The 70,036-nt window shown below is 51.3% G+C and overlaps 3 protein-coding genes across 3 annotated transcripts; 1 reads left to right on the top strand and 2 right to left on the bottom strand.

Moving 5' to 3' along the window:
- Positions 1-1,256: 1,256 nt before the first annotated feature.
- Positions 1,257-7,398, bottom strand: LOC125320995 (SH2B adapter protein 1-like). Its single transcript, XM_048293435.1, has 7 exons — positions 7,301-7,398; positions 6,666-6,783; positions 5,068-5,146; positions 4,260-4,348; positions 3,352-3,596; positions 2,811-2,976; positions 1,257-2,625 (listed from the first exon to the last, which is right to left on the bottom strand). Exons 2-7 carry the CDS (start codon positions 6,766-6,768, stop codon positions 2,585-2,587), a joined length of 723 nt encoding a protein of 240 aa, XP_048149392.1. The 5' UTR covers positions 6,769-6,783; positions 7,301-7,398; the 3' UTR covers positions 1,257-2,584.
- Positions 7,399-16,553: 9,155 nt separating this feature from the next.
- Positions 16,554-37,307, bottom strand: LOC125320976. The gene is made up of 4 exons (XM_048293404.1): positions 37,282-37,307; positions 36,296-36,567; positions 28,699-28,965; positions 16,554-16,657 (listed from the first exon to the last, which is right to left on the bottom strand). The coding sequence occupies exons 1-4, from the start codon at positions 37,305-37,307 to the stop codon at positions 16,554-16,556; spliced, it is 669 nt and encodes a 222-aa protein (XP_048149361.1).
- Positions 37,308-52,113: 14,806 nt separating this feature from the next.
- On the top strand, positions 52,114-58,943 carry LOC125320975 (olfactory receptor 14J1-like). Its single transcript, XM_048293403.1, has 5 exons — positions 52,114-52,211; positions 52,999-53,077; positions 53,264-53,487; positions 57,345-57,533; positions 58,191-58,943. Exons 2-5 carry the CDS (start codon positions 53,026-53,028, stop codon positions 58,941-58,943), a joined length of 1,218 nt encoding a protein of 405 aa, XP_048149360.1. The 5' UTR covers positions 52,114-52,211; positions 52,999-53,025.
- The last annotated feature ends 11,093 nt before the right edge of the window (positions 58,944-70,036 follow it).

Here is a 70,036-nt window from a genome sequence, read left to right as displayed (position 1 = left end):
TCTTCCACTGCAATTATCCTGGCATGGGAACTGTTTAATTGCAGACTATACAATGAGACACACTTCCTGAAACAAATTCCAACTGCGGAAAATCTCACTGCCACTTAGAAACGCTTCAGAAAAGACCTTGGAAAAAGCAAAGGGGCCCCAGGAAACTGAGGAGAAGGTGGGGAACAATCAGACAGTGAACACCTTCTACTGCTTCTCACTCCAGTCACTACTGTAAGTGCAGCATCCCTGGAATTTCATGTTCAGTGTGTCTCTTCCAAGCTCAACAGGTGAACAAACAGATACTCCAGAATTTACTTCCTTGGTACTTCAGGCAGCACAGACTCACTGTGAGGAAGTGGTATCCAAGGGCAGATCTAAAACTGGTCCTTCCTCCTGCTTGCCATTCTCTCCACACTTTCTTCTTCCAGTGGGATGCACTCTAGGAGCTGCAAAGAACATACAAATTGTCTTTCTTCTAAAGTGTGGCAAGTTGTTCTGACATACCATTATGCCATGATATTATCCTGATTATATTATGCTGATCAATCAGAACACTGTTTAGATAACATTATTTTAATGTCATTGTTGTCCATTGAGATGGAAATGGATGATGTCTCAAGAAAAAAAAATCTTATTTAAGTTGTAAAAGTAACAGAATATATCACAACACTGCAGTATTGGTACTACTTACCGATGATGAGGCCAACACGGAATTTGGAGACCTTATCATGCCAGCTATGGAATGACATATAGTGTCAAATCTTGAGACTTTGTCCTTCTTGTCCCAGGAGAAGGGCAGACTCTCCGGTGAAAACAAGCAAATCTGTATGATAATCGATTTATTGGAGAATGTGCAATATACATTTCTGAATTTTATGTAAATAAAAGATAGGGGCTGAGCTTCTACTGAAGCAAGACAGGAAGAGTCAACATCAGCAGGATTAAGCTCAGATCAATTTAACTAGTTACAAATTCTATATTTCCTTAAATATTTTGTGGAATTAATTTAAGTATGAAGAAAACTGAAATTATTTTATACCCTAAAAACAAGACACATAACTCTCAGTTCTTCTGAAATACCTGTCATTTTAAATTAAATTAAAAAATTCAATGATTTGAAAAGACAGAGTTAAAAAAACCCACACAGTAAAAAACTCCACATATACACATTATCCTTAATCAATACATGTTTAGGGTTTTTTCCTTTTATTAACATGTTCTTCTCTAACAACACACCACCTGTAAATATTAGTACAATTGGGGCAAGTAATAGGATCCATCTCTCTTCTGGCATTACTGTAAACCATAAGTGCAGCCACTGTCTGGATTTAAAATTATGTAAGAATAGGACTCTGACTAGACACTGAAACAGCCTTTAAGCATCTCTAGTTCAGCAGAAGTCAATGTAAATTCCAAGGTCTCATAAGCTGACTTAGTCCAAAGACTGTATTTTTCTTCATCTCTTACTATCAGCTCTCAAAATTAGTAACAATCTTAAAAAAATAAAAAGTACTTTTAACATGGGCAAACTGAGTTTATTGCTTGTAAATCACCTTCAGAAACAGCAAAGATTTCGGTGAGTACTTGCAAAGTAAATAAACTTCAGCAGAGAAACCACACATTAACAGGCTCATTCTAATTAGCTATAGGTTAACTAAACTGTAAAAAAACAATAATGGAGACAGACTACAACTGTTTGCCAGTGTTACAAAGACAAATTGCTTCCAAGTTTCCAGTGTACATCTCTGACAGAAGAAACCAAAAATCTCATCATGTAATAAATGCAGCTTCCATTTCTTCCAGGTCTTTCAAACAAGCAACGAAATCTATTCATTCTGTACTCAAATTTACCAGCATTTGAAAACTATTTCAAAATACATTTTATTTCACAGGATACAGATTAAACATTATCTTAGCAAAATAACGCTATTTATTTGGTAGCAAAATTCTGCCATTTGCCCTAATTTGTATGCTATTAAATAAAAGAGTGCAAAATGGAGTCAAATTGTCGAAAGTCTGCTAGGGAGTGCATCCATCACAGAAATACTCATTAACCATGTGCCTACTTACCCATCAATAACATTTTTATACCTTTAATCAGACTCAAGGAATATAGTATACCAAAGCATTTAATTTTAATAAAACAACTCTGTTCTGAATCCTGATTTTTATTCTTATAATGCTGCTGAATTAAATTGCCTTCACAAAACAACCAACCAACCAACCCCCCAAAAACCAAACAAACCCAGACAAAACTCAAACAAAAAAACCACCTCCTGCAAGGTGGGGGTATCACAAAACCTTTCAAAAGTCTCCACAATAAGGGTGTTCTGAGTGCACAGCAGCAGCAGACACCTCAGAGATGGAATCGTGTAGCCACAGGGGCACCCTAGGGTGGTGGTGGCATTTGGGAGGCCCCCCCCACCAGTTCCCCTGCCATCCTCAGTGGCCACTTGGGTGACCTTGGCCTCAAAGTGCTCCAGGAAAGGCATCAGGAAACAGCGGCTGCTTCAGGCCCACCCAGGTGGGACTCCACAAAGTCGTGACAGTGCCGGGCAAAGTTGTGAGTGGCCACCCATGCCTGGCGCTGGCATCACTCATGCCAGCCTGGCAGGGAGTGTGGGGGGGAGAGCCCTGGGGAGGGGGAGAAAGGGGGACAAAGGATGAGGGGGGATGGCCCGAAAACACCTGAAAATTCATCTCAACCCCACCCAAATTCACCCAAATCCAACCTCGGTCACCATGACCCTCCCCAGAGTTCCCCAGAACCACCAAATCCACCCCAAGACTGCTCAAATCCCACCCTGACCCCCCCTCACCGGAGAACCAGCGTGGGGCCTCGACATAGGCAAGCAGGGTGGCATCGCCTTCTGACTTGAGTGGAATCGGGTGCACCCGGAAATAGTCGAACATGTCAAAGATGCTTGGGAATAAGAGGTTCTGCACCCAGCACTGGCTGGCCTCATTCAGGGACACCAAGACATGCTGCAGACCCCAGAAAACAGGGCTCAGGGACCCCAGAATTGGGGACAGGGACCCCAAAAATGGGAGATCAGACCCAAAACCTGGGGACTCAACTAAGAATGGGGGTTAAGAGACTAGAAATGGCTCTTAGACACCTCCAAAATTGCACTTTATTGGCCCAAACCTGGGTTTTGAGCTCCCAAATCAGTTCCTGACATCCCAACACTGGCATCGGGACCCCAAAACTGACACCTGGGACCCCAAAAGTTGGGTTTAGGCTCAAAAACCTGGCCTTTAGCTCCCCCAAAACCAGATTTTAACTGCCCAAGCCCCCATGCTTTGAGCCCCCAAGCCTGTGTTCTGCACTGCCAACCCCAGGGGTCCCAGCCCCCTCACCTTGGCCTTGCCGTGGCAGTTGAGAGTCAGCACGTATTGCCCACGCCGGGTCTCGCTGTGCCGCAGCAGGAACAGCCCGTGGTCCCTTGCGCCCCCCGACAGCACCAGCTGGGCTGCACGGAGCCTGGATAGGGTCCCGTGGAACCATGGAAACGCAGCCAGCGGGTGCCAGGGGGGCTCCCCCAGCTCATAGCGGGGCAAAGGGGACCCTCCCCCAGCTCCGGGTCCAAGTCCAGCACCACTGCCTGGAAAAGGAACAGCCCTGGAAGGGTGTCTGGGGGGGCAGTGGGAGGAAAGCCAGGATAGGGTGGTCCCGTGGCAATTTGGGGGATAACTCGGGGTCCTGGGGAGGAGGAAGTCCCCACCACTCTAAGAAGCCCCAAAACCTCTCCCTAAAGGACCCCCAAACTGGGAAAAATCACCCCCAATCCTCCCAAAACTGAGGTACAGCCTCCAAATGCCCACTGGGCACCCCCAAACCTGGGATAACCCCTACTCTCCCCAAAACTGGAGTCCAGCCATACAACAGCCCCAAAACTGGGATAAATCCCCCCCAAATGGGGGTGCAGTCCCCCATTTCAGGTCCAGTCCCCCCCAAACTAGGTCAAATGCCAAAATAAGCCCCAAAATCAAGATAACTCCCCCAAAGAGGATGTCCATTTGCCCCGATGCCCCCCCAGTTCAGGGTCCAGCTGCCCCCCGATGTGCTGCATCAGGGGGCTGGTGAAGGGCAGGGCAGCGGGGGTGTGAAGGGTCCTGGGGGCTCCTCATGGGGGCATGGAGGGGCAGTTCTAGGTGGGGATGGAGCGGAGGGGCCGAGCGGATCTGACAGTCCCCGTAAGCACCTGGGGCAACAGGGGAGGGCAGGAGAGGGGCCTGCGGCAGTCTGGGGGCGCTTTGGGGGTTACCTCGAGCCAGGAGCTCCATGTTGTCCCCCTCACACAGCTCTGCATCCAAGAAGGGTTCGGGGTCGTGCCTGGGGTGCACAAAGTGGGGCCTGGAGGGGGTATAAAGGGGAAGTTAGTGGAGGGGAATGGGGGAACACCAGAGGAAAATAAGGAAAAAAGAAAAGGGAAAACTGGGGGGAAGAGGTTAAAATGGATAAAAACCCACAGAAAAATTGAGAAAACCACACAAAAATTAGGAAAAAAAAGGGAGAAGAGGAAAAAAAAGAAAAGAATGGCAATATGGGAATGAAACCAACAGAATTGACAAAAGAAAACAAAAAAATTAAGCAAAAATAGGAACAAAAACTTGGAAAAAACAGGAAAGAGAAGGAAAATAAAGGAAAAATAATTATAGAAAAATGGCAAGAATTGACAGCAAAATGTCAATAAAGAACAATAGAAAAGTGTGAAAGTGGAAAAATGGAGCAAACAATGAAGAAACTTGGTTTAAAATGGAGTAAAATGGGGAAAGGAATTTAAAAAGTGAGGGGGAAAGGAAGAGTGGAGAAAAAGGATGGAAAATGAGAAAAAAAGTGAAAATGGGAAGAAAAACACAGAAAATAAATAATTGGGGCAGAAAATTATAAAACGGGAAAAAAAAGAAGAAATACAAGGAAGAACAGATAAAAATGGGGAAAATAAAGGTAAAACCTGTAAAAGTGAGGGAAAAGTGGGAGAAAAAGGGGGGAAAAGGGGATGGGAGCTGGGGGAGAGGGGAAAAGGGGGTCCCTGAGGACAGGGAGACACCACAAATGTGTGGGGGGCTCACACTGGGGGCTCGGAAAGTCTCTGAGGTCCTCGAGCCACTGCTGCTGCTGCCACGGGTCCAGAGCCTTTGGGAGCAGCTCCTGTCCATATGGGAATGGGAACAGCAGGGTCAGGATTCCCCCACAAACCTCCGGGGGACCTCCAGAGTCCCCAAATTGGGATAAAGCACTAAGTCCCCAAACCAGGATACAGCTCCGAAGTTGGGGTCCAGCCTCTCCCAATCCCCTCTGAGGACCCTTAAAACTGGGGTGCAGCCCCCTCAAGCTGTGGCACAGCTGCCCAACTCCCCCAGAAATTGAGTCCAGCCCTAAATAAGCCCCAAAGCCAAGACATAACCACCCAATTCACTCCTAAAATATGGGTGCAGACCCCATTTCCACCTGGATCACAAAGGTGCTGCCTCTGGGATCCGCTGGATGCGGGGCTGCCAGCATTGCACACAAGAGGCTCAGCAAGGCCTTCAAGGCCTTTTGGGGGGGTGGGGGGAGCCACTGGGGACACCCAGCTCCATCCATCTATCCATCCATCCATCCATCCATCCATCCATCCATCCATCCCACTCCCTCTTTTTTCCTTGTTTGCTCCACTTTTCCCTCCTGTTTTTTTCCTACAGTGACTCCCCCAAATCATTTTTTGGTTCCCCCTAATTTGGGCCTCCCCCAAAACCTCAAACCGTCTTTCGGCCCCTCCAGTCCTCTTGGGGAACCCTCAGCCCCCCTCAAGGTGCCACAAAACTTTTTCAGGGCCTGCCCAAACCCTTTACAAGGCCCACCCTGTACCCGTCCCCAGCTCCCTCTGGGTCTCCCTCAAACCCGCTTTTGGCTCTCACAAACTCCTCTGGGCCTCCCCCTAAGGAGTAGAGCAGCCCTGAAACCTTCCCCAACCCACCTCTGGGGGCAGGAACAACTCCAGGGCTGCACTGCTGCTGTCGCGATGGAGCAGGAGGTGACACCTCTTCCCCCCCTACCGCAGTTTCTGGGGTTCTCCAGGCCCCAAGCACTCCCCCCGCCAGATCCTCGGGGAACAGCAGCTGCAGGAACTCTGAACACTGTTTTTGGGAGGGGATTCCCCTGGTGCAGCTGCTCAAGGGGAATCCGGGGATTTGGGTGGTCTCTGGAGCCCCACGAAGAGTTGGAGTTTGGGGGGAATGGGAAGAGCCGGTGGTTGGGCCACGGGGTCGGGGGGCCTGGGTGGTGGGCCCCCCCCCACTGGCACCTCCCTCTTTCAACTGCAGGATGCCCCGAACGCTCTGGACGATGCTCTGGAAGAACTTTTTGCGGAACTTCAACTTGGGAAGGGGGGGTGGGGGGGAGTCAGGGGTGTTTTGGAGGTCTTCCTCTCCCTCCCCATCCTCCTGCAAGGCGGGGGGAGCACCACCAAACCCTCTGAAACTCCCCCCAAAAGGGGGTTCCAAATCTGAAGCAGCAGTGGACAACTCAGAGCCAGAGTAGTATTGCAACTGAGGCGCTGAGTTGAGGGCGGGGGGGCAGCCTTTTGGGTCCTCCCCCACAATTTGCCCCCCCGTTCTCAGCGGCCCATCGGGTAACTTTGGCCTCAAGGTGCACCAGGAAATTCCTGGTGAAGCATTGCTGGGATTACTTGTGCCAGGCTGGTGCGGGGAGCTGGTGGCGCAGCCCGAATCCAGGCCCCCCTCCCTGGGGCGGCGTGCGCAGGACGGCAGAGTCTCCAAGGGGCCGCTCATGCTAGGGGGAGGGTGCTGGCGAGGGGGAGAAGGGGGTGCAAAGGGTGAGTGGGGGCCCGGAATCGCCTCAAAATACATCCTAATTTCCCCTTCAATTCACCCGAAGTCCAACTTTGATGACCCCGACCCTCCCCATAGCCCCCCAGAACCACCAAATCCCACCCTGACCCTCCCAGGATGCCAAATCCCCTCTGGGTCGCCCCAGGAAGCCCCCTCCGGCCTCTTAACCCTCTCCCAAAGCACTCCCATCCCCTCAGATCCCCAAATCTGCCGCCAGGACCCTCCGTATCTCATTCTGACACCACCAAACCATCATAAACTCCCCCAAACCCAACCATGACCCCCCTCAATCATGCCCCCCCTGGGCCCTCAGAGCCCCCCAGGACCCCTCAAATCCCACTCGGACCCCCTCAAGCCCCCCTAAGCCTATAAACCCCCAATACATTCCATGTACATTTAATAATACAGTGTGAGTGAGAAAGCAGATCTCAAAGTCTTCTAAATTTAAGCCGAGCTACTGAAGACAGTTTACAGTTTCTCTGAACCGCGAGCACAGTGGTGCAGTCAGATTCCGAACAAATCCGTGTTCAGTTGCCAGGCCAGCAGCGGGCACGCCGAGCCCGCCGCGGCACCGGGAGCGCCGCCTGCCCCACCCAAGATGGAGGAGGGGGTGAGCGACAGCAACGCGAGGCCGCACCACAGACGGCGGCATCGTGCGCATGCGCCCTTGGGTAGGCACGCGGACGGCGCCGCGGGCTCCTCGCGCCTCAGGAAGGGCGGCCTCCGTGTGTTCGGCTGCCTGAGCCCCGCCCCGCGCTTTCAGCGCGGCTTCCTGCGGCGTTTGCCGCTGCGGGGACGCGGGCGGTGGGGTCAGCGGCGCCCCCGCCGAGGAGCCCCCCGGGAAATCCGAGGCACGTCAGCGTTCACGGCCGGTTGCAGCTTTAAACACTCAGGGTTCAGATGCCCCCCCTTGAAATCCTCATCCCTCCTATTACATAGGACAAGTGTTCCAACTCTTGATCCTCACAAACTCCTCTGGGATTTTAAATAGTTGGGAAATATCAAAACTGAGCAATATGCAATAACAGTTATGATACTCAGGTCATTTCTTCTGGAGGGTGGAGGTGGCTTTTCCATCTAAGGATGTTGCTGTGGAGGAGAGTTGGCCAACGGGCTCCATGTGGGACTGGAGGATCCAGGCATGGGACAATGCTTGGGAGCCTGGCAGACGCTCTATTTATGCCACATAGATATTTTTCAGTAGTAGGAAGTGGGGCAGTTTCAACCCCAGGGGAGCTTGAGCCTCTTGCTGCTGCATCCAGAGCTAATGGCTACTTCAGGGAGGCTTTGCCAGTAGCTGGGGAAGGGATGAGCAAGGCGCATGCCAGGAGGAGACAGCAGCCATCCTTCCTGAGGGCTGTCCTGCAGCAGCAGTGCCCCACTCCTGCTCCATTTCTGATCATCAAAATGAATAATTCAAAAGAGATAAGGGTGCATTGAAAGCCTTTCACAGGCTTTATTTATAAATCATGCACCCCCACGCTAAATGAACTTAATTTTTGAACACCTGTTGGTGACCTCATCAGGACAGCTGCTGAGACACCAGTCTTTGTCTCCGTAAGGCTCCTTGGTTGGGATGGAGATGCCATGGAAGCATCCCTGCCTCCTCTGATTCTTCATGTGCTGCTTATGGATAGTTATTTTGTGGAACAACAAAAAAAGAAAAACCAAAACAACCCCCCCCACCCCCCAAAACTAAAAAAAGAGAGGTTGTCTTCCCCTGCATGCTATGCTCCTACCTGGCTGCAGCTCCAAGAGGAATCAGTAATCTGCTGGTGTTTACACTAAAGGACTAAAAGCTGTGTCTGTGTGAAGCAATGGGAATCAATCAAGCAAGGAACATCTCCCACAGCCCCAGCAGCCTCTGCTTGGCCTGGCTGGCAGATGTGGAATGGGGAGCTGGTCTGAACACCAGAGTCAGCTTTACTCAGCAGAGGGAGCTGCTATGCCTGAGATTTTTTTGGTTGTGTTTTTAAAGGCTATTGAATGGTTTAGTGGGATGTTTCATTGACTTATGACCCTTAAAATCTACCTGGTATTTGGCTCCTGAGAAGCCAAGCATAGTCCACTTTGGAAGAGAAATCACCATTTTCTAGAGCTAGATGGGCTGAGATACCTGTGGATTATAAGGGATATGAGGATGCACAGGGACTGGATAAATCCCATACGAGCAACTCACTGCTCTTCAAGGGTCTTACACGGCCATCCCCTTGGCCCGACCTTGGGTGGGAGAGAACCGTCAATATGGGGGTTTCTTCCCAATAAAAATGAAGCATGATGGGACTGGGCCCTGGTCTGTGTGAGAACACGTAAATTAATCCAGATGTGTCAATTTCTTCATAGTTCTCTAACCACTGGGACAGTCTTTCTTCTTTTACAACATCTATTTGGGAACCTGCAGTGTCCTTTTAGGTATTGCATAGCCTGTTTTAAGGATCAGACTTTTTCCTCTCTTGGTTTTCTAGAATGTCTGAAGAGGCCCTTAAATGCATGCCCATGTGTCAGCAGCAGGACCTCAGAGGCTGAGGTAATTTGTGTGCTTTGGTTTCTGCCCAGGGATCAATGAAACAGCGCTGGAGGGAGAGAATAAGACATATTTTGTAGCTGGAAAGAAGATTCTGAGTTTCTGTAGGCAGGAGTAACACACAGATAATGCATGACCACAGAGTGTTCTGCCTGGCAGGGACAAGATGCCAGCTGTGGTGCATCTGGAATTCCAGCCTCCTGAGCAGCTGGGAGGAGCCCCTGGACCTGAGCTCCCAATTGGTTGTCTGTTCATCCCCAACAGGGAGAGAAGGAAGGGAGGGAGGGAGGGAAGGAAGGAAGCGAGCAAGGGCCACTGTGGTCTGCAGACCTGACTGGGAGGGTCTGGTGCCAGGCATAAGGGGTGGCATGCTCCAGCTGGCCGCATTCCCTCTGGGAAAGCAGAGCAGGGTGGGCTGCCCAAGGCAGCTGGACACACACAGCAGAGCCTTCCATACACTGTTCCGTGGGGAGATGCAGGGGTTGGTGTGGCTCTGCAGGGCTCAGTGTGCCAGCGGTCCAGGAGGGCTTCAGCTGTACTTGGAAAGGCTTCTGCAAGTGTAGGGGCTTGCATGAGACATGAGCCATCTCTCTGGCCTGGCTGGGGGAACTGAAATCAAATTATTGCTTCCAGAAGTGCTTGGTTCAGCACTTCTGAAATCGATAATTGCACCACATTTCAAACAGAACAGTCGGAAGACAAAAAGCCATTTCCAAACAAGAAGAATGGAGGGCTGGGATGTGTTTAGCACTTCAAGTTCACAGCCTTGGTGAATCAAGAGTCAGTGCCTGCCAGGATCTTGGGTGACATTGAGTGCATGGGTGGCATCTAACCAGCACAGGTGGATGGTCTGTGGGGGACTTGGATGTTTGCACAGAAACCAAGAGTTAAAATGTTCCTCCAGATCTTCTGAAAAAGAAAACTTGCAAGTTTTTTTAAATAAAAAGAGGGAATTGTACCACCTATTTTAAGACAAAATATAGTAACAGAAATATAATTATGAAAACCCAAGGTCTTAAGTTTCATTTTTATCCCCTCTCTGACTTCTTTTCTCAGCAACAAATACTAAAAAGAGAAAAGGTCAAAGGAGGAACACAACACCTGTGAGTGTGTGTAGGGGTGGTTCCTGCTTGTGTTTCATTCTTGAAAAGCTCAGTTTTAAGTTACATTTGGCTGAACTTCATGTTCAGTGACACTTCCCTTATCTTCTGGGGAACATGATCACTAACCTTTTGGTCGCCCTCCCTGCCAGCTCATTTCTCCTGGCCTTGCTCACGGACAACAGGTCTCAGACCTGCCCTCAAGATGCTTAACATCTGGCACTGGTGTCTCCTGCCTAGCACCAGGCTCTACACCTCCAGCACCATGTTTGCTCTCACCTTTGAAGAAGACAATCTTTTGGTTCTCTCATAGACTGTGTCCAGGCTGTGCAGGTTGAGTGGCAAGCCCTACCAGAAACTATGGATCTGAGCTGGCTGGAGGGAGACCAAGTGCTTATTACGAGTCAGTCTCCAGAAATACTTGCCTGGAGGGACAGACTGGACATTACTGAGCCGCATTCAACCCACCTTTGCTGGGGGGTGAGCGCCAGGTGGGCAGCAGCATCAGGAAGCAAAATGTGTGAGGTGGGAGCCGTGATTTAGAGCCATCCTGCTTTCCAGCAGCAGCTGTGACTGCTTTGTATTTCTGGCAGTCATTAGAATAAATCTCCTCTTTTTTTTTTGGATTAAAATAATCCTCTGGACATTGTGCTGGAGTTGTTATACTCCTGGCCACAGTGTGAGGCTGCGCCGCTGAGCCAGGGCAGGAGAGAGAGAGGAGCCTTTCATCTCCTCCCTCCCTCTCTGCCTGGGACCTCCTGCGAGCTGGTGGGACAAGGCACCAACAGCCTTAGGCAAGAGCGTCCAAAAAAACATCCCTGTTCCTCCTCTCCTGGAGCAGCCACAGTTTCCTGCACACAGGATGTCCAGCTGCTTTCATGTTTGGAAATGTCTAGGATGTTACAATGAAACACAGAAATACCAGAGGAGTTTTTTTGTAATGAAGAAAGGGAGTAAGAAAATAGAGGAGGAGGAAACCATCTGAATAAATCCAGAAGGACTGAGGTGGGGAAGGAGCCACAATTAAGGACTTTGGTACCATCTAGAGGTGCAGGATACTAAGCAGGGACTGCAGTCCTGCAGAGCTTCCAGGATGAATGTACTGGTGGTGCCAGCAAACACACTTCAACACCTGCAGCAGCACTGCCCCAGCTAGGAAAGAGTATTTTGGGGATTTCTGAAATATTTTGCATGATGGAAAAGGAAACAGATTTATCCTTTGTGGGAAGGATGACAAACTTTTTCTAGCTATAAAAGCCTTATGTGGGATTTCCTGAAGAGTCTTAATGGTTTTCAGGGCAACTCCAAACCCAACTCTGTGCTGGCTCTGGGATTCTCAGCCTTTTTGCAGCACTTTTCATGCTGTGTTTTCTCCAGAAAGCTCCACAGAGTGATGTGAGCTGGAGCAAGATGTTTAAGAGGCAACTCTCAACTTTGTCTTGTATTTGTTATTGCCTGTTAGAAATTATTGCATGTTATTTGCATCTGGTCTTGCATGGATTTCTGAGGGGAGATAAGCAATAGAAACCAAAGCTGCATCTTTAGATTTGTATTCCCCACACGCTCAGCTCTTTCTCCAGAGCTGGCAGACTGTGACACCAGCTTTTAAACTTTTATGAAAATTGGATTTTAGCCTAATAATACAGGAGGCAAAACACTAACATTTTAACATCTGCAGAGAGGGAGTTTTATTCTAATTATAAGGATTTATATCATATTCTTGTTCTTCTGCTCCAGTTTGCATATTTGCTCTGTCTTACTGAAACATAAATGAATAATACATTCCAATATGGTAGGAATTTCATAATTACAGATTCTTTTTAAGAATGTAAAAAGATCCTAAGATTCAAATTTGGTGGCCATATACATCAACAGAAACATATGTAATTAAATAATGATAATATCTGCATCTGTGATTAGCAAGGTACTAGACGAGGTCAGATTGTCACTTTTTTAGCAAGAAATAAAGCTCAACTTAATTCCTTCTTTAGCAGATGTGTATCTGAACTTTGAAGTGCCCTGGGCTCATTGGAGATGCAAAGGGAAGCCTGAGTACTTTTGACATTTCATCCCTTCGCAAGTGATGGGTTCAGCCGGTGAGCAGCTGCAGCAGGGAAGCCTTAAATCTACCCCCAAAGTCAGGAATAGCCTGAGCTGTTGGTTACTTTGGCTGGGTTTTTATGAGCTATCAGGAAAAAGAAAGAAAATAAAGCACTTAAGTAGCAAGGAATTCTGAACGTGACGGCCCCAGGCTGCCTGGGCTCATGATTTGCCACGGCCCAGCCTGTGCACCAGTGCTACTGTTGCATGGATGATCATCAGCCAAAGCCAGATCCACAGGGGAACTGCTGCCTTTAGCATGCAGAAATAATTTAAAAAACAAAATCCCAACCCCATGTTTGTTTAAAAAGCTCAATTTAAACCCTGCTCTGAGCTGGCAAACTGAACGTGATGAAAGCCAAGTGTGAGGTCCTGCTGCGCCAAGATGTGGGTGATGGGCTGAGGCAATTGCTTTCTTAATTCCAGGTAATTTTGATCCCACCTGTGTTCCACACTGTCCAGAGTTTGGTTGCATCTGGCAAGACTGCTGCACACACCATGCAGACACACATACACAGGGCAAAGGCGTTTAAAACTTCAGGAGTCTGTAGTGAGGCACCTACAAAGCAAGCCGTGATTCCAAAGTGCAGATAACCCACCATTGCCTTCAAAACAACAAGCCTATGAGCTCCGGGGAGCTCCAGTCCCAGTGCCTTCACATTGGAAGAGGCTTCTTTCCATCTAGGGAACCAGCTGGAGCAGCTCAGAATAAAATGCCTATTGAGGGACAGAGCTCAGCACTAGGGATCACTTAAATCCTGCCCCAGAGGTGATATCCCCATTTCTTGGTGCACAGGATGGTTCGGGGGCAGCAATGGGGGCTGCAAGGAAAGTGCCGGGGTCTAGAGGGAGACATGCAACTGGCATCCACTGACCCTGTGCTCTTTACATTTTCTGTTTGGCCTGCAATAAATATATCCAAAAACAGACACCGAGATGGATTTCTCTTTACTTCATCACTTATTCCCCTCTGAGAGACAGACAGCCATTTATCCTGACACCAGTTCATGTCTCTGGGTTTCCCTTCTTCACTGTGGCTTTTTGGAGCTGGCATCAAAAGAAATAATGTTGTAGAACAGCCTCCATATTGTGCTTCCCTCAGGGCACAGGCAACACCAAATTCTCTGGAGCCCTTTTGCTGTTCTTGCCTGTGACCCAAGGCTCACACTGTGATACCCAGATGCCTGGATGCTGCCGCTTGTCCCTGGGGCAAACGCTTCTGCTTCCCTGGTGGATGGCTTTGGGGTGGCCAAATGGTGGCCAGGGATGCAAAGAAATTCCCCTGGGCATTTTTACATCTTGGATAGATGAGAAAGCAAGCCCAGAGAGTCCAGCCTACACAGGCTCTGCACAGCTGAGAAGGCATCAATGGGATCCTCATCAACAGCTGGGCAGCCCGGGAACACACTCCCAGCAAGTGTTTGCTGGCACGAAACCAGATGGTCCTCAATTGTGTACACATTGTCTTTGAGAGACGCATGGCAAGCAGCATTAGGGAAGGTGAAGCATGGGAGGAAAGGAAGGCTGGAGGTATCCAGGAAAAAAGCAGTGGAGTGCTGTTGCTGCTCTGCTCATCCTTGGTTCAACCTCAGTTTTGACTGATAGCACAAATATTAGATTTTAGTTCTTCACCTGGGCAGTCCAGTGCAATGGATCAGAAAAAAACTGCTGTGCTGGATTGTCACCAGTCCAGCCACACACTCAGGTATGTGAGGTGTCTCCCTGGGTCTGTGGGAGCAGCCCACGAACCCCAGCCAGCTCATCCTCACCACCCACCCCAGCCTGTCCCACACTGTGCTGCTTCTGGTGCTGTCACACCAAAGCCACCGCAGGGTGACACAGACCCCTGGTGCTCACCTTTGAAGAAGAAAGCCTCTCCCCAGATCTGGGCTACTGCATCGAAGTGTGTGCTGCTCCTGTTGGCCGCATCCTGCCTGAGCCTGTGGAGAGGTGCCCAGGTGAGCAGGGCCCAGGCAGGCAGTGAGAGGCTGTGTCCCCCTGATGCCTCCTATCCCACAGACTTATTCACCCCTGCTTCTGGAGAAGACTACGGGCTGTGCCCATCTGTCACTCCTCATGCTCAAGCCCAGCCACGTGCACGGGGATTTCCAAGGTGAACTCAGGCAACCCTCAGCCTGAAGACAGCTTGGGCTGACAACCCTGGGCCACCAGATGCCATTGCTGGGAGTCAATCGAGGACACACTCTATATCCACCAGCTCGTGTAGCTGGTGAGGGCTGAGCTGGCATCCCACTCCCAGTGGCACAGCTTGGCCAGCTGCCCCAGGGCACCAGGACATGGAAAACAGCCAAGCAGCCTCTCACTCCAGCAGCTCAGGATGCTGCTGCTCCAGGGCTGAGCTCCAAAGTGCCAGTGAGAGGTGACAGATCTGCAAAGCAGAAAGCAGTTAAGCCTAAACAGAGGGACCCGAAGGAGCCATGTGATACTGTCACGATCCGCTAATACAAGCGGGGGTTGTGATGGTTCGTTTATGATCTCAGAGTGTAAAAAGACACAAAGGATTTCAGTTTTAATCAAAACAGTGCACCTTTATTAAGTGCCCACAACACGATAATGCGATAGAGGAGAGAAAGAGAGAGAGAGAGATAAAGAAAACAAAGTAAAACAGTAGAGAGGAAGAAAGGGGGGGGAATAGCTACCAACGGATGAGACGAAGTCCTCATGGTCTGCTGCCAATAGATTCGTCTTCTTTCCATGGGGAGATCTCATCTCAGTTATTTCAGAAAGTCCCTTTATAACCCTTTTTAGAAATGAGGGGCAACTGGCCAAGAGGTGGGGGAAATCTACAACCGTTGTTATGGGTGTACAGGACAGGTGGACAGGACAGGTGTACAGGACAGGTGTACAGGACAGGTCATTCCTTTCCGCTTCAGCGCAGTCCTTCCCGCCTGGGCAGCAAGAACAGCACAGTCCATTGTGACCTGCACTAATTTTCCTCAGGAATGCGTACCAGTTCCCAGTGGGCACACCTGCAGGCAACACTTGGCAGACATCCCACCTCAGCCAGGCCAGGACTCCTGTGTTCAGTCTCTGTCCTTGGCGATGATTGTGAGGCAGATGACGGATCTTCAGACTGTCTCTTACAGATACCTGGTGAAAGATACCCGGTGAAAGCCATCTGGCAAGTGGTAGCTGAGATACTAGGCTGCTTTAACAAGGTGGTGGGGAAGGCACAGAATATGAAGGACTGAGAGAGCCACAAAGCCCACATGAAAAATGATGACTGAGGAGGAGCAAGTTTCCTGCTGCTCCTGCTGCTGTTGTGAGATGGTGGCCTCCCACAACAGAAGGGAGAAAGGCTCTCATATTTCTACATCCAAACATGGCCATAAGGAGCCTGGTGAACAAGTGCCACTAGAAGCTACACACGGAGAAATGTAACTAATGGCATTCAGCATGTTCAAACAAAAGGAGCATGAGGTGAAGGTGACCTGCTCCATCTCTGCCGCTCTTACTTGGGGCGCTCCTGGTGTCTGGCAAAAATGTGTGTGACCATCACCTCCTGCCTTTTTGTTCAGTGTCCCTTCTTCTCTCAACTGTCCTGCTGTCCTGGTCAACATTCATTAATGAGCGATATCCAGCACTTCCCTTAATGAGGCCATGCTGGTTGCTTGATGACACTCAGCGTAAGCAGCCCTTTGCCAATGCTAACCTGCGTTGGAGTCAGGCTATCAGTCCACTTGTTCCAATATTCACCCCCTCAGGTACATTAGGGAGTTGCTCACTGGGGAATGATTTAAGTAAGTTATGCCTGTGCAATTCAGGATACTAGTGAGGAAGTTTGATTAAAATTCCAGCAAGGATGAATTTACCTAAGAGTGATGGTGACAAATTTCAACTAATATGAGTAAAAAATTTGAGTCTTAGCAAAATATCCAGAGGTCCAGAGAGAAATATCAAAGCCAGAGTGAGCAGGCAAGATACTGATGAAGTAGAGCTTCACTACTACACGTCCTTTGCCGGAAAGGAAGAAATTTGACTTACAGGACAGTGGAGTGGTTCTCTGGTAGCTCTGGCAGGATTGGATGGTCATCAGTTTCACTTACTTCAGGCTTGGCTGTGGGGGACACAGATTCCCTGACTCCTGTGTAGAAAAGAAGCAGTAATGGGGAACACCATCACCCCCACCAGCTCAACTCACCCCAGAAAACAGCTGTTCCAGTGTGTCCTGCCATGGCAGGAACAGGCTGTAGCCATATGAGGGACACAAACTGACCACAGAGTTGCCAGATCCAGACTTTGTCTTCGTACGGCAGGTTATACTTCAGAGGATCCCTCACTGGACCTTGGTAGTAGGGTCTCATGATAGACTCTATGGCAGAGATGTGGGTCAAGCCAATGGCATGGCCAAACTCATGGACAGCTACAGCAAATAGGTCCATCCCATGAGCATCTGGAGATAGGGACAAAACTAAAATAAAAGTCACTAAGTGCTGATAGTAATTGGGGGATTTGGGTGGGCTGCAAGGGCTGTAAGTGGAAGTGTAGGTTTATGTTGGATAAACACGAAAGAAGAGCTTTGGAATAGGTAAAGTATGAAAAAGACATTTTTTTCCAGTTGGAGACTGGAGTGTATCATATGAAAATGGAAAGCAAGCCAGACTTCAGCCCACACCAGCCTGGGTATCACCCTTCTCATTTCCAGATCACTGTTGGCACCTGAGAAAAAGCTGGACAAAAGGCTGAAACAGCAACCACATCACAACCATCTGCTGACAGGCACTGCAGAAGCTGGGCCAGAGCAGTCACTCTGCATCTCATGTCTGCTGCAGCTGCTGACTGTCCTGGGTTGCAGTGTATTCTATTACCATCCCCATCAGCTGTTGAAATCAGGTGGGGCAGTGTTTCCTTGCCTCCTCCCCCCAGACTATCTTTCTGTTAATTGCCCATCATTGTCCTGCCACCTGACTCAGAGATAACTCCCTCCGGACTATCTTCTGTTAATGAGCCTAATCAACACTTTGCCTCATGACTCGTTACCCCATTGTGAGATGCTCCACCCAGAGGGAGGAACCAAGCATCCCATCGTGGATATAATCTGAGGCTGAACACCAGAGACACCGGCTTCCCACTGGATTTCCAGAGGACAGGAGCTCCACAGCCACCACTGGACTTCCTGAGGAAGAGCAGACTGTTTTACTACAGGATCACCGCTTCAGAGGACTGCAGCCACCATTCTACCAGACTGCTACCACCACCCTGCCTAACAGGGTGTCAGGTTGTACCTTGACTCTGTCAGTTTGACAGTGTTTTCTTTTACCTTTTTTTTTTCCCCTTTTCTTTAATTTCCATTAAATTGTTATTCTGACTTGGTGCCTCCCACTGGTTTGTTTTCAAACTAGTACACTGATACAGCCTTTGCATTGCCCAGAATACCAGCTTTTTGCAGCCACCAGCCAGGAGCTCGTCACATTGTGACAATGACCCAAGCCATGTGTCAAGGAGCCAGGGAGCGCCGGCAGTGCCCACCTGGCCACGGCGCTCTGCGGGGCTTTCCCTGCCTGGCCTCGCACGCTGCTGCCCTGGCCAAATTCATCTGTCAGCCTTCCTGTATGCACACAAACGCAGGAATGTTCATCTGCTCATCGACCACCAACCTGCTCATCTCACTGCTGCCCTGACATGGGTAGGTGACTGTGTCCAGCTTGTTTTTAGAGGATTTACCATCTTCTCCTGTTACACACCTTGTGCTGGCAGGGCTGCAGCTCTGGTGTCTGCTCCCTTGGACAAACACTTTGATCCTCACACACCACAATGGGCATCAGGGAGACGTTGTTGAACGTCAGTACTTCCTTTGATGACTTTTTTCCTTCAGTCTGGGCTCTCTCTACCATATTCTCTTTCCCCAGATTTCCTTATTTGAAATCCAACTCCCAGTGCCTCACACCACACCCACACACAGACCCGTCCTATCCTCTCCAGAGCCTGAGACACTCATGTAAGGGGTTAATGTTCACTTCCAAACATACACCACTGCTACCAAAGCAAAGGAGGAGCTGCTCCCAGGAGCTGTATGGGACTGAGCCTGCTTGGTGCATTCCCACCACCCAGCTCCAGACAGGCTGGGCCACATGTCTGTGCAATTTCTGCCCCTCTCTGCGCAGCAATGTCCTGCAGAGCAGTACCAGAGGGCAGCAATGATTTTAAGTGTGGTTGTTATAAAGATCATGATGTGAAGTATTGTAATAAAGAGGCAGTGAGGTTGCAAAGGTCCCTGTGGAGCTCAGGGGACTGTCACATTCCCTGGGAATGGTTGGAGATGAAGGAGATGGCTTCTCTGCCATCTGAGATGGCTACATTTTTGCACAAAAAAAAGTGAGATCCTGCACAGTCCTTAGTGCTTCTCACCAGGCTTGGAGTGTTGAAGCAGGGAGATATCCTTTGCTGAATTTTGCCTTTTCCTTCATGACTATTATTTACAGTGTCTGTAACCAGCCAAGATTTTTATAACCTGTGCTTTTTTCCCCGGCGAGAGAGAACAAGGCGCATACTCGCTGACATTTTAATGCCGGTCTGACAATCTTGGGGATATTTTTATATCACCTACCAAGTTGTTGTTTTTGAATTGGTAGGGAGAACAAAATAAATAAAAGATGAAGATCAGATAGCTTCAAGATCTTCAAAACAGAGGGCAGCTTTTCGCTGTCAGGCTCATCCCCTCATCCTTCAGTGGTGCTTGGAGGGACACTCCCTGTGGGAATGCCAGCCCTGAGCTCACTCCTTCACACGAGTTTGTTTCACAATGAGCATTTCCAACCACCAGCTGCAAAACTGACTCCATCACTAACACATCCGCTATGGCAAGCTACGGACCACAGCACTTGCCTCTGGCCTGTATGTCTGCAGATCAAAACTGCTGCTTTTTTTTTTCCTTCCTGATAAGAGACATCAGTTGGGGCTGCACAGCAGCATGAAACAAGGAGCAGGTATAATCCTGAAGGATCAGCCTGTCCAGACCTTTAACCTTCACCTCAAGACCTCCTTCAGCACCCCTGGTGAACACTCCTGCCCATAAACACTCAGGGGGATGGATGGAGGTCAACCGGTGGGCAGGAAGAAGGTATTAGCTTGTTTCAGAGAAGACAGTTAGGTTTAAACAAAGTCATTAAGCTGAGGTAGCAGGATCCCCCTAGGAGGCTGGTGGAGGAGATGGCACGACAGGTAAATTAGCAGCTGGTAGCTGCAGAGAAGACATTCTGTCAAAACACGCCTGACACAAAGGCTGAGGACCTGATGCCCACTGATGGTTTTGCAGCTGAGGAACACTCACTTCTGATACTCCCTCTGCTTATTAAAACTCTGCTTTATCTAGATGAGATTAAGATAAAAAAGAACAGAACTGCAACTTAGAACCATCTGTCGTGGTTTGACACTGGCCCAATGCCAGGCACCCATGAGAGCCACTTGCTCACCCTCCCCTGCCACAGCTGGGCAGAGGAGAGAAAGAAAGAAAAAACCACAAAGGCTTCATGAGTTGAGATAAGCACCAGGAGAAAACACTTCAAGGGCAAAACAGTCTTAACTTGAAAGTTACAAAGTGAATTTATTGCTAACAGAATCAGAGGAGGATAATGAGAAATAAAATACGCCCTTAAAAACACCTTTTCCCCCCCCAGCCCCTCCCTCCTTCCCACCGACAGCGCAGGGAGACTGGGCATGGGGATTTGTGGTCAGTCCATCACCGCAATTTTCTTCTACTGCTCCAGGAGAGGAGTCCTTTCCCTGTGGTACCGTGGGCTCCCTCCCACGGGAGACAGTTCTCCATGAACCTCTCCGACGTGGGTCCACTCTCACGAGCAGCAGTCCTACCACACCCACTGCAGTGTGAGTCCCTCCCACGGGCACACAGTCCTCCCAAGACTGCTGCGCCATGGGTCTCTTTCCACAGGGTGCAGCCCTCCAAGGACAGGCTGCTCCAGCCTGGAATCAAGGGCCCTCTCTCTGCACCGGGTCTTCCACTGCATCAGAGCCTCCTCCAAGCACCCACCCAGCCCAGTGTGAGCACCTCTCCCATGGGCTGTGGGTGGATCTCTGCATCCCCTGTGGACCCATGGGCTGCAGGGGCACAGCTGCTTCCCCATGGTCTTCACCACGGCCTGCAGAGGAACCTCGCCTTTGGCACCTGGAGCACCTCCTCCCCCTCCTTCTTCACTGACCTTGATCTCACCATGTTGTTTTCCCTCACATGTTCTCACCTCCTCCTCTTCTCTGATGTTGGGGTTTTAGTTTAGTCCTAGTTTTTTTTCTGTTAAAGGAATTTTTCCCTATGCATGTTGCTAGGGGAACAAATAGCTAGGTGCTTAAGAAAGACAAAAGACCTGGCTGCTCCTTTTGTTTCACCTGGGGGTGTGGGCAGTTGGGGCATTCAGACAGAAAGGAGTCTGCTTGGTTTGGCTGCTTTTCCTTGTGCTGGAAAGCCCCGGGATCCCAAAGCCGCCTTCCCTGCCTCGCTGGAGGCCGGGCTGTGGCCGCCCTGCCCTGCCGCAGCTTCGAGCTTTTCGCTGCGTTGTAGCCGTTGTAGCTGCCTGCCCAGACCTCCAGGGGGTTCCCGGCTTGGACACATCGCGTCTGCCACCTGGGATTTGTGCTCGTCCCTGCCGTTCCAGCCTGCCGTTCCAGCCTGCCGTTCCCAAGGGTCCGCCTGGACACCAGGGCCAGCTGCCCAGGGGTTTGTAAAGCCTTTGTTCCATCCTTCCCCGGGATCCCAGGCCCCCAGTGCCGCGTGCTCCCCGAGCTCGCTCCGGAGCGCCCCCTGCAGCCGCAGGGGAACCATCGCACCTGCCCTGCTCACCGGGAGCCGCCAGCGCCCCTGCCGGCTGCGAGCGGAACTGCACCCGAGGGGAAAGGGCCTGACAGCCGAGAAGGCTGGGACTGGGTTTGTGATTGTTTGCTGTTACTGCCATAGTTATTGCTGTTTGTTTGACTGGTTATATATATAATAGTAAAGAACTGTTATTCCTATTTCCCACATCTTTGCCTAAAAGCCCTTGATTTCAAAATTATAGTAACTCGGAGGGAAAGGGGTTACATCTGTCATTCCAAGGGAGGCTTCTGCCTTCCTTAGCAGACACCTGTCTCTCAAACCAAGACAGATCTTGGCACCCAATGTGGGGCCTGAGGGCATTAAGAGACAGAGATGAAAAAGGAATAACAGTTCCTGGATAACTTAATTTTGTGTGCTGGATATGGGAACCTTGTTAGGCAGCACGATGTGGTCTAGTTTACCCTGGTTCAGGTGGCATGTGGCCGTGGCTATATTCTTCCCCTTTGCAGCTCCTTACCTAAACATGGGTCCTCTGACTAAGGCTACCGTTGCTGTTACCCAGTTTGCACTATGGGTCGATAAGGTGAGGAATTAATGGGTTTTAAACTTCCTCTGGAATGTGGGTACATGGATAAAGGGCTATCACACACTGAGCACATGTTTTTGGGGTTATGTTAACAATGGTACCTTCTGTGAGGAAATGACACCAGGGGAAGTTTTCTCCCAACCCCTCAACCAGTTCTTTGGGCCCACCCCACCGATTTTTGAAGGGTTTAGATTCCCTCTGGGTACTAACCAACTGGTGCTGATAGGCCTACTCTATTTAGCACTCAGGGATAAGTTGAGATTGGCTTGAATAGCTACCCAGACACCGGCCCCAGAGACTAGAGATGCTACCCCAGAGCCTGATCCAGCCCCAGAGCCTGACACAGCCTCAGACACTAGAGATCCTACCCCAGAGCCTGATCCAGCCCCAGAGCCTGACACAGCCTCAGACACTAGAGATCCTGCCCCACAGCCTGACCCTGCCCCGCAGCCTGACACTGCCCAACAGCCCACCTCAGAAATGGACTACCCGAACTGGGTGGGGGTACTGGTGAAGGGGATGCAGGAGATGTGCCAGAAGATATGCCAGGAGATGGGCCAGGTGTGCCAGGAGATATGCCAAGTGCTCCTTGGCATATCACCTCCTCAGCTAGTGAAAAACCCTCTCCCTGCCCCGAAGAGGGTGAGTCCGATGGTGCAGCAGTGGAACCCATGGATGTTACAACTGTTCAGGCTCCAGCTGAATCACAAGGACAACCACAGCCAGCAGCAGTCGCCCCTGTGCAAAGGAGGAAGTGTAAGACCAAATCAGTACGACCAGTTAATGATGATGGGGAACCAGGGCCCTCACAACCAGGAGGAGAACCAGAGCCAGAAATCATCACTGAGTCCCTGTTGTACGGCAGTCTCCGTGGTATGCGAAAAGACATTGTGCGAAGGGGGCGTGAGCCTTATACAACCTGATTACTTCAGGTTTGGGACCTTATGGGCACAAGTGTGCAACTGGATAGTGGTGAGGCAAAGTATCCGGGATCATTGACCCAGGACCTGGGTGTGGGCCAGATATTTGTGAGGGAGCCAGGGCCCCTTTCTCTCTGGGAGTGGCTCTTAACGAGTGTGAGAGAAAGGTTTGTTCACAAAGACAGAATGCAGGAGTACCATCATAGAATGCAGTAGAAGACACTCGAGGAAGGGATCCAGCAGCTAAGAGAGGTGGCAGTATTAGAGGAGGCAGTACTCTTTGGCAGGGATGGACAGCATGATAATGACCCTGATAAGGTCAGGTGCACAGGATGCATGATGTGGAACCTGGCAAAGCTAGGGCCACAGAAATATACCACCTTCATTGCAACAATTGATGCTGACAATAACAGAGAAACAGTGGGCTCTGTTGCCAACAAGCTCAGGAATTATGACAGTATGGTCAATGGCCCGCTGAAAGCTCATGTCTCTGCTGTGGTCCAGGACCTCAAAGAGAAGATGAAGGAGATGAGGAAGGAAATGAGGGAGGAGATGAGGGAGGAGATGAGGAAGGTCAGTGTAGCACCAGTGCGAGTCACAGGCCCCCAAGTCAGAGCCCGTCGTCCCCCTGCTAGAGAGAGAGGGTACACCCCACGAGCTGAGCTGTGTTTTTTTCTGTGCGAGCATGGGGAAGACATGAGAAGGTGGGATGGGAAACCCACCTCTGTCCTGGCAGTGTGGGTGCGTGAACTCAAGGAGGGAGGCACTAACCGAGGGGGTTCCGCTAAGGTGAAGGTAGCCTCAGCCTCCCGTGACCGAGCTGCCAGGTTTTACAGAAGGGAGGATGATATGTCGGATCCCCTTGAAGGTACCTCGAGCAGGTATGCCCAGGGAAAGAATGATAACCAGGGCTAGAGGGGCCCTGCCTCTAGCCAGGGAGAAGCACGGGAGAACCGAGTTTTCTGGATGGTGTGGATCCGATGGCCTGGCACATCAGAGCCACAAAAATATGATCCATTGGTTGATACTGGGGCACAGTGTACTTTAATGCCATCGGGACATGTGGGGGCAGAACCTGTATCCATCGCTGGGGTGACCGGGGGATCGCAGCAGTTGACCCTTTTGGAAGCTGAGGTGAGCCTGACTGGGAAGGAGTGGCAAAAGCATCCGATTGTGACTGGCCCAGAGGCCCCATGTATTCTGGGCATAGACTTCCTCCGGAATGGCTATTATGAAGACCCGAAAGGACTCAGGTGGGCATTTGGGATTGCTGCTGTGGAGGCAGAGGGCATTAGGCAATTGAACACCCTGCCTAGACTATCTGAGAATCCTTCTGCAGTTGGGCGCCAGAAAGTGGAAGAGCAACGAGTGCCAATTGCCACCTCGACAGTGCACCGCCGGCAGTATCGGACAAATCGAGATGCTGTGATCCCCATCCACAAGATGATCCGTGAGCTGGAGAGCCGAGGGGTGGTCAGCAAGACCCACTCACCCTTCAACAGCCCCATTTGGCCTGTGCGCAAGTCTGACGGGGAACGGAGATTGACTGTGGACTATTGTGCCTTGAATGAAGTGACTCCACCATTGAGCGCTGCTGTGCCGGACATGTTGGAACTCCAGTACAAGCTGGAGTCCAAAGCAGCAAAGTGGTACGCCATATTGACATTGCTAATGCATTTTTCTCCATCCCTCTGGCAGCAGAGTGCAGGTCTCAGTTTGCTTTCACCTGGAGGGGTGTGCAGTACACCTGGAACCGACTGACCCAGGGGTGGAAGCACAGTCCCACCATCTGCCATGGACTGATCCAGGCTGCACTAGAAAAGGGTGAGGCTCCAGAACATCTGCAGTACATTGATGACATCATTGTGTGGGGGAACACCGCAACCGAAGTGTTTGAGAAAGGAGAGAGAACAATTCAAATTCTCCTGCAAGCTGGTTTTGCCATCAAGAAGAACAAAGTCAAGGGACCTGCCCGAGAGATCCAGTTCCTGGGAGTAAAGTGGCAAGATGGACGACGTCAGATTCCCACCGAGGTCATCAGTAAGATCACAGCAATGTCTCCACCGACCAATAAGAAGGAAACACAAGCTTTCCTAGGTGCCATAGGTTTCTGGAGAATGCGCATTCCCGAGTACAGCCAGATCGTGAGTCCTCTCTACCTGGTTACCCACAAGAAGAACGATTTCCACTGGGGCCCTGAACAGCAGCAAGCCTTCACCCAGATCAAGCAGGAAATCGCTCATGCGGTAGCCCTTGGCCCAGTCAGGACAGGACCAGAGGTGAAAAACGTGCTCTACTCTGCAGCCGGGAACAATGGTCTGTCCTGGAGCCTTTGGCAGAAGGTGCCTGGTGAGACTCGTGGCCGACCACTGGGATTCTGGAGCCGAAGCTACAGAGGGTCTGAAGCCAACTACACTCCCACAGAGAAAGAAATCTTGGCAGCCTATGAAGGAGTCCAAGCTGCCTCAGAAGTAATTGGCACTAAGGCACAACTCCTCCTGGCACCCCAACTACCAGTGCTGGGGTGGATGTTCAAAGGAAAGGTTCCTTCCACGCATCATGCCACCGACGCTACTTGGAGCAAATAGATCGCCCTCATCACGCAGCGCACCTGAATTGGAAACCCAAGTCACCCTGGGATCTTGGAAATAATTACGAACTGGCCAGAAGGTGAGACTTTTGGGTTATCTTCTGAAGAAGAGGAGGAGCAGGTGACGCGTGCCTAAGAAGCCCCACCATATAACGAGCTACCGGAGAGTGAAAGACAATACGCCCTCTTCACTGATGGTTCCTGCCGAATTGTAGGCGCTAGCCGGAAATGGAAAGCCGCTGTATGGAGCCCCACACGACAAGTTGCACAGGCTACCGAAGGAGAAGGTGGATCGAGCCAATTTGCTGAACTCAAAGCTGTTCAATTAGCTCTGGACATAGCTGAAAGAGAGAAGTGGCCAAAGCTCTACCTCTACACTGATTCATGGATGGTAGCCAATGCTCTGTGGGGGTGGCTGGAAAGGTGGAATAAGGCAAACTGGCAGCACAGAGGAAAACCAATCTGGGCTGCTGAGGAGTGGAAAGACATTGCCACTTGGGTAGAGAAGCTATCCGTGAAGGTCCATCATGTAGATGCTCACGTCCCCAAGAGCCGGGCTAACGAAGAACATCGTAACAACAAACAGGTAGATCAGGCTGCGAAAATAGAGGTGTCCCAGATAGACTTGGATTGGCAACATAAAGGAGAGCTGTTCCTAGCTCGATGGGCCCATGATGCCTCAGGCCATCAGGGCAGAGATGCCACCTATAAGTGGGCACGAGGCCGAGGGGTGGATCTAACCATGGACAGTATCTCCCAGGTTATCCATGACTGTGAGACATGCGCTGTGGTCAAGCAGGCCAAGCGGGTGAAGCCCCTGTGGTATGGTGGGCGATGGTCCAAATACAAGTATGGGGAGGCCTGGCAGATTGATTACATCACACTGCCTCAAACCCGCCAAGGCAAGCGCTATGTGCTCACAATGGTAGAAGCCACCACTGGATGGCTCGAGACCTATCCTGTGCCTCATGCTACTGCCCAGAACACCATCCTGGGCCTTGAAAAGCAAGTCCTTTGGAGGCATGGTACCCTTGAGAGAATTGAATCTGACAGTGGGACTCATTTTAAGAACAGCCTTATAAACACCTGGGCTAGAGAACATGGCATTGAGTGGGTGTACCACATCCCTTACCATGCACCAGCAGCTGGGAAGGTTGAGCGGTGTAATGGACTGCTTAAAACAACCTTGAAGGCATTGGGTGGGGGGACTTTCAAAAACTGGGAGGTGCATTTAGCAAGAGCCACCTGGTTAGTTAACACTCGAGGCTCCACCAGCCGAGCAGGCCCTGCCCAATCCGAACCCCTACAAACAACAGACAGGGATAATTTTCCAGTGGTACACATGAGAGGTATGCTTGGAAAAACTGTTTGGGTTAATTCTGCCTCAAGCAAAGACAAACCCATCCGTGGGGTTGTTTTTGCTCAGGGACCAGGTTGCACCTGGTGGGTGATGCAAAAGGATGGAGAGACGCAATGCATACCTCAAGGGGACCTTGTTTTAGGGTGAACTACCCATGGCCCTGTACTTGTATCAGTATCAGCATGTATACATATATGTATTTCGGGTGATGCATGTATGTATATGGTTCAAAGGGTTAAGTTTCATGTAACATGTTAGTATGGGAAAAATTTGGGGTGGATAATATTGGGGTTTTAGTTTAGTCCTAGTTTTTTTTCTGTTAAAGGAATTTTTCCCTATGCATGTTGCTAGGGGAACAAATAGTTTAAGAAAGACAAAAGACCTGGCTGCTCCTTTTGTTTCACCTGGGGGTGAGGGCAGTTGGGGCATTCAGACAGAAAGGAGTCTGCTTGGTTTGGCTGCTTTTCCTTGTGCTGGAAAGCCCCGGGATCCCAAAGCCGCCTTCCCTGCCTCGCTGGAGGCCGGGCTGTGGCCGCCTGCCCTGCCGCGGCTTCGAGCTTTTCGCTGCGTTGTAGCCGTTGTAGCTGCCTGCCCAGACCTCCAGGGGGTTCCCCGCTTGGATACATTGCATCTGCCACCCGGGATTTGTGCTCGTCCCTGCTGCTCCAGCCTACCGTTCCAGCCCGCTGTTCCCGAGAGTCCGGCCGGACACCGGGATCGGCTGCCCAGGGGTTTGTGAAGCCTTTGTTCCATCCTTCCCCGGGATCCCAGACCACCGGTGCCGCGTGCTCCCCGAGCTTGCTCCGTAGCGCCCCCTGCAGCCGCAGGGGAACCATCGCACCTGCCCTGCTCACCGGGAGCCGCCAGCGCCCCTGCCGGCTGCGAGCGGAACTGCACCCGAGGGGAAAGGGCCTGACAGCCGAGAAGGCTGGGACTGGGTTTGTGATTGTTTGCTGTTACTGCCATAGTTATTGCTGTTTGTTTGACTGGTTATATATATAATAGTAAAGAACTGTTATTCCTATTTCCCACATCTTTGCCTAAAAGCCCTTGATTTCAAAATTATAGTAACTCGGAGGGAAAGGGGTTACATCTGTCATTCCAAGGGAGGCTTCTGCCTTCCTTAGCAGACACCTGTCTTTCAAACCAAGACATCTGACTAGAATCCAAAATCTCTTGTGACTTTGTTTTGATTTTCTTCTTAAATATGTCATCACAGAGGTGTTGCCAACCTCTCTCATTGGCCCAGTTTTGGCCAGCAGCATGTCCATCTTTCAGAGCCATCAGGGATTGGCGCTGCTCGACATGGTGGGAACTTCCAGGAGCTTCTCACAGGAGCCACCTCTGTGGCCTCCCTGCTACCAAAAACCAGGCCGAGCAAAACCAGTGCACCATCCTGATTTCAGGTAGAAGACAGGAGATGGCAAGAAAAAACTAGGCCTTCTTCCCAGCAGAACACAGAGCCCTTTACAGGTAGGTCAGATAATAATATACTTAAAAAATAGGAAACTGGGACCTGTGGCAGTGAAGCCACCCAAAAGCTGCCAAAGTCAGAGAATGCAGTCCCCATCCAGGAGCTCCAGCAGCCACATACCCAACCTGCAACCTTCCAGGTCCCAGAAGAGATGGGGACTGGGGTTGGGTGACGGTGAGTTCTGCAATTGCTGGCAGGATAAGGAGAAACGTGGAGACGCCACTGAGGCTTCCAGGAACTGAAAGTGTTAAGTGTCCTCAACACTGCCTGGGTTGATTTTGCTAGCAAGGCTGAGAGAGGAATCAGAAGAAGACAGGATCCTGAAGCCTAGGCTGAAGGTGTGGCAGAAGCTAAACTACTCCAGCCACCAGCGAAGAAGAGGGAAATTGTGAGCCCTTGTGTTTGGCTGCAGCTCTCCCACCCTGACGTACCTGATAATTGGAGGGTCCAATATTCATCATCATCAAAATGAGTGTCCCCTGCTGTGTGATGGTCTCCAGGGAAGAAAGCATGTGCCACTGTCCCACCAGGCCTGTCAAAGGGACAGCCATCATTGTGATCTGCCTTGGAGAAGTCTGTCTGGATGTCAGCATTGTTTCCTGCCACTTCGTGGAAATTCAGTGGGGTGATGTCACTCCAGACCTTCAGGTCTCGGACAGTGTTGTGGCCCAGGTGGGACTCTTTTGGGAATGTGAAAACTGTGAAATAAAGAGGGCAGAAAAGAGGATGGATCAGTAGCATGAAAGATCTCCAAGAACCACAAGGACTGGCTCTGTAGGTGCCTGTGCATCAGCATCTCAGTGAGGCCTTCAGACCTTTTGCAGTTTTGGGCTGAGCTGGAATGGAAGAAAAGTCAGTGTTTCCTGTATAACCCAACTTTGAAAAAGAATTCCTAATATTGTTGATTTAATAGAGGAGATGAAAAGACAAAGATGCAACAAGGCACCTTGGCTTCTAAAGGAGTATATTTACATAATCTTTCGTTGACAATATTGACAAAAATATACACACTTTCCAAGAAAATGTACTGTTGACTGAATAATTATCTACAAAAGCCAATTCTGATGGATAACTTCTGGCCAGCTCTACCCCAGTAATAACAGATACTTTATTTTTTGTGCACCAGCACACCAGCCAAAGTGTTCATGAAATATTCCTGGGTTTTTAAAAGCTGAAGCAACAATTATGATCACCTCATTTGCCCTCCTGCATAATACAGCTGTGGCAGCATTGCTGTCACCAACAGGCAGTGATGACCTGACTAAACTTCAGTTAGTAATTACAGGTGTCAGAAGGAAATGTCACACCACTCAAGCTCTTCCCGAGTAGCAATTTGAGTGCTGGGAGACACCATGGATCAGAAAAGGAGAGGAGGAACGACTTCCTTGCTGAGGTTGGGAGCTTTTGCTTTCACAAATATTCACATACATCCCACGCCCTCAAGAGACAGGCAGCCCAAAGTAGGCACCACCTTCAGGCCAGGACAAAACTAGTCAGGGTTAAATCTAGGATAGTGCAAAAACAGACTCGTGAGAATAAGCAGAAATCTCACTAACAGTTCCTCTGAAGTGCTTGGGTAGCTCATCCTAGAGATGGTGGGAATGAGTGGGTGAATCAGGCAAAACACATCACAGCCAAATGAGCAAAAATCATTCATATCTTCGCCTTTGCTATCCCTTAACTCTTTGGGCAAAGAAAAACCTTATTGACTAACCTAAATGAATTAACTTACATGTAATACCGCATGATTGTCGGACTTCAAAGAAAACACATTTGTAAAGGAGACAGCACAGAGGTACACACAGTATGAGCATGGGATTAGAAAAGACAAATTTCAGGCAATTTTTAATTTATAGAAGAGACTGTGTCTGGATGTAATCCTCTACAGTACAGAGACAAAGGCTACCTGGATTCCAGATATTAATTAACTAGCTGTCTTCATCTTTCATAACACTCGTTGGGACTTAGGTAAACCCTTTTTTACCTAAAGCAAACCCTTTGCTCTTTTGCTGCTTTAATTTCTACTGTGTAAGTTATTAAACGTGTAAAACACACCATGTTTAGCCCAGGAATTATGACCTTTCTCCAAGATCATGGTGCCTAAGGTACAGAGTCACATTTGGGGACACTATCTGCTCTTTCCTCCTCAAGCCCCACTCACCACGTGAGCTGTTTTCCTTTCCTTCTCTTTCCAGCTGTAGAATGAGGATAATAAATCAGATCTCCCTTGTACAAGGATGGTGGATAAAAAGCCCTGTCTAAAGAAACAAATATTATTAATATTCATCCCAAGACCTCTCTCCAGAAACAGTAGATTAAGGCAGAAAAAGTAACAATACATATTTTACTTCGTATAAAAAGTCCTGCACCTCGGGGCTGACCCACTTTATTAATATGCTGCAGATGTAAGGTGAAAAGTCCCTTATCCTTTATTCATTATCACTGTCATTTTTCAAGAGAATCCCATCAGGGTTTTTCAATTCAGCATCTGATTTGATTGCTGGAGATCTGCTAATTGTTTTCAATGAGATTAGGAAAAGAATATTATGCTGATAGGATGTTTGTTGGCCTTGCATCACCCAATTCCACTGAAAGGGAGGCACATTTCTAACAGCATGCAGATAAATAAGCTTCCTCCTACCTTGATTTATTATTATTATTTGTAGTAAATGGTGCTTAGGTTCCCAGTGGAGAGAAGCACTCCTTCTTGGATGCAAATCCCTTCTGAGAGTCCTCTTACAGAGCTCGGATCTTGGGCAAAAGCCTGATGTGAGTAATTGAAGAGAAGGCTCTCTGCTCCAGACAGCCTCTGCCAAACCAGAGGGAGGCTGATGATGGCTGGGCTGCTCAGTCCCTCCAGCCACTCCACCAACACTGCCCTGAGCTGTAGGGTCAGTCACATCCCTCTGAAAATCACATTCTGGGACATCCTGAGGAGTGTCTATTCCTGTGGTGGATGGGGCTGCAGGAGGAGCACCAGCCACAACATGGAACTGGCAGGTGCCAAGCAGGATGTGGTGCTGAGGGGCACAATTGGATGCCAAGGAGAAAATCTCCCCTCTGCATTTAGAGCTCAGCCAGGCAGCAGCACTGCTGTGCAGACAAATGAATGCTGACTCACACAGCGCTGCCAGTCCTTCTCGTGTCCCCTGAGTCACCTCCTTTGCTTGACCCCCCCAAACAGACTTTGTGTCTGGGGTGGTTCATAAGGAGAGACCAGAGAGGACTGATCTGCCTCTGCCGTTGAGGGGCACCCACACCTATTTTGATTTCTGGGTTCCTTACTGGTTTTTGTCCTCCCAAAGACCAAACAGGGAGAGTATCAGTGATGGATGAGAAATCACTAGCTCGTTAATGAAAGCACTCCTTCACTTTCTGAGCCCTGAAACTACAGACAAATAAAATAAATGCAGAGAATTACCAAACACAGCAGGCTTGATAAACCCACACTGATTTTTCTTGGGAGGGAAGAGGGGATAGTTGAAAGGGTGGAGGCTTGCTGCCTTGGCAAAGGTGCTTTTCCAGCTTCTCAGAGCCATCCATGGCACAGCAGCCCTGATCCAGTGCTACTCTGGCAGTGCTGCAACACCCCACTGTCACAGGAGGAAAGCAATGGGTGATTGAACCCTCCATCACCCCTCTCCCAGCACTTAGACTATCACCCAAAAATGTTCAGTTTTTTCATTCTCCTGCCCTTTATCACACACAGAATGCCAGCCACCACCAAGCCACTGTGCCTACACACACCTGCCTGCTCTCTGCTTCAGCTGCTTGGGGATTTTCCTATGAGGGTCCCAGCTGCCTGTGATGGGGGCATTACAACAACCCTAGGCAGCTTGACACTGAGAGGTGACAGAGGTGACAGTCTGAGCATCTTGTCACACCCTGACATGGGAGACAAGGCAGTCTGGGCTTGGGATGGGAGGTCCCCATGGCAGGATGCCTCTGATTAAAGGAGGAAAGCAGGAGGATCAGGATTGTTGCGGGGATGGGAGCGCAGAACTGGGGGTTGCACACCCTTCCCCTTGACTGCCACCCCTCCGTGCCTGAGTAAACCCACACCTAGGCTCAGGCACCTCCCCTCAGGAGATGGCTGAGGACACTCACAGCAAGGGTGGGCACGGACTGACAGGTGTCACTCCTCTGCCAGTGGGGTCTGGTCCCGCTTCGGCACCCCATGGCCTGAGCATCACAATGTCCAAGACTGCAGCTCTGATGAGATGGCACAAGGGAGTAGTCCTTAACTACAGACAGATGAAAGACAGTTCAGTTCAGCACTGAAAGAAAAAACCTGGGAAATTTGAAAAGCTGAGCTTCCAGGTTTTTCTTCAACTTTTAAATCCATGTCAGAGTAGCATTTAGTTTTGTTTTCCTCTTTTAAAATTTTCAATCAATGTGTAAAAGGTAAGTGAGTAAAACTTTGTCTCTATTGGCCAATTTTCATGGTAGTTTCCAAAAAGCCAGTTTAATCTCAAGTGCTGGATGTAAACACTTACATTGGAGTTTCTGTAATGCTATAGCTTTCTGCTGGCTACAACCTACAGTTGTAAAATACAGCCCTTTCTGGGACAAAAGCCAAGATCTTGGAAAGGATCAAGGAATAGAAAGCAGAAATTGCTTTATCAGGAGATGGATTTTTTTATGCCTTACATATAAAATTGTCTCACACCTAAACTCCTTTTTGTGGCATACTTTGCTGCAGCATCACAGTTTCCAAGAGAGTTGGGAGGCAGGGGATATCCCAGGGCTGCATCCACCAGAACCGGACCCCATTTCACCTCCACACTTCTCTCCAGCCTAGAACTGAGGATACTGTGTCAGCACATCCGAAGTCCTGGTGGTACCTGCAGTGCCAGTCCCCTAACTGTGCTGCCCAGCCACCACACCTGCCCTGCCATGGGATGTCACTCAGGTTTGTCAGGAGCTGCTGGGGTCAGGCTGTGCACAAGCCACGCCCCTGCACTGACTCTGACAGCTCCCAGAACAACAGGCCAGGTTTTCTTTTTTTCTCCCTGTACTAGTGTGAAAACAAACCAGTGGGAGATCACAAGTCAGAATTATAATTTAATAGGAAAATTAAAATAATGCAATAGTACAAGAACACTGACAGAGTCAGGACACAACCTGACACCCTCTTAGTCAGGGTGGTGCTGGCAGTCCAGATGAAGTGGTCCTGTTGAAGCGCTGATCCTGTAGAAGGGTCTGGTCTTCACCTGAAGGTCCAGTGGTGTAGCTCTTGTCCTCTGGGAGTCCCATAGGTAAGGGCTGCTCGTGCTCTTCCAAACCCCAGATTATATCCAGGTGGGAATGCTTGGCTCCTCCCCCAGGGCAGAGCATCTCACAATGGGATGATGTAATTCTATGAGTCATGCGGTTGGTCCTTGGTTGCCCATTAAACAGAAATAGTCCCCTGAGGGAGTGATCAGGGATGAGTCATGGTAGGAGATAACAACCATTGCTTTAACAGCTTGTGAAGATGATAGTAGAATACATACTATTGGTTACACTTTCTATTGTATCCTAGGACAATGCTGCACCTCCATCTGCATGCCAAGATGATACAGCCCTGAGGGAAAACTTGCAGGATTTTTCATCTCCACAGTGTAAGACCAGAAGAAGTATATGCTACTCCTCCTCCCACCACCAAAGCAACTGGAAAAGAACTTAAAAGATTTTCTCTTGTGAGCCTGTTATTGCCAGGTGGAATGCCACCGACACAGTGTTTATGACATCCTTATGAACCATCAAAACCATTTGCTTGGACAGCAAATTGCACCTGAAAAAGATGTTTATGATAGCCCAAGGAGAATTGCATTCCCAGGACAGCAGACAGGACTCAGCAAATTGCAGAAGGTGGTGATGATGTGCCACTACCAGTCCTCCAAGACAATAAAGGCTTACAGGATATGACTGCTGGGATGAATAGGTTGTCTTTCTCCAGCACAGGAAGCACAAGGAGTAACATGTCCACATCTTCAACGACATCGAAAAACTTTCTGTTCTTATTCAGCATCAACTGCACAGGACAAAAGACTAATCCTTGGTCCAGACACTGCTACAGAGAGGCTTTATTGCCTTGAGCAGATGGTGGAGACAGCTGTCAATCACAGCCTTCATTACACCAGACTGGTGGTCCTGTGGATATATGGAGAAACACATCAATGAAATTCACGCTGCTGTGGATAAGGTAGAGCAGTCACTGTTGGATTACCTCCAGTTTGCCAAAGTATTGGCAGCCAGTGCTTCCTCTCTGAGTTCAGCCTCCTCAACAAAATGAGGAGGGAGATGCAAAAGCTCTTACCAGATCCTTACCCAAAGAAGTCATGACTTGAACTGCTACAGTTGGTCTTTGAATGTCCTGGCTGTTAACAGAGCGCAGAACAAGTGCGATTGTAGAGGAATTCCTTGTGGAACGGGGGCATATGATACCCCAGGAGAGCTTGGTTGTTGCAGAAGTACCCCTGACAGGGCCTCAGGCTGAAGATAGGCTTGCAAGGCACCTGCTAGCCAGCAGCCTTGAACAGCCTTGGGAAAAGGTATACACTGGTCAGCTCCCCCGCTGCTTAGAGACTTTCTCATGGGAAGGGGGTGTGAACTTTGCAAAGTATAAGTTGGTGTAAGTAAACAATAAAACGGGAGCACGATGCTCAAATCGTATCGGTGTTCATGTTGTGACTCTCGCTGGTTCTCCTGCGCCCGGGACCCCCCCCCCCCCCACTAAACCTGGCGCCCAAACGGCAGGGACCTGAGTGAGTTTTGCTACATGCAGGTTCGTTAAATGCGGTAAGACTCCGATTAATCGTATCAGTGCTGGAGCCTGGGGGATCAGAGCTGGTGGCCTCAAAGCCGAGTAAAGCCAGGGTCCCAGTCTCAAAGCTGATTAAAAGGCTGGAGGATAAGCCCCAAAGCCAAGTAAAGCTGGGGGCTAAGCCTCAAAGCCGAGTGGTCAGAGACCGTAGTTCATGCGGCCGAGTGAGCACCCGCAGGTGGGAAGCTATGGATTATGAGGCAGGGGCTTGACTCCTAGCTAGTATCCTCTCTAAGAGAGGCGAAATTGTGAAAGACCGAGATCTTAATGCCCTCATTACGTGGGCCCGGGAACATGGGTTATTGAGATACACTTCTGTCCTGGGTTGCAGTGTATTCTATTACCATCCTCAGGAGCCGTTGAAACCAGGTGGGGCAGTGTTTCCTTGCCTCCTCCCCCCAGACTATCTTTCTGTTAATTGCCCATCATTGTCCTGCCACCTGACTCAGAGATAACTCCCTTCGGACTATCTTCTGTTAATGAGCCTAATCAACACTGTGCCTCATGACTCATTACCCCATTGTGAGATGCTCCACCCAGAGGGAGGAACCAAGCATCCCATCGTGGATATAAGCTGAGACTGAACACCAGAGACAATGCCTTTCCACTGGATTTCCAGAGGACAGGAGCTACACAGCCACCACTGGACCTTCTGAGGAGGAGCAGACCCTTTGTTTCTACAGGATCACCACTTCGGGAGGACTGCAGCCACCATTCTACCAGACTGCCACCACCACCCTGACTAACAGGGTGCCAGGTTGTATCCTAACTCTGTCAGTTTAACCCAGTGTTATCCGCTTTTATTGTTTTTTTTTTTTCTTTCCCCCTCTTTTTATTTCCCTATTAAATTGTTATTCTGACTTGATGTCTCCCACTAGTTTGTTTTCAAACTAGCACAACTTCGCTTTTGTTTTCGACCGAAGCATGGTGGGAAGTAGGGAACGAATGGTGGCTGTCCACGATTGAGGGTGGAAAGGAAGCTAAAGAAGCTAAAGCTCTCAGCTTAACCTGGAGAGCAGTAACTGGCACTCTCGCAGAGATGAAAGCAGAAAGGACAGTGGCCGTGGCGGCCATTGAAGCTTTAGGGCGTGGTGGCTCCGGGAAGGAAACGGACGGGGGTCTTAGAAAGCAGCGGCTGGGGACCAGGGTGGAGTCCAGGGTTGTGCGGTTCCTTGGGCTGACCACGGGCAGACCGATTAAGGGCACAGCAGCACCCGTACGTTCGTTGCGGGAGTTGCTGGACGCGGTGGGGAAGGAAGTTACCCCTCCGATGTCTGAGGGAGAAATGGCTGCAAAGGCGGAAGCAGAGCTGCCCGACTCGGTGGGGGTGTGCAGGCGGGCGAAGGAGAAATGAGCGGTCCTAGCTTCCGGCCGACAGCGGCGGTGCAAACGAGCGGTCCTAGCGCTCGGCCAAAAGTGGCGGCGTGCCACACTCCTCTGCCGGACAGTGGAGCAACGTCTGACGGCGAAGCAGCCTCTGTGGTTTCGTCGCCTGCAGAGCCAGAGCCAGAGCCAGCCAGGGCTGCCAGGGGTCAGTCCCAAGAGGAGGAGAACTACCGAGAGATGATGCATGAAGTAATCAAAAAGCTTGCTGACTTATCTACACGGCAGGATGCGCTGGAGTCCAAAGCTTGTGATATTACACCATCAGCACCATGGCGTCCCGTGGCCCCACCGGTCAAGATAGCCACCAGAACTCCTACGTTCCCATCGGGAGAATTGGGCACAGTGCCTACAGCCCCTCCCTTCCCGCGAAGGGAGGTGCAGCCGTCGTTTCCATCAGCCCCGATGGGGAGGACTGACCCATTGCGAAGGAGATGGAATGGAGTTATCCGTGATGCAATCATTAAGGGTGATTGGCACGCAGTGAATGTCCTTGCCTGTCCTGTACAGGTAAAAGGGGACACTGCAAAGTGGGAACCCCATGACTGGAAGCTCTTGCAGCAAGCCAAGCAAACGGTCACCACGCATGGCTTGCGGTCTGAAGCTACACGAAGCATTCTGCAGTTTAATCTTTACAGCAGATGTCCTGTGTCCAAATGATTGCATCATCATCACACAATTGTTGTTAACCCCTTCATAGTTCCTGCTCTGGGAGCGAACATGGAAGCGGCTAGCACAAGAAGAAGCTAGCAAACACCAAGGTGACACACAAGACCCACTGTATGCTTTCCAAGCTGACATGCTAACTGGGAGCGGGGCTTACGGAGCGACGGTGACACAGCTGACCATGACCGTAGTCATTCATCAGTTGCCACAGACTCTTGCCTACAAAGCCTTGTTGTCAGTACCTGAAAAGAAGAAGTCTCCCCTGTATGCAGCAGTCCGACAGGGGCTGTCAGAGCCATATGGTCAGTTCATCGACCATCTGTCAGCAGCCTTGAAGGATGCAACTGAGCTCTCTGAAGAGCTCCAAGAGCAAATGTTCCAAACACTTGCCTTTGAAAATGCTAATAGGCAAACTAAGACAATTCTTGCCACGCTGCCCCAGGGAGCAGGAGTAGATGAGATGCTTGTGCATGCTACCCGTTCAGAACAGTCATCTCAAACAGCTGCATTTACTGCAACGCTGCAGAATGTCCTGCAACAACAGGGACAAGTTATCGCCGCAGCACTGACCAGAGGGGTGCAAGGACAGAAGGGGACGAAGGCTGCTGGCACACCTCCTGGTCCCCAGACGGGCAGAGTAACCTGTTTCCAATGCAGTGAAGAGGGGCACCTGAGGCGCACTTGCTAGAAACCGGTGTGGTGCCACAACTGCAATTCCGGCAACTGTGCCACTATAGCATGCCGCTATGCGGGAAACGGCCAGAGCAGTGTGGTGGGGTCTCACGCCAGGACACAAGTGAGTGGCCCAAAGGGCCACAAGTCAAGTGCAACCCCGGTGGTTTCCTTCACCAGAACCAGCCAGCCACCCAAGGGAGCCTCAGAGTGGACATGGCAACCTCAATAGAAGTCACGCTGACGGACCGCCAGGTCACCCTGATCCCCAACCACAGCCAAGGGCCCCCTGTCATCAGACAGTCCTTGTTTGGGTGGCCTACTTGTGGGGTGGTCATCAACCAGCCAGTAGGCAGTAGTGGTGTTCCCTGGAGTCATCGATGCTGACTACACCGGTGAAATTAAGATCATGGCTTACACGCTACAACCACTCGTGACTATCCCACATGTCTCAGTTTTGAAAGACAGGTGTCTGCTAAGGAAGGCAGAGGCCCCCCTTGAAGTGGCAGATATAACCCCTTTTCCCTCCAAGTTATTATATTTTGAAATCAAGGGCCTTTAGGCAAAGATGTGGGAAATAGGAATAACAGTTCTTTACTATATATATATATGTATATAACCAGTCAAACAAAACAACAACAACTCTGGCAGTAACAGCAATCACAAACCCAGTGCCAGCCCTCTCGGCTGTCAGGCTATTTCCCCTCGGGTGCAGTTCCGCTCGCAGCCGGCAGGGGCGCTGGCGGCTCCCGGTGAGCAGGGCAGGTGCGATGGTTCCCCCGCGGCTGCAGGGGGCGCTCCGGAGCGAGCTCGGGAAACCCGCGGCTCTGGTGCCCTGGGATCCCGGGAAGGATGGAACAAAGGCTTCACAAACCCCTGGGCAGCTGATCCCGGGCTCTCAGGAACAGCAGGCTGAAACGGCAGGCTGGAACGGCAGGGACGGACGCAAATCCCGGGTGGCAGGCGAGATGTATCCAGATGGGAAAAACCACGGAGGCCCAGGCAGGCAGGGCGAGCAGGGCTACAGCGTAGCGAAAGCTCGAAACAGCAGCGGGGCAGGACAGCCACAGCTCGGTCTCCAGCAGGGCAGGGAAAAGCGGCTTTTAGGGTCCCGGCGTTGCTTCCAGCAGGAAGAAAGAACGGCCAAAAAGAAAGCAGCAGCAGCTCCTTTCTTTGCAGCTTCTCTCTCCGGACGCTCAGAGCGAACTGTCCCCACACCCAGGTGTAGACAAAAGAGTAGCCAGGCCCGCCCCACTCCCCTTTTTGTCTTTCTTAAGTACAGCTATTTGTCCCCTAGCAACATGCATATGGGAGAAAATTCCTTTAACAGGAAAACCTAAGACTAAACTAAAACCCCAACATTATCCACCCCGAATTTTTTCCCATACTAACATGTTACATGAAACTTAACTTTTTTTTAACCATATAAATCTATGCATTACCCAAATTATATACAAATATACATGCTGATACTGGTACAAGTACAGAGCCATGGGTAGTTCACCCTAAAACAAGGTCCTCTTGAGGTATGCATTGCGTCTCTCCATCCTTTTGCATCACCCACCAGGTGCAACCTGGTCCCTGAGCAAAAACAACCCCACGGATGGGTTTGTCTTTGCTCAAGGCAGACTTTACCCAAACAGTTTTTCCAAGCATACCTCTCATGTGCACCACTGGAACCTTATCCCCGTCTGTTGTTTGTAGGGGTTCGGATTGGGCAGGGCCTGCTCGGCTGGTGGAACCTCGAGTGTTAACTAACCAGGTGGCTCTTGCTAAATGCATCTCCCAGTTTTTGAAAGTCCCCCCACCCAGTGCCTTCAAGGTGGTTTTAAGCAGTCCATTACACCGCTCAACCTTCCCAGCTGCTGGTGCATGGTAAGGGATGTGGTACACCCACTCAATGCCATGTTCTCTAGCCCAGGTGTTTATAAGGCTGTTCTTGAAATGAGTCCCATTGTCAGACTCGATTCTCTCAGGGGTGCCATGCCTCCAAAGGACTTGCTTTTCCAGGCCCAGGATGGTGTTCCGGGCAGTAGCATGAGGCACAGGGTAGGTCTCCAGCCACCCAGTGGTGGCTTCTACCATTGTGAGCACATAGCGCTTGCCTTGGCGGGTTTGAGGCAGTGTGATGTAATCAATCTGCCAGGCCTCCCCATACTTGTATTTGGACCATCGCCCGCCATACCACAGAGGCTTCACCCGTTTGGCCTGCTTGATCGCAGCGCATGTCTCACAGTCATGGATAACCTGGGAGATACTGTCCATGGTTAGATCCACCCCTCGGTCTCGTGCCCACTTATAGGTGGCATCTCTGCCCTGATGGCCTGAGGCATCATGGGCCCATCGAGCTAGGAACAGTTCTCCTTTATGTTGCCAATCCAAGTCTATCTGGGACACCTCTATTTTCGCAGCCTGATCTACCTGTTTGTTGTTACGATGTTCTTCATTAGCCCGGCTCTTGGGGATGTGAGCATCTACATGACGGACTTTCACGGATAGCTTCTCTACCCGAGTGGCAATGTCTTTCCACTCTTCAGCAGCCCAGATTGGTTTTCCTCTGCGCTGCCAGTTTGCCTTATTCCACCTTTCCAGCCAACCCCACAGAGCATTGGCTACCATCCATGAATCAGTGTAGAGGTAGAGCTTTGGCCACTTCTCTCTTTCAGCTATGTCCAGAGCTAATTGAACAGCTTTGAGTTCAGCAAATTGGCTCGATCCACCTTCTCCTTCAGTGGCCTGTGCAACTTGTCGTGTGGGGCTCCATACAGCGGCTTTCCATTTCCGGCTAGCGCCTACAATTCGGCAGGAACCATCAGTGAAGAGGGCGTATTGTCTTTCACTCTCTGGTAGCTCGTTATATGGTGGGGCTTCTTCGGCACGTGTCACCTGCTCCTCTTCTTCTTCAGAAGATAACCCAAAAGTCTCACCTTCTGGCCAGTTTGTAATTATTTCCAAGATCCCAGGGCGAGTTGGGTTTCCAATTCGGGCGCGCTGCGTGATGAGGGCAATCCATTTGCTCCAAGTAGCGTCGGTGGCGTGATGCGTGGAGGGAACCTTTCCTTTGAACATCCACCCCAGCACCGGTAGTCGGGGTGCCAGGAGGAGTTGTGCCTCTGTGCCGATTACTTCTGAGGCAGCCTGGACTCCTTCATAAGCTGCCAGGATTTCCTTCTCGGTGGGAGTGTAGTTGGCTTCAGATCCTCTGTAGCTTCGGCTCCAGAATCCCAGTGGTCGGCCCCGAGTCTCACCAGGCACCTTCTGCCAGAGGCTCCAGGACAGACCATTGTTCCCGGCTGCAGAGTAGAGCACGTTCTTCACCTCTGGTCCTGTCCTGACTGGGCCAAGGGCTACGGCGTGAGCAATTTCCTGTTTGATCTGGGCGAAGGCTTGCTGCTGTTCAGGGCCCCAGTGGAAATCATTCTTCTTGCGGGTAACCAGGTAGAGAGGACTCACGATCTGGCTGTACTCGGGAATGTGCATCCTCCAGAAACCTATAGCACCTAGGAAAGCTTGTGTTTCCTTCTTGTTAGTCGGCGGAGACATTGCTGTGATCTTATTGATGACCTCAGTGGGAATCTGACGTCGTCCATCTTGCCACTTTACTCCCAGGAACTGGATCTCTCGGGCAGGTCCCTTGACCTTGCTCTTCTTGATGGCAAAACCAGCTTGCAGGAGAATTTGAATTATTCTCTCTCCTTTCTCAAACACTTCGGTTGCAGTGTTCCCCCACACAATGATGTCATCAATGTACTGCAGATGTTCTGGAGCCTCACTCTTTTCTAGTGCAGTCTGGATCAGTCCATGACAGATGGTGGGACTGTGCTTCCACCCCTGGGGCAGTCGGTTCCAGGTGTACTGCACGCCCCTCCAGGTGAAGGCAAACTGAGGCCTGCACTCTGCTGCCAGAGGAATGGAGAAGAATGCATTGGCAATGTCAATAGTGGCGTACCACTTTGCTGCTTTGGACTCCAGCTCGTACTGGAGCTCCAACATGTCTGGCACGGCAGCGCTCAACGGTGGAGTCACTTCATTCAGGGCACGATAGTCCACAGTCAATCTCCATTCCCCGTCAGACTTGCGCACAGGCCAGATGGGGCTGTTGAAGGGTGAGTGGGTCTTGCTGACCACCCCTTGACTCTCCAGCTCGCGGATCATCTTGTGGATGGGGATCACAGCATCTCGATTTGTCCGATACTGCCGGCGGTGCACTGTCGAGGTGGCAATTGGCACTCGTTGCTCTTCCACTTTCAGGAGCCCAACTGCAGAAGGATTCTCAGATAGTCCAGGCAGGGTGTTCAATTGCCTAATGCCCTCTGCCTCCACAGCAGCAATCCCAAATGCCCACCTGAGTCCTTTTGGGTCTTTGTAGTAGCCATTCCGGAGGAAGTCTATGCCCAGAATACACGGGGCCTCTGGGCCGGTCACAATCGGATGCTTTTGCCACTCCTTCCCAGTCAGGCTCACCTCAGCTTCCAAAAGGGTCAACTGCTGTGATCCCCCGGTCACCCCAGCGATGGATACAGGTTCTGCCCCCACATGTCCCGATGGCATTAAAGTACACTGTGCCCCAGTATCAACCAACGCATCATATTTTTGTGGCTCTGATGTGCCAGGCCATCGGATCCACACCATCCAGAAAACTCGGTTCTCCCGTGCCTCTTCCTGGCTAGAGGCAGGGCCCCTCTAGCCCTGGTTATCATTCTTTCCCTGGGCGTACATGCTCGAGGTACCTTCAAGGGGATCCGACATATCATCCTCCCTTCTGTAATGCCTGGCAGCTCGGTCACGGGAGGCTGAGGCTACCTTCACCTTAGCGGAACCCCCTCGGTTAGTGCCTCCCTCCTTGAGTTCACGCACCCGCGCTGCCAGGGCAGAGGTGGGTTTCCCATCCCACCTTCTCGTGTCTTCCCCATGCTCACACAGGAAAAACCACAGCTCAGCTCGTGGGGTGTACCCTCTCTCTCTAGCAGGGGGACGACGGGCTCTGACTTGGGGGCCTGTGACTCGCACTGGTGCCACACTGACCCTCCTCATCTCCTCCCTCATCTCCTCCCTCATCTCCTCCCTCATTTCCTTCCTCATCTCCTTCATCTCCTCTTTGAGGTCCTGGACCACAGCAGAGACATGAGCTTTCAGCGGGCCATTGATCATGCTGTCATAATGCCTGAGCCTGTTGGCAACAGAGCCCACTGTTTCTCGGGTATTGTCAGCATCAATCGTTGCAATGAAGGTGGTGTATTGCGATGGCCCTAGCCTTGCCAGGTTCCACATCATCTGTCCTGTGCACCTGACCTTATCGGGGTCATTATCATGCTGTCCATCCTTCCCAAAGAGTACCTCTAATATTGCCACCTCTCTTAGCTGTTGGATCCCTTGCTCGAGTGTCTTCCACTGCATTCTATGATGATACTCCTGCATTCTTTCTTTGTGAATGAACCTTTCTCTCACACTCATTAAGAGTCGCTCCCAAAGAGAGAGAGGCCCTGGCTCCCTCACAAATATCTGGTCCACACCTGGGTCCTGGGTCAACGATCCCAGATACCTTGCCTCACCACTATCCAGTTGCACACTTGTGCCCATAAGGTCCCAAACCCGAAGCAGCCAGGTGGTATAAGGCTCACGCCCCCTTCGCACAATGTCGTTTCGCATAGCACGGAGACTGTCGTGCGACAGGGACTCAGTAATGATTTCTGGCTCTGGCTCTCCTGCTGGTTGTGAGGGCCCTGGTTGCCCATCATCATTAACTGGTCGTACTGATTTGGTCTTATACTTCCTCCTTTGCACAGGGGCGACCGCTGCTGGCTGTGGTTGCCCTTGTGGTTCAGCTGAAGTCTGGACGGTTGTAACATCCGTGGGTTCCACTGCTGCACCATCGGACTCACCCTCTTTGGGGCAGGGAGAGGGTTTTTCACTAGCTGAGGAGGTGTATTCCCTTAGCAATTGGCATATCTCCTGGCGCACCTGGCCCATCTCCTGGCACATCTCCTTGCGCACCTGGCCCATCTCCTGGCACATCTCCTGCATCCCTTTTTCCAGTACCCCCACCCAGTTTGGGTAGTCCATTTCTGAGGTGGACTGTTGGGCGGTATCAGTCTGTGGGGCGGGATCTCTAGTGTCTGGGGCTGCGGCAGGCTCTGGCTCTGGGGTAGGATCTCTAGTGTCTGGGGCCGTGTCAGGTTCTGGGGTAGGATCTCTAGTGTCTGGGGCCGTGTCAGGCTCTGGAGCAGGATCAGGCTCTGGGGTAGGAACTCTACTCTCTGGGGCCATGTCAGGTTCTGGGGCAGGATCTCTAGTCTCTGGGGCTGGTGTCCGGGTAGATATCCAAGCCAATCTCAACTTATCCCTGAGTGCTAAATAGAGTAGGCCTATCAGCAGCAGATGGTTAGTATTCAGAGGGAATTTAAACCCTTCGAAAATTGATGGGGTGGGCCCAAAGAACTGGTTGAGGGGTTGGGAGAAAACTTCCCCTGGTGTCATTTCCTCACAGAAGGTACCATTGTTAACATAACCCCAAAAACATGTGCTCAGTGTGTGATAGCTGTTTATCCATGTGCCCACATTCCGGAGGAAGTTAAAAACCCATGAATTCCTCACCTTCTCGACCCATAACGCAAGCTGGATAACAGCAATGGTAGCCTTAGTCAGAGGACCCATACTCAAGTAAGGAGCTGCAAAGGGGAAGAATATAGCCACGGCTACGTGCCACCCAAACCAGGGTAAACTAGACCACATAGTGCTGCCTAACAAGGTTCCAATATCCAGCACACAAAATAAAGTTATCCAGGAACTGTTATTCCTTTTTCACCTCTATCTTTTAATGCCCTCAGGCCTCACGTTGGGCGCCAAGATCTGTCTCAGTTTTGAAAGACAGGTGTCTGCTAAGGAAGGCAGAGGCCCCCCTTGAAGTGGCAGATATAACCCCTTTTCCCTCCAAGTTATTATATTTTGAAATCAAGGGCCTTTAGGCAAAGATGTGGGAAATAGGAATAACAGTTCTTTACTATATATATATATGTATATAACCAGTCAAACAAAACAACAACAACTCTGGCAGTAACAGCAATCACAAACCCAGTGCCAGCCCTCTCGGCTGTCAGGCTATTTCCCCTCGGGTGCAGTTCCGCTCGCAGCCGGCAGGGGCGCTGGCGGCTCCCGGTGAGCAGGGCAGGTGCGATGGTTCCCCCGCGGCTGCAGGGGGCGCTCCGGAGCGAGCTCGGGAAACCCGCGGCTCTGGTGCCCTGGGATCCCGGGAAGGATGGAACAAAGGCTTCACAAACCCCTGGGCAGCTGATCCCGGGCTCTCAGGAACAGCAGGCTGAAACGGCAGGCTGGAACGGCAGGGACGGACGCAAATCCCGGGTGGCAGGCGAGATGTATCCAGATGGGAAAAACCACGGAGGCTCAGGCAGGCAGGGCGAGCAAGGCTACAGCGTAGCGAAAGCTCGAAACAGCAGCGGGGCAGGACAGCCACAGCTCGGTCTCCAGCAGGGCAGGGAAAAGCGGCTTTTGGGGTCCCGGCGTTGCTTCCAGCAGGAAGAAAGAACGGCCAAAAAGAAAGCAGCAGCAGCTCCTTTCTTTGCAGCTTCTCTCTCCGGACGCTCAGAGCGAACTGTCCCCACACCCAGGTGTAGACAAAAGAGTATCCAGGCCCGCCCCACTCCCCTTTTTGTCTTTCTTAAGTACAGCTATTTGTCCCCTAGCAACATGCATATGGGAGAAAATTCCTTTAACAGGAAAACCTAAGACTAAACTAAAACCCCAACACCACAGGGCAGTCACATTGCCCAAATCGTTCCCATTCCCCTAATGACCAACGGGAAAACCAGCAACAGCAGTGTCCGCGGAGACCACACCTTTGGGTCCTCTGGGTTCAACATGTTTTGGACATTGAACCTGGCCCAGAGACCTCAGCGGCAAGTGATCCTGTGAAGAGGGGCAGAAGCCATCAAAATACAGCTGCTTTTCGACACAGGTGCTGACGTTACCATAATCAACCAGGCGGTATAGCCATCTGGTTGGGGACTGGAAAAACCAGCGGCCACGCTGGTAGGGGTGGGAGGAACACAAATCCCCCAAGTAAGTGCAACCCCAATTACCCTAGAATTTGAGGACAATCAAATCATTGTGTGTCGCCCCTATGTTATGAAGCTGCCTCAGACCCTGCAAGGCCTGATCGGACGCGACATCCTTGCGCAGCTAGGCCTTGTGCTCACCACAGACCAACATTTATGCTGATGGCCACTGCCGATCAGCCGCCCATACAGGCTCTCACCTGGTTAACAGATGAGCCTGTCTGGGTCGAGCAGTGGCTGGTAACAGACGAAAGGCTGAAGATAATAGAACAACTTGTTGCAGAACAGCTAGCGGCAGGACACATCAAGCCGTTGGTCAGCCCATGGAACACCCCCATCTTTGTGATTCCAAAGAAGTCAGGAAAATGGCACCTCCTTCATGACCTTCACCAAGTGAATGTGCACATGCAAGCTATGGGGGCACCGCAACCTGGGCTACTGGCTCCTACAGTGATTCCAGAGGGATGGCAAATCACTGTAATTGACTTAAAAGACTGCTTTTTCACAATCCCACTGCATCCAAAGGACACAGAACATTTTGCCTTTACAGTGCCCACAAAGAATCGCAGTGAGCCCGCTAAGTGCTACGAGTGGGTTATCCTACCCCAGGGAACGAAAAATTCCCCCATGCTGTGTCAGCTATATGTTGACTGGGCGCTCCGTCCGATTCGACGACGCTACGCTGAAGCACTCATCTACCATTACATGGATGACATCCTGATAGCTACTGCCACAGTGTTCTCAGACCAAGAGATGCAATGGGTCAGAGAACACCTGCATGAGATTGGATTAGAGATTGCCCCCCAGAAAATCCAGCAGACCGCACCATAGAAGTACCTGGGCTGGCTCATATCAGTCTCACAAATTAGGCCCCAAAAGATCAAGCTACATACAGAAATCTCCATGCTCCATGATGCGCAATGGCTTCTAGGAGATCTACAATGGGTCTGTGGAGTCGCGGGAATCACGAACGCCGACCTCGCCCCCTTCCTGCCATGGCTGCACAGAACGAATGCTGCCGAACCTTGAGAATGCTCCCCAGACCAAGCAGTAGCTCTTGCCAAGGTCGCAGATAAGCTGTGGCACGCATGGGTATCACGCAGAGAAGAAGGAGTCCCACTCGCCATCGTCATCACCCTGATCGGCGCAGCAGGTTCACATGCCATCATCCACCAATGGTAAAAGAAAAATGGGGAGGACATCCGGATTCCTGAATGGATCTTCCCGCCGACTCAGCCACGCTTCAGACTGCAGTCCAGGGTAGAGATGGTGGCGTTTTTAATCCGAAAGAGTCATGACGGAGTGGTGGAGTTGGACGACAGCGAGGCAGAGGACATCAGTATACCGGTCCAGATAGGGGACTTGGAGTGGATGCTACGCCATGGGGAGGCACTGCAAGAAGCTCTGCTCGGATTCACTGGCGTGGTCCATAACAAGCACCCACAGGGAAGGCTGGCGCAGTTGCTGGGGCGCTATGAGTGGCTGGACCCCCCACTGAATGTAGAACGGCCAGTATTATGGCGCACAGTGTTCACGGATGTGGGGTGGAAGATGAAGTGGGCTGCCTGTGCGTGGAAAGAGAATGACCACTGGAAGACTCATAGCGAGAGAACCGGCCGACAGCTTGCAAACACTCAAACTGCACACCGTGATATGGGCCTTACAACAGTGGTCGAAGGAACTGGTGAATGTAGTCAGCGATTCCCTATATGTCGTTGGAGTAGCCCAACGGATCCACGATGCAGAAATCCGGCGTACCAACAACGAACATCTGGACAGACTGCTCATTACATTGAGGCACACCCTGCAACAACGGACACACCCCTACTGTATCCTGCACGTTTGGAGCCACCAGTGGAACATCGGGCTGGGAGAGGGCAATGCCCGTGCAGATGAGGCAGTGACCTGTGCCCCCATAGTGCATCTCCCACCTGTGAACACTTTTGAGCAAGCCAGATGTAGCCATGATTTGTTCCATCAAAACGCAAAATCCCTGCAGAGACAGTTTAAGGATCCGCTGACAGAAGCAAAAGGCATAGTGCAGGCTTGTCCCTGCTGTAGCCATCACAGCCCGGGGTTGGGTGTGGGAGTTAACCCCAAGGGTTTGAAAGCCCTCGAACTCTGGCAAATGGACGTCACTCACGTCCCTGAGTTTGGTTGACAGCGCTATGTCCATGTAACAATTGACACCTTTTCACACTTCCTGTGGGCTACCGCTCAGACAGGAGAGAAGGCATTGCATGTGGAACGGCATCTGTTCTCTTGCTTCGCAGTAATGAGGGTACCCAAAAAGATCAAAATGGACAATGGGCCAGCATACACTAGTGGTCGCCTAGCCAGATTTATGCAGCAGTGGGGGGTAGAACATATCATGGGGATCCCACGCTTGCCCACCCGTCACGCAGTGGTAGAGAGAGCCCATCGTACACTAAAAGAATATCTGGGCCGACAGAAAGGGGGAGAGATGGAACCAAGTAAGCGGTTAAGCAAGGCGCTGTTTACATGGAACTTCCTCTCTCTGGCCGGGGATAGGGAGGAGTCTCCAGTGGCAATCCATCATCAGACAGTTCATAGGGGAATCGAGCGGGCCCTTCCAGAAATAAGTGTGTTGTACCGTAACCCTCGAACGGGTTTGTGGGAGGGTCCCAGCCCAGTGCTATTTAACGGTCAAGGATATATGTGTGTTTCCTCCCCAGAGGGACTGCTATGGGTGCCCAGCAAGTGGTGCCATGCGACGCATACAGGACCCCGAAGCGAGAAGGCACAGTCAGCATCGGCTCCTGAGGAAAGTGACGTCACTACTTCAACAGCTGGAACTCCGGGATCCTTGTCCTGAGAAGCCTTGGGAGAGGCTGCAGATGTGGCTGAGTGAGGGGGCTGAGAACTTGCCAGATCCACCACTCTCTGTAGTAGGAAAAATAGCAAGACTCTGTGGCGAACGTAACAGCTGCCCTGGGTGGTTGCTAGTGACTTGTGGTGAGCGTCAGGGAACCCTCTACGAAGGCAGAACCAAGAAGGGGAGTTGTGTAGATTCTTGTGTATAGCACCAGACACAGAGTGGGGAATTGTTTTGACTGTCTTGAGACAAGGGCATTGGCGGACATCTTTGATCGGCTGTCCACCCATTTAGACCGAGTGAGGACAGTACAGAGTGTGGCAGCGTTAGGGTGAGAGAGTAGCACACAGGTTCGGGTCCCTCGGCAGCATGTGGTGGCCCCTGAGCGCTGGGAAGTAACAAAGTAGAGCTGGACCCATAAACATTCTGAGAGGTTTGCTTCTCGTAAGCATCCTAACCAGGTCCCACGCAATGTTAACAGCAATCCAAAGGAGACAAAACATGTGGGTCACCCTAGCTGAATTAACAGGGCAAGACTCTATGTGTCTGAGCCTGGCCATGCCAGGGGACCCATTTCGCACCTGTTTAATCAGGGTCCCATATTTTAACCCACAAGACTTCTGAGGGATGCCAGACAACAGCTCCCTGATTAGGAACGCCACAAACAATGGCAATTGTTCAGAGCTGATCGGACTCAAGCCTGCGCAGCAGCGTGCCTGCTGGCAAGCTGCATTCTTGAAAAGCATCAATGTCACCATGGGAACACCAGAAGAGTTAGACCTACTGGGTTCCACAAACCAAACTGGGGATGGTTACATGACATTCAAGCCGCCCACTACCAGTCAATTAAATGCTAATAGGTGCCTTTGGGCCACTGTTGACCCTCTTGCAGACTGGTTTCTGAGAAACCACGAGTCCGAAGCAATTTACTACCGAATCAACCTCATGGGTCAAGCCCCGAAATGCCTCCCCAGTGGTACGTTCTTAATATGCAGGGACTGTGTGTGGAATGGGGTTCCTGCCAACCCACGTGGGGGACTGTGCTACTTAGGGAAACTCACCCTGTTTCATCCAAACCTGCATCAACTCTTAAATATCACCCACCACACTGAAACCAGGGTGCGGCGTTCAATCCATGAGTTCAAATGTGAAAGGACTGAAAAGCCCATCTTTTGGAGTCGTAGTACAATTTGGCTAGCATCTATGTTTTTACCTGGTGCTTCAGCAGCTAGAGCGCACGCCACAATACACAAACTTGCTTGCTGGGCAAGGAATGAGCTAAACATAACTTTGCAGATCCTTGACTAGCTAAGTGCAGATGTTACTAGTGTTAGGCATGCAATATTACAAAATTGGGCAGCCACTGATTTTCTATTATTAGCCCACGGCCACAGCTGTGAAGATTTCCAAGGTATGTGCTGTATGAATCTTTCTGACCACTCTATCTCAATTCACAAGCACCTCTCTGACCTCCAGAGGGGCCTGCACAACCTTCAGGAGACAGACAACCCTACTGGAGATTAGCTTAAGGGTCTGGGTATCAATGGATGGCTGCGTACCTTGGTAGTAGAAGGCTGCCAATTGCTATTTGTAGTTATATTAGGCTTAATAGTATTTGGGTGCATTCTTTCTGGCATTAAAGCGGGGCTGCAAAAGATCATCGATCAGGCCTGGGTTTCCCAAAAAGAAAACGGGGGATGTGTAGAGGGATTCCTTGTGGAACAGGGGCATATGATACCCCTGGGAAGATTGGGAAACCCAGGGTTGCTGAGGAAAAACCCCTGAACTGGCCCCTGGATGCAGGCAAGCCTGGATAACACCTGGCTGCAGGCAGCTCTGAAAGTCCTTGGCGAAGTTATACACTGGTTAGCTCTCCCATGGAGAGGGACTGGGCGTGAATCTTTGCAAAGTAGATATAAGCTTGTATAAGTAAACAATAAAGCGGAGAACAGTGCTCAAATCGTAATGGTGTATGTGTCGTTTATCCGGCCAGCTCTTCAGTACTCAAAGCCCCAAAATCTAGGTAAAGTTTTTCTAACATTAAGCAACATGCAAAAAGCCAACATCACAATACATTCATAACAGGGATTTTTGGAGCTTGGAGGACTCCAGCACCAAGCCCCAAATATCTTTGTTGGTTCCTGAGGAAAGGGGGGTTTGGTGGGGTGGGGGATGAGGCAGATGTTTGGATCTTGCAGGGCTCCAAATGTGAGTTGCAAATGCCTCTTGGGGGATATTGGGGAGTCCCCGGCATGTGGGGTTTTGGGGGGTCCTGGTGGCGGCTGCCAGGAGAAATGGGATGGGGCCCAGGAAGGGTGGGATGTGGATTGGGGTGTGGGATGAAGTCTGGGGGAGGGGTGTGGGTGGGATGGGTCTTGGGATGAGGCAGCCGAAGGTTGGGGATGATGAGGCCGGGGGGACCCCACTCCTCAGGGGCTTGCGGGGTATCCGCCAGCTCTGAGGGAGTTTTGGGGCACCCCTAATCTTGAGGGGGTGGTGCTGGCAGCACCTCTGTCCCCACCTGAGCCCCCCCCGCCCCCAGCGCCCCCCGGAGTGGAATTTGGGGAGGGGGAGGTGGGGGCGGCCAGGCCGGGCCCCCCCGCGCTGTCCTGGCGGGGGCCGAGTGCGGGCGGGAGCCCCGCGGGGCCCGGCCCTGCCCGGGCACGGCTGATGCCGCCCGCCCACGCTCCGCACTGGTCCGGACTGGTGCTCCCAGTGCCGTGCGGGGCGGGGCCGCTTTGGGGACCCCCCCCCCCAGGGTACAGCGTGGCTGTTTTGGGGCTGTCGGCACCTGGCCAGCGCTGGGGATGGGGCATGTGGGGGCAGCTGGGGCCGCACTGGTGGCACTGGTGGTACTGGCAGCCCCCCTGGCTGCGGGCTGAGCGGTGAGAAGGGGGGCAGGGTCTGGAACCCCAAATTGAGCAAAATGGGGAATGGAACCCCCAAAATGAGCAGGAAGGGCCTGGAGCCCCCTAAACCAAGGCCAGAGGAGGGGAGGTGGGGATTGGGGAAGGCACAGAAGGGGAGGGGAAGAGGGGGCTGGGACTCCCAAACAAAACAGGAGGGGGATGGGACACCCAAATTGAGCTGGAATGGGGCTGTGGATTGGGGGAACGCTGAGAAAGGGGAGGAGGGGGGAGGGAAAGGTGGGGTTGGGACAGCAGAAGAGCGGTTCCATGGGGGTCCTGCCCTGTCCCCCAGCACCTGAGCCCTGGAGCAATTCCCTGGGGCTCTGGGGAAGGGAGGGATTCGCACTGGGGGGGTCCCCAACCCCCCTGTCCATCCCTGGGGCTGATCGGGGGGCTCCCCCCACACAGCAGCTGGTGCTGCAGCAACCGTGGGGCAGAGGGGGTGGGAAAGGGGGGGCAGGGTGGGAGTGGAGGAGGAGCGGGAGGGAGAGGAGGGAGAGAGGAGGAGGAGGAGCTGGAGAACCACGAGGTTCCACCGCCCGCCCACTGTGTCCGCAGCACCCCCAGCCCCGGTAGCATCTTCCCCCCCATCCTGCAGGTGAGCGGGGAGGGGGAGCTCACCCCAAAGCTATCGAGGGGTCACCAGGAAGGTTTTTTTGGAGGGGTGTTTGGAGGTTGCAGATTCTGGAATCGAGCCCCAGATGTCCTTGCATGTCCCTGGGAGGGATTTTTTTGGGCCAGAGGGGATATGTGGATCTTGCAGGACTCCAAAGCTGAGCCATAATTGCCCCTTGGGGGTCTTGGGGGGTCCATGTGAGGATCACCTGGTACTGGCGGGGTTGGACATTGGCTTTGGGGATCCCCAGGAGAGCTGGGGGCTGGAACACGGGACCCCTGGAGTGGGGAGAGCAGAGAGGGACGATACCAGAGCTGGGGGACCCCCAAGAGCCTGGAAGGGTGGGGGGGACCTGGAGATGAGGCAGGGCTGGGACCCCTCGGCCCTGAAAGGGGCAGTGAGGAGATGGGGGAGCCCCAAGTGCCTGGAGTGGAGGGAGGCTGAAGAAGGGGACCCTGGGACCTCTGGGAGCCAAAGCAGAATCAGGAAAAGGGGACCTGTGGGACCCCTGAAACCCCCCAGCATCCCTAAGCAGGACTCCGGAGAGGGGGGATCCCCAGGACCCACAGGACCCCCAGAAGCCCTGAAAAGGGGGACCCCTAAAACCCCAAAGTGAGGGGACTGGAAAGGGGGAACTCCTGGAGGCTTTTTTTGGACTCACTGTCAATTTTTTGTTGGTTTTTATGGACACCGGTGACTTCTAGAGATGGACTTGGGCAGGAGGGACCTCCAACCCAACACACTCATCCCTTGTTTCTCCCCAGACCAGGATTTCCCATTCCCAACCCTTGGCCAGATGGAGGACGAGGCTGCACGGAAGAGGAAGATGCCCCGGGACACCCAGGCAGGTGAGGAGGAAGTCCCTGCCCCTTTCCCCCTCTCTCCTGCTCCATCTCCCAGCCCAGCATCGCCCCCGGCTTGCAGGACAACCCCGCTGCCGACGCCGTCCTGCCGGGGACGGACTGGGGGATCTCCTTCCCCTTCCCTGTGGCACGGAGGCAAATCCCATCCTCTCCTTGTCCTTCCTCCCCCAGACAACGAGCTGAGCACGGAGCCCAGGGAGGACAAATCCCCGCGGCAGAACCTGGTGGAAGAGGCCGTTTTGAGCGGCTCCACGGCGCAGGAATCCAACGGGGAGGAAAAGCCCCGGAGATCCGGCAGGAGCAGGGGCTGCAAACACAGCCCAGGGTGCTCTGAGGAGGGAAGACCCACCCTGTTCCAGGAAGGCAGCTGGAGATCCAGCCAGAGCTCAGACCTGGTGGTTCATGAGCAGCTTCACAATGGGGAACGGCCCTACAAGCGCTTGGAATGTGGGAAGAGCTTCAGCCACTGCTCTGACCTGATCCGCCACCAGAGGATCCACACTGGGGAGAGCCCATATGAGTGTTCTGAGTGTGGGAAGAGGTTTCACACCAGCTCCAGTCTCCTCCTGCACCAGTGGATTCACACAGAGGAGAGGCCCTTCTGCTGCCCTGACTGTGGGAAGGACTTCAGGTACAACTCTGCCCTTGTCAGGCACCGGCGCGTCCACACCGGGGAGAGGCCCTACGAGTGTCCCGAGTGTGGGAAGAGCTTCTCCAGGAGCTCTCACTTGACCCAACACCAACGGAGGCACCGGTAAGGGAAGCCCTGCGAGTGCCCCGACTGTGGCGAGCTTTGTCCTCTGCTCCAGCTTCATCCCCTGTCAGAGGACCCACATTTGGCAGAGCCCTGGTGACCCACATTCCCTGTGATCCATGTTGGGAAGACCCCTGGCTGGTGCTCTCCATGTTCTCTTGGATCCCTGTAGGCACCTGGGTGAATGCAGGGGCAGGAACATCCATTGGGACTCAGATCAACATTGGAAATTCATTGGGAAGAGCTGATTTTTTTAACTTTACACCCTAAAAAGTTTCATCTATTCTGTCACATTGTTTCTTCTGGTGGCTGTGGAGAGAAACAATGGACTCTACACGATTCAGTGTGAATCAGGCAGAAGCCATGTTATTGATGAACTACTGTCCCTAATACACAGTTCTTGCTTTCCCTACACGTGATCGTGCATAATTATTATTGGTTAAGGCCTATTTTCACATGCTGCTTTATGCTTTATGATTGGCTCTTGTCTGTGTGTCACATTGTCTGTCGTGTATGTCACAACTGTCCTTCAGTTTGCATTTTCTTATCCTTTTCTTCCTTTGCATGTTCCTTGTTCACATCCTCCCCAATGATGCTTGTTCCTTTCTCACAACCTTCCCATCAACTCTTCCCCTGTGTACGTGCTCAAGTCCTTCTCTCTTACATGCTCTGGTTCTTCTATTTTATGGCTGGTTCACGTTATGTCCATTTTCTACTAAAAACATGGTTTCCACAGTCTCAAGGCATCAATGGGTCCCACTGAGGTCCATCCCAGACCCAAGCTCCTCATGGACTCCTTGGAGGAGAGAATTGGAGGCCAGGATTGCACAAAAACCTCTCAGAGACTCAGTGTGGAAAGGAAAATCCAAAGTACCTTAAAAACCTTGAGTATCTCAGAGCATTAATGAGCCCCACTGAGTGTCAATGCAAAGCTCTCAAGGGACCAATTAAAGGAGATAATTGGAGGCCATGATTGCACAAACCTCTGACAGAGTCAGTATCAAAAGAGAAGCACCAAGTACTTTAAAAAACCTGAAGTACCCTGAAGCATTAATGAGCCCCACTGAATGTTGTTACTGACAAAGAATCTCCGGGGACTCATTAGAGCAGATAATTGGGGGCCAGGATTGCACAAAACTCTCAGAGACTCCCAGGCAAAAGCCAAAGCCAAAGTCCTTTGAAAACCCTGCAGTCCCTGGGAGCATTGAGGAGCCCCCAGGGCCATTCCTGACCAAGGCTCCCCAGGGACTCCTTCCAGCAGATCCCTGAGGCCACTGGGATGTGGGGGGATGCTGAGGGCAGGACAGGGGCTGACAGTGCCCAGCCTTGCTGGGGCTGTGCCAGGAGGCCCCAGGGCCTCAGGACAAGGTGTCTCCTCCCAGCCCTTGGTGGCACAGACGCTGCTGTGCCCCAGGGCACCAAGACTTGGCTTCTCTTTGTCCCCCCTGTCATCCCTGCCTCCAGTTCTCTGCTCTGACTGGAGCCTGGGGACACTTTCTCAGTCGTGTCCCTCACTGGGACCCATGAAAACTTCCAGAAACTTTGAAATTCAATTCTGACTTGAATTCTTGAGACGCTTCTGCCAGTCCCTGTCAGGGACTGATGTTCAGGGCCTCAGCACCAAGGCCCGAGAGGGTCATTCCAGTCCTTGTGCTGTGTCTGTGCTGCTGAGCTGGGCCGGGCTCCTGGCACAGAGGCAGCTCCTGGCAAGCGGCAGCGCTGCAGAGAGACAGCTCTGGCCAGGAGCAGCTCCTGGGCACAGCCCAGCAGGGCTGGGGCACTGCCTGCAGCCAGCCTGGGCACAGGGCTTAAACTCAGCCGGGGCTGGGAAGGTGCTGGGAAGTGACTGCGGGAGAATCACTCCCAGCCCCTGGCACAGGAAGCCTCTGGCTGCAGGACACGGCAGCTGCAGCTCCTGGAGGGATCTCCTGAAGCTGCAACATCCCCCTGCCTATGGATTCTGTGAGTACAACTCAGAGCATCTCGAGTGCAGGAGAGTTGAAATGCTCATGAGGCTCTGATGTGCTGAGAGTTTCTGATCAGTCCCAGAATATTTCCAATACAAGGATTTTTATAGAAATGAGGAAATTTCCTGAGACTTTGTTTTCAGTTTCCTACCACTGGAGAATGATGGGGAGGAAGGAAAAATAGTAAAGATATTATGGACTGTTTCAGGTCCCTGGGACATCTGAACCGTTACTTTCAGTGATCAGCAGGTGCACAGGAGATCCCTCCTGTGCTTTCAGCCACTTCTGTGCCCATGGACAGCACCAGCATCACCTTGGCTGGACCCATCAGGCTCAGTCTGATCTGTCCTTTCTCCGAGCTGCAAAAAGAACCTGCCCCAGCCAGTGCCCTGCACACAGGCAGGTTTCTGTAGGGCCAAGGAGAGTGCACAGAGATTTGGGGTCTGTGAGTGCTGGCAGGGACAGATCAGGCACAGGGAAGTAGCTCCAGGAGGAAAATCCCCAGGAAGCAGAGATGAGATCAGGGAAGGAGAGAAAACAAAGCCAGCAATGTGTCAGGGAGAGTTTAGAGATCCCCACAGGATCCCCTCCAGTGCAGCCCCTCCCTCTGAAGAAGCCCCCTCCCTCCTGTGCCCCCCAGCCAAGCCTCTGCCCTCAGGGCCGGGGGTCCGAGGCGTGAAGCCCCTCCTGGGCAGGCAGAGCTGCAGCAGAGCCGTGGGGCAGCTCTGCAGCCCCGGGCCCAGTTCCCTCTGCAGAACACAGGGCTGGGAGCAGCTGCCCGGCCCTGGGGGCTCTGGGAGGGGGCACAGCTGGCTCAGGGTGACGCTGGCCCCAGTGCCCGGCTGTGGGCAGGGCTGTCAGTGCAGCCAGGGCAGCAGCTCAATCTCCCTTCGTCCAGTGCCAGCTCTGGGACTCTTGGCTCTCTCCCCGAGGTTTCCTTCCAAGCTGGGAGTTTCCTCCAGGAACCAAATCTGTCCTGTAGCATCTTTGTGTTACCTGAAAGCCCCAGATAGAGGAGAAAAGCAGAGATGCTACAAGTGTGAAAATGCTGTCGGATTGGTGAAATGAACCAGGTGTGTCCTCGGCTACGAATGTGGTGCTGAGACCTTGAGAGAGGGATGGACATTGGGGGGTATGTGGTGGATCCATCTGCTCCCAGCAGCACCTGGTGATCTTTAAGGGAAACATGGGAGGGTGAACATTCTGCATTTGAGAAAAGTGAAAGCCCAGAGAAACTCTGAACAAGTCAGAATGACAGAGCATCTCCCCTGAGTCTCCACTCATCATCTTGCCTTGCAAAAGTTGCTCTGCTCTCCCTGAGGGCAGCAGAAATGCTGAGGATTTCTGATATCCAAGAATTCCAGGAGAGATATGGGGGGAGCTTAAAATACAAAAACCCCAGATCTCCTAAACATAAAAGGGTGCCTGTTTGTTCCAGGGGATGGTGTATGGGAAATGGCTTTGATTGTGGTTACAGATCTCCTCTAACTCTTCATTGTTTCCTTCCTCGTGAACAAGTCCCCATGTGCAGACCCAGCAAATGTCCAGCAGCAGCTCCATCAGCCACTTTCTCCTGCTGGCATTGGCAGACATGCGGCAGCTGCAGCTCCTGCACTTCTGCCTCTTCCTGGGCATCTCCCTGGCTGCCCTCCTGGGCAACGGCCTCATCATCAGTGCCGGAGCCTGCGGCCAGCACCTGCACAGCCCCATGTTCTTCTTCCTGCTTGACACTTTACTGTGCCATAAATCGAGTCTCTCCTGATGGGAGAGAATTTGCTGAAAGTCCTTGCAAGGAGTTTAAAGGATAAAGCGAGACGTCTTCTGTAGTTTCAGTGTTTCCAGATAGTTGCTTATTAAGTCTTATCAGAGGAACTGAGCCACTAGCGTGACCCAGGTACAGCATGGAAGGAGGAAAAGTAGGAGTGAGGGCAATTACCAAGATTTACACAGCCTTTTAAAGATATTTTAACCAATAGTTACTAAAAACGTACATTATTTTCACTTTCCTGCCAATTATTCGGTAACACGACTAGGAACTGTGGCATTTTCTATCCAATCATTCCAAACTACTTTTACTGCAGAATATGGAGTAGTAGAAGAAGGAGAAGAAGGTTTCGAGAACAACAACAGTCCTCCATTTTGGTATTTTTTACTCTTATCTATTTACTACAAAGAGAAGCCTAAAACCTCTAAATTTTTCACCCTGTGACAATCTTACATAGTAGTCTATAACCTAATTCACACCACTGTATTTTCTAGTTGTTGTCTGACTGTTGGTAATTTTTTCCAAGGTTTGAAGCCAAAACAGTGTTGTTCAGGGGGGTAAGAATCCTTAAAAACAGGCAGAGAAATATTCTCGACACTCTGGGTTCCTACACTGCTCAACCTGGCCCTCACCGACCTGGGCTCCATCTGCACCACTGTCCCCAAAGCCATGCACAATTCCCTCTGGGGCACCAGGCACATCTCCTACACAGGATGTGCTGCTCAGCTCTTTCTTTTGTTTTTCCTCATCTCAGCAGAGTATTTCCTCCTCACCATCATGTGCTATGACCGCTACGTGTCCATCTGCAAACCCCTGCACTACGGGACCCTCCTGGACAGCAGAGCTTGTGCCCACATGGCAGCAGCTGCCTGGGCCAGTGCCTTTCTCTACACTCTCATGCACACGGCCAATACATTTTCCCTGCCCCTGTGCCAGGGCAATGCCCTGGGCCAGTTCTTCTGTGAAATCCCACACATCCTCAAGCTCTCCTGCTCACACTCCTACCTCAGAGAACTTGGGCTCATCGCTGTCAGTGTCTGTTTAGCCTTTGGCTGTTTTGCGTTCATTGTTTTCTCCTATGTGCAGATCTTCAGGGCCGTGCTGAGGATCCCCTCTGAGCAGGGACGGCACAAAGCCTTTTCCACGTGCCTCCCTCACCTGGCTGTGCTCTCTCTGTTCTTCAGCACTGGCACATTTGCCTACCTGAAGCCCCCCTCCATCTCCTCACCATCCCTGGATGTGGCAGTGTCAGTTCTGTACTTGGTGGTGCCTCCAGCCCTGAACCCCCTCATCTACAGCCTGAGGAACCAGGAGCTCAGGGATACCCTGAGGAAACTGATGACTGATGCTTTTCAGCAGCAATGAAGTGCCGGTTTTGTTCTCCATAGCTGCAGTGTAACTCAGTGCAGGCCCAGCCTGTCTGCTCAAGTTTTTCAGAGTGGTTTGTGTGTGCAGGGTTTCCTTTTTCATTTTGTCATAATGTTGTGCACAATGAAACTTTATTTTTCCCATCATCATCCCATTACTGGGATCATTCATCCTATTTCTAATTCACTGGTTACACCTCAAATTTTACCCAGAGACAATGGAAATGAGGAATCACCTCCTCTGTGCACTCTAGCAAAATAAAGGATCCTGCAGCAACTTGTTGGTCAAAAATCCTCCATTTGAAACCTCATCTGAATCTGGCAGGGCAGTGCCTGTGTGCAGAGGGGGAGAGAAGCTGAGTCCCAGCACAGCAGCAGGGCCAGAGAGCAGCAGCACTCGGTGCTTTCAGAGCTACTCTGTTTATCCTTCCACACTGTCCTCCGGTCCTTGTGTGAGTCCTCAGCTCTGTCTGCTGCGCTGCTGTCCTGCTCTGTGGCTGTCCTGTGAGCACAGGAGGGGTTGACAGTTTTGTGTTATTTTAAAGTAGACAATAGTGGCTGGAATTGCTGGACTGATCAGTGAAGTTTTTCAGAATTTTATGGCCCTGGCATGTGAATCACAGGTGGATCACAGTGAGTCCTGGAGCTGACAATCTGAACATGAATAATAGAATGGACAAAGCTGCAGCTTAAACGTGACTTAAAAATAAATCCCCAGAGTGGCCAGCCCAGAGATCGTGGTCTGTGAACTGGAACAACCACATGACAACAGGGACTGCAGACCCACCAAAACCCCACCCAAACCCAGCTCAGAGGGGTGATGGTGGCCCTGTGGCAAACACTGGGTACCAAAGCCGTGGTGAAGCTGTGGAGAGCGAGAGGCTCAGTGGCTGACATTTCTGTGGGACGGGGCTGCTGTGTGATGGGTGGGGTCTTTAGATCACAAGGGAACCATTGCCTAGGAATTTTTTTATTCAGGTCTGTAGTGCATTGATGCTGGCTGGACTCCAGGCACCCACCAAAGCTGCTCTCTCACTCCTGTCCACAGCTGGACAGGAGAGAGAAAATATAACAAAGGGTTCATGGGTTGAGATAAGGACCAGGAGAGATCCCTCATCCAACACCGTCCTGGGCAAAACAGGCTCAACTTACAGATATAAAGTGAATTTATTAATAACAAAATCAGAGCAGGATAATGAGAAGTGAAATAAGAGCTTTCAAAACACCTTCCCCCACCTCTCCATCCTTCCCACCGATGATGCAGGAGACAGGGCGTTGGGGAGGATGAAAGTTTGGTAAGAAAGTTTCACAGGTATGTAGACTTGGCAAAAAGATTTCTGAATGTAGAAACTGGGGATGAGGTAGAAATGAAAGCAAGTTTTGATATAGAATAAAAGATGTTTTGCTGAAACAGTGATTGCTGAGTAACTGAGAAGGCAAGGGTTGGAGATGAGTTGGAAATAGATTTTTATGAATAGGACAAAGGTATGTGACTACAACCAAAGACATGTTTTTCACCAAGTAAATAAATCTCAAGAAGAGCATAAGTCAATAGAAAACATGTCTTTACCAAAAAGAGAGATATGGCAGGCAAACAAGAAATGTCGATGTAGGAAGAAAAAGAGAGGTCTGAGAATTTTCCATTGTACGCTTAAATTATAACTTACTTACTCGTGTGATTGGATAATAATGACTATAATATGGTGATGGTAGTAGTTATGATAGGCTATAGGCAAATGTAAAGGTATTGTGTGTGGTGCTTATTGGTTGTTATGTGTTAAGATACTCTGCAAAGAAAAGCATATAAGGCTTTGTAACTTGAACAGAAAGCGGCTTCAGGTATGCCTACAGCTGGAGCTGGCAGCTGTAGGGCTGGCTCTGGATACCCACTCCCTGAAATGCTGTAACTTCGCCTATGCAATAAACAGCTTTCAAGAGAGCCGCCTGAAGTCCAGACATCCTTCGTGAAACTTTCTCTTATAACAGGGAATGGGGATTGTGGTCAGTTCATCTCCTGTGGCTTCTCCCGCTGCTCAGGGAGAGGAGTTGTTCCCCTGTGAGACCGTGGGGTCCCTTCCCATGGGAGACAGTTCTCTGTGAACGTCTCTGATGTGGGTCCAATCTGATGAGCAGCAGTCCTCCCAAAACTGCAGTGGCATGGGTCACTCTTCCATGGGGTCAGTTCTACAAGGCCAGGCTGCTCCAGCCTGGGAGCAGGGTTAGGGTTAGGGTTAGGGTTAGGGTTAGGGTTAGGGTTAGGGTTAGGGTTAGGGTTAGGGTTAGGGTCTCCCACTGGATCACAGCCTCCTCCGGGCATCCACCTGCTCCGGCATGGGCACCTCCCCCAGGGGCTGCGGGTGGATCTCTGCATCCCCTGGGGATCTCCAGGGACTGTGGGTGGATCTCTGCATCCCCCGTGGATCCCCAGGGGCTGTGGGTGGATCTCTGCATCCCCCGTGGATGCCCAGGGCTGCAGGTGGATCTCTGCATCCCCCGGGGATCCCCAGGGGCTGCGGGTGGATCTCTGCATCCCCCATGGATCCCCAGGGGCCGTGGGTGGATCTCTGCATCCCCCATGGATCCCCAGGGGCCGTGGATGGATCTCTGCATCCCCCATGGATCCCCAGGGGCTGCAGGGGCACAGCTGCTCCCCCATGGTCTCACCACAGCCTGCAGAGGAATCTCGGCTCCGGCTCCTGGAGCAGCTCCTCACCCTCCTTCTCTACTGCCCTTGGTGTCTCCCTGTTGTTTCCCTCACGTGTTCTCCCCTCCTCCTCTTCTCTGACTAGAAAAACACTGTGTCCCACTTTGTTTTTATTTTCTTCTTAAATCTGTTATCACAGAGGCGTTACCAGCCTCTCTCAGTGGCTCAGCCTTGGCCAGTGCCATGTCCATCTTCAAACCCATCGGGGATCAGCTCTGCCAGACGTAGTGGTAGCTTCCAGAAGCTTCTCACAGAAGCCACCTCTGTGGCCCCCCCGCTACCAAAAACCAGGCTGTGCCAAACCAACACACACAGGAAGGAAAGCACGGAGCCCCAGCGCTCCAGGGCAGGTGAGAAGCAGCTCTCACCATGCCAAGGTCAGCTGGAGCTGCCAGGAGCCCAAGGCAGCCAGAGCCGTTCCATGTTCCCTTGGTTCCGTGGGCCCTGCAGGGTCACAAAGGCCCCTCGGTTCTTTGGGCCCAGCAGTGCCACAGTGGCCCCTTGGTTCCATGGAACGCCACAGGGTCACAATGGTCCCCTTGGTGCCACCAGCCCTGCAGAGTCACAACGGCCCCTGGGTTCCACGAGGCCACGCAGGGTCACAGTGGTCTCCAGAGGAAGGGCAGCACCGAGCCCCAGGGTTTCAGAGGCAGATGAGACACAGCCACCAGAGGCCAAAGTCAGCCACATCTGTCTGTCCTGACAGGTTTGTCTGGGAGCAGCCCTTGGATATTGGGAATTTGGGAGGTGGAATACCAACTTTGGCCATTTGTGCCTGGACAAGCAGGACAAGTCTTTTCCATAGGAAGGAAAGCACAGAGCCCCAGTGTTTGGAAGGCAGGTGAGATCTGGCCCTCAGGAGGCCAAGCCAGCCAGACTTGATGGTAATGGCAGCTTTTGTCTGGGAGCAGCCCTTGGATATAAGAAATTTGGGAGGTGGAATCCCAATTTTGGCCATGGGCACCTTGTTGAGAAGGATGGGGTTTTTTCCACATGAAAGAAAAGCACAAAGTCCAGGTGTTTTGGAAGAAGATAAGAGGTGGCCACCATGGGTGAGGGCAGCCAGACCTGTCTCTCATGGCAGCTTTTGTCTGGGAGCAATCCTTGGATGGACAGAATTTGGGAGGTAGAATCTCAGTTTTGGCCATGGGCGCCGGGACGAGAAGGACGGTTCTTTTCCTTAGGAAGGAAAGCACAGAGCCCCAGGAGCCCCAGGGCTCCTGAGCCAGCCCCTGCTGCCCCGGGAGGGAATTTGGGGAGGGGGCAGAGGGGGTGCGCAGCCCCCGCCGGGGAATGACCCCAGCCCAGCACCCTTCGTTCAGCACCGAGCTGGGCTTGGGGCCGCAGGAGGAAGAGGCCGATGGGAAGCAGATCCTGCAGGGGGGACAGGGCTTGGGCTCAGGGCAAGGTCCTGCCCTGCACACCTGGCTCAGGTGTGAGCCTGCCCCGGGAAGGGAGCGGGACATTCCCATCCCCACGGATCAGGGCTGGGAGCAGCGCTGGGACCACAGACATGGAAATCCTGGGAGCCACTGGGACCACACTGGGGACTACTGGGAGCAATTGGGAATGATGAGTGTGTGCTGGAGGCAACTGGGATATACTGGGAATGAATGAGATCATGCTGGGGGCAACTGGAACCATGCTGGGGCAACTGGGGTGACTGGGAATGAGCATGCTGGGGGAAACTGGGAGCAACTGGGAGTGACTGTGTCTGTACTGAGGGCCACTGAGGTTATACTTGCAGTGACTGGGACTATACTAGGGACAACTGGGAGCAACTGGAACCATGCTGGAGGTAACTAGGATCGCACTGAGGGTGACTGAGATCATACTGGGAGTGACAAGGAGCATGCTGGGGGCAATTTGAACCATGTTGGGGGCAACTGGGATATGCCGAGAGCAACTGGGACATCACTGAGGGTGACTGGGAGTGGCTGTGGGCAACTGGAATCATGCGGGAAGCAACTGGGAGGAAGTAGGAGTGACTGGGAGCATGCTGGAGGCAACTGGGATATGCTGGGAGTGACTGGAAACGTGGCAATGGCCTGGGCTGGCTGATGTGGGGCCTCAGGGTGCGCAGGGAGCACTGTGACACTGCGGGGCTCCATGGAACTGTTATAAACAACCCCGATCTGATATGGAAATGAGTTATTAAAATTTATTGAGAACTCAATACAAATGGCAAAGCAAAAGGGGACAGCGCTGGGAGCATGGCTGGGTGCCAGAGGCTCGCCCACAAAATGGCCATCCTGCCTTTTATACCCCTGTGATTGCATCAGCCTGAGGCATATTTATTTACTGTTTTGCATAGTCCCGCCCCCTTGACAATCTTTTGGGAGCCCGCGCTGTTCTGGAGCTGTGGCCCTCAGGGTCCTCACTGGTTGGAGTCCCATTCCTTTTGTGGTGCTGCCTTCCAAGTCTGGCTGGCAACAGCCCGGCCCTTTGCAAACCCCACAGAACTGATGTTACAGCACACAGATCATACAGCCCCTGTAAAAACCAACCCACAACCAGAGCACCCCAGCAACCATTAAACAGTTCTTACCATGCAATATTAGAACTCATAATTCATAGCCCATACAACATACGGAGAAAGCCAACTCTCAATAATTCATCTAGAACATTTTGTTAATTTTTTTTCTCTCCTCTGCCCAGCTGTGGCAGGGGAGGGTGAGCGAGCAACTCTCGTGGGTGCCTGGCGTTGGGCCAGTGTCAAACCAGGACAGCTGCCCAGATTCCAGGCAGACTGGTGCTGCCATTGCCGCTGTGGGGACCCCCCCAGGGCACAGCACGGCTGCTTTGGGGCTGTCGGCACCGCCCGGCGCTGGGCATGGGGCGTGTGGGGGCAGCTGGGGCCGCACTGGTGGCACTGGTGGTGCTGGGAGCCCCCCGGCCGTGGGCGAGGAGCTCTGGGGTGAGTGCGGGCTGTGGGGGGTGGGGCTGGTAGATGGGAAAGGGGAGAAGGGGGGGGTAAAAGGTGGGGTGAGACCCCCAAATCGAGTGGGAGGGGAGTGGAACCCTGCAAAAATCAAAGTGTAGCAAATATATTAAAAAGCCACTAAGAATCAGAGAGATGGCGGGATTACCTTTTGTAATGAGGAAAATGAAGGAAAAAACCCACTGGGGAATTGAGGCCATGATATCTAATCTCTGAAATTCTGTGCTTGGTGTGGGAATGACTGAAACTGCAAAATTGATATCAGTGAAATGTTCAATTTGTTTATAAAACAATCCCCAAACCAGGAAAAGGCCACCTTCTGGAACAGTTAAACAGTGAAATTCTCCTGGAGGTCATTGGCAAATCGATTTCTCTGCATTACCGAGACGAAACAGGGATTGGTAGCTTTTGCTATTGGCAGATCCATTTTCCGGATAGTCAGAGGCCTTTCCCTGCCGCACCAATAAATCCAGGGAAGTGGTACAAATCATGCTTAAAGAAATCACACTGAGATTTGGGGGCCACTTGGGCTGTCTTCAGAGAGAGGCCCCCATTTTATAGCAGATGTGGTGCCACAGCTGAACACAACCCTGGGTATAAAACGGGACTGACACAGCCCTTGGTGACCAGGTGAGTGGGAAAGTGGAAAGGATGAATCAGACTTTGAAGCCACAAATGAGTAAAATGTGCCAAGAAGCCTCTTTAAAACGGGCACAGACCCTTCCTCTGGCTCTTTTGTGAGTCAGAATTCAGCCAATCACAAACCAAAATAAGTCCCCATGAATTGCTGTAGGAACGGTCATACCAAACACCATCAGTTCCAGGAGAAACCCATTCAAAGGGAGAAACAGATTTAAATCTAGACTCAATTGCTTCAGCAGAAACTCTTGCTGGACTCTGTCTGTTTATAACCCTATCGGGACCAGTTGCTTTGCATGCCCTGTTGTCCTGGCTTGCAGTGTATTCTATTCCCATCCTCATGAGCTGTTGGAACCAGGTGGGGCAGTGTTTCCTTGCCTCCTCCCCCCAGACTATCTTCTGTTAATGTCCCATCAACTCCTGGCCTCATGACTCATCATCCCATTGTGAGATGCTCCACCCAGAGGGAGGAACCAAAGCATTCCATCCTGGATATAATCTGAGATTCCGAACACCACAGACACCCTTTCCATTGGATTCCCAGAGGACAGGAGCTACATAGCCACCACTGGACCTTGCGACGAAGAGCAGCCCCTTCTACAGGATCACCACTTCAACAGAACCACATCCACCACTTCAGGAGGACTGCAGCCACCATCTTATTGGACTGCTACTGCCACCCTAACAGGGTGTCAGGTTGTATCCTGACTCTGTCACTTTGAACCAGTGTTTTCTGCCTTTTTTCCAATTTCCCTTTTAAATTGTTATTCTGACTTGGTGCCTCCCACTGGTTTGTTTTCAAACTAGTACGTATTTTGGCACCCAAGGGGCTTGCTCTGAGAGAAAGTCAGAATTACAATTTTGTATTAACAGAAACCTATTCACCATGTGCTCAGCTTGTCTATATGGGTACTGTATCTTGCTTTCTGTATTTTTCCTCACATGGGGAACTACCTGCCTGTAGTATTACTCCTGTTAAAACCAGGGAATGGTATGAGAATTGCTTTATTGGTTTATTATGCTTATAGCATAATAACCTGTGAGGCGATGAACACCATTCGGAATATATACTCAATTTTGTTTGGCTGTCCTAGTCTGGGCTGCTGTGTCTGGGATCTCCTCAACAATTGCACCCAGAACCTGGTGGGAAGAGTAGAGAGTGGTTTCTTCCAGCCTTTCAGGCCTGGCACAGCAGTTTTTGAAAATATCGAGTTCCCTCTGGATGTTAAGGATGGTATAATCTTCTTGTCAGTTCTATTCTCTTTTTTCTCTATGGTCTGCATTGTGTACACCATGCTTAGAAAAAAAACACCACTTGGTGTGGTCCAACGTCTGCTTGAGGAGGAGGGAAAAAGGAGCAAAGCAACAAACACCATGTCTACGCAGACTGTCACAGAGGAGGAAGGAAGCAAATGCAAAGCAACAGCGTCCATGTCTACACAGACTGACACAGGGGAGAAAGAAACCAAATGCAAGACAACAGCATCCATGTCTACAAGACTGACACAGAGGAGAAAGGAACCAAAAGCACCGTCAGCATCTCCACACAAACCGTCACTGAACCAGAACAGCCTAAACTGGCAGCAGTTGCCCCCGTCCAGAAGAAGAAATCAAAAAGTAAATCAGTCCGCATAGTGACTGACGAGGATGCAGCAGGACCTTCGCACCCAGCAGAAGAGGCAGAGCCAGAGATCATCACTCGGTCGCTATCCCTGGGTGAGCTGCGTGACCTGAGGAGGGAATTCACCCGCCAGATGAACGAGTCTATCCTGACCCGGCTGCTCCGCATCTGGGACGCTGCAGCCAATGACACCATTCTGGACGGAAGTGAGGCCAGGCAGCTGGGATCTCTGTCCCGGGATGTGGTCATTGACCAGGGGATCGGGAGAACCCAAGAAACCCTCAGCCTCTGGCGGCGACTGCTTACAAGTGTAAGGGACAGGTACCTTTGTAAAGAAGACCTCCAGGTGCACCAAGGAAAATGGAGCACAATGGAACAAGGTATCCGGTGCCTGAGGGAATTGGCTGTGCTGGAGATCATTTTCTCAGAAGACGAGAGACTTCCTAAGAGCCCAGATGGTGTCCAGTGCACGTCACAGATGTGGTTGAGGTTCGCACGCCTTGGACCAGAGATATATTCCCGTTACCTGGCAACGCTGCAATGGAGGAAAGGCAAGGACAGGGTCTTGGTCAACAAACTGAGGATTTACGAGGACACCGTCACAGACCTGTTTCACACCCATGTCTTGTCCGTGGAAACAAGGCTGGCTGAGCAAGTCTGGAGCTTGATTGAAGAAGGCCATCAGAAACTGAAAAAGGAACTTAAGGAAGAAATTGACCACATCTCGCCAGAACCAAGTAGAGTCTCTGCCATTAGGAGCATGTTACAGTGGGAATACTGCAACACGTGTATCAGACAATGAGGCCTGTGGAAAGAATATATATGGACTGATTCTTGGTAGATATTTTCAGAGATGTTTATTTTCCCAGCCGCATGGCTTAGGATCTGCCAAGGAACTGCGGCAATCACAGGACCCAAGGGTCCTTCCCCTGGGCAGGGGAACACAAAATAACCAATGGGGAATGAGGTTGACCAGGGAGTAGGGAAACCCCATGCCTCCCCCCCAGGGCCCCTCTCCCAGGACCACATGGCAGGGGGGAGGAACCCCAACACTTCACCCATTTATTTTTAACAAAAGAGATTTAAAACTTTACATGGAAAACAACTGAAAAAATATGAGATAACAAGGACAGTTTCAAAACAAAACAAGCCACCCTCCTGAGTCTTTAAATGTCCAAATGGATTTTTTCTCTGGAACATCTTAAGGCTGATAGAAGGGAGACAGGACTCTCTGAGCATGCTTTGTGGGGAAATTGAGGCAGGAGAGGGTTTCTTCCATTTGTACCTGTTGGAACTCTAAACAACAATAGTTCATTTCTTCCCTCCCCCTCTCCATCCCCCACTCGGTATTGGAAAGGGATTTTTGGGGAAACAATTGGCAAAAGCATGGTTTTGTGAGGGAAACCATGGTTGAAAAAATGGATTGGGAATACACTGGGGGTAATAGGATATAGGGTAAAAGGGAAAGGTGGGATTGGAAAGGGAGACTGTAGGGAGGGCTTACAATGGAGATATTGTCTAACATGATACGATTTTTAGCATATATACTGCCTTTCACAGAAACACCATCAGGCCCAGTGACATTTGCTGCTTGCAGGCCTTTCCTTCCTTGAATAATCCTGAACTCTACCACTTCTCCATCTCCTGAGCTTGGGAGGTGTTTTTCAGGGTTATTCTTTTTAATAGCTATTACCGCAGGCCTGGTTCCTACGGTATATCACCGTGTCCCGCAGCTATAGGGAGGAGGAGGAGGAGAAGATCCAGCAGGCAGGAATTGTGCAGCAAGATTGATTTATTTAATTATTTTACAAACTCTTTTATGGACTTTTTTCTTCACAGTCTAATTGGACAAAGGACCAGCCACCCCTTGGGGGTGATTGGCCAAAATCCTAAAACATCCATTATCAAAATATTTTCTACTATACCATAAACAAGACTTTCCAAGGTTGCAGGTGGCTTGGTTGTTTACATTCCCTGCTACCTCTTCTGTGAGAGAGAAAAGTCTCTCACGGACTTAGAAAAATAACAAGAAGATCCTCACTAACAGCATTTTTGTACCTACAAATAGCAGTTCTATGAACAAATATGTCTTCCTGGTTGTCACATCTTGTTATAAAACCATAATTTTGTTTAACATTATGCCGTTTTACTATTCCTAAAACCTTAGTTACAATGATTTTTTCCTTTTTCCAAGTGGCTGCTGTTTTCTGTCTCGCTGTGTTTTTGCTTTCTCTTTTGCTTTTGCTCATTCCCGTGTTGGAGCTGCCAGGGCTGCCGGGGCCATCGGGGCTGCTCGTGCCTGCATGCTCTTCCTGGGGTTGCATTTGGGGCCGCGCAGGCCAGGCCGTGCTGCACCGCTCAGCTCCCTGCGCGCCACCTCCTCTGGTCGCAGCTGCACTGCTGCTGCCTGGCACTGCGCCCACGTCTCGGCTGGGCCTCCAAGTGACGGCCCCCCCACGCCCTGCTCTGGTGCACATTTCAGCTAGGTGCGGCTCTGCTCCACCACCAGCCATTGCCCACGCACCGCTCCTCTCACAGGGCTCGCTCCACCACGCACTGCGCGGGGCCAGGTGGGCACCACCGGGTTGCGCCACTCCTGCCGTGCCCCGCTCCGCTGTCGACACTGCAGCTTGCGTCGCTCTGCCTGCGTGCAGGAATTGCCTCGCTGCTGCTCGCAGAGCGCTCAGCGCACGTGGCCGCGGTCACACGGTCCCTGAGCCAGGCTTCCCTTCTCAAGGACACAGCTGACATTGTTCAACAGCCTTGGTAATTAAATAATATTCATGAAAATATTCTTCCATCAGCATATATTTTGACTCAGAAATTACCTGTGTTCAAACAGTCTTCCAAAAGTCTTTGGTAAGAATCAAGTCCCAAGAAACACAGAAAAACAACCATGAAAGGAAATGTTTCAGTTCCTTTTGAGCTTGAATTAAGCTAAAATTTACAAATCGTTGTTCGAGAATCTTTTCAAGTTTAAGATAAATGTCCATATGCGGCTCTGAGAGCCAAGAGTCTTTCCACGGTTCCTCCATAGTTTAGAGATGGAACAGCAAAACGAAAACAAGAAGAGAAATCCAGAGTTTACTCACAAATCAGTCGCTGTCCTTAGGGATCGGGGATCATTCTGCTCGCATTATCCACCATTTGTTACAGGGGGGATACTGCAACATGTGTATCAGACAA

This window comes from Corvus hawaiiensis, unplaced genomic scaffold, assembly GCF_020740725.1.
Source record: "Corvus hawaiiensis isolate bCorHaw1 unplaced genomic scaffold, bCorHaw1.pri.cur scaffold_32_ctg1, whole genome shotgun sequence".
Classification (NCBI taxonomy): domain Eukaryota; kingdom Metazoa; phylum Chordata; class Aves; order Passeriformes; family Corvidae; genus Corvus; species Corvus hawaiiensis.
Note: the sequence above shows the minus strand (reverse complement) of the source record. Positions and strands in the feature narration are given on the sequence as shown.

Bases quoted from the DNA above. Each gene is read 5' to 3' on its own strand.
- LOC125320976 (XM_048293404.1), bottom strand. From the start codon at position 37,307: ATGGTCAGCTGTGTCACCGTCGCTCC. The intron at 36,568-37,281 runs GTAAGCCCCGCT...CTGGCTCTGCAG, and splicing joins AGCTGTGTCACCGTCGCTCC to GCGACGAAACCACAGAGGCT. The intron at 28,966-36,295 runs GTACGGGTGCTG...TTTATTTCACAG, and splicing joins CAGCAACTCCCGCAACGAAC to TTTTCACATTCCCAAAAGAG.
- LOC125320995 (XM_048293435.1), bottom strand. From the start codon at position 6,768: ATGAGCGGCCCCTTGGAGACTCTGCCGTCCTGCGCACGCCGCCCCAGG. The intron at 4,349-5,067 runs GTGAGCCCCCCA...TACCCCCTCCAG, and splicing joins AGACTTTCCGAGCCCCCAGT to GCCCCACTTTGTGCACCCCA. The intron at 3,597-4,259 runs GTAACCCCCAAA...TTCCTTTTCCAG, and splicing joins CATGGAGCTCCTGGCTCGAG to GCAGTGGTGCTGGACTTGGA.
- LOC125320975 (XM_048293403.1), top strand. From the start codon at position 53,026: ATGGAGGACGAGGCTGCACGGAAGAGGAAGATGCCCCGGGACACCCAG. The intron at 53,078-53,263 runs GTGAGGAGGAAG...TTCCTCCCCCAG, and splicing joins GCCCCGGGACACCCAGGCAG to ACAACGAGCTGAGCACGGAG. The intron at 57,534-58,190 runs CTGCTTGACACT...TGGGTTCCTACA, and splicing joins ACAGCCCCATGTTCTTCTTC to CTGCTCAACCTGGCCCTCAC.